We start from the raw sequence: 70,812 nt of genomic DNA, 5'->3' as shown, positions 1-70,812 counted from the left end.
CCATGCTCCCACCCAGCATGGCAACCCCACCAAACCTCTTAGGTTCACCCTAATAAGCTCATAATCCCCTTCATCCCCAGGCCGTACTTGGCTGGCAAACTCCTACTTATCCTCAATGCCCAGTTTAGATGTTCCTCCCTTTGGTCCAGCCTCCCACGCTGTTGATTGCAGGCTCTAGAGGCTCTCGCTTAGAGCATCCATTCGTTCTGCAGTACTTCCGAGTCTGGTACATTGCAACTGTTGGCTGTCACCTCTGTCTGCCTTTGCCTGGCACCTAGGAGACTCAGTAAATGTCAGCACAGTGGAAGACTGAGTGGTTGTGATGAGGGAGCATGGGGCAGGCTGAGGGCAAATCACAGGCTAACAGCTGCCCCCACGTACCCCCCATCAGGTGGGAGGTATGTGATATTCCTTGGACACTCCCGGCACCCAAGAACAGGGGAAAGGAAAGAAAATGGTTGACTGATAGAGATCACATTTATGCGCCACAGGAGTCTCCTTCAGTTTACGGATAACTTTGTAAACTGCAAGAAAAAAGCACTCTTATCCATAGCATAATCTCCAGAAACCTATAGACTCTGTTTCCTGGAGCCCTAATATCAGGCTCATCAAGATGTAAGGGGGTTTAAATGCTTGCCATGGTGATGTGGGAAATACAGGCCAATGAAAAATTAAATTCCCTTACTGCCTACAGCCCATTGACAAGTCCTTCAGACAGGCAGAGCGACCTTCCTCTAGGAGCTCAGCTGCCTCGATGGTGACACTTCGCTAGAGGAAAAAGGGACTCTTGGCTTAATAGTATCCCAACTTCCAGGGTCCTGTAAGTCTTCTTCCACATACAAACATTCTTTGGAAATTTCCCTTATCTCAACTCCCCCAAGTATGTGCCGGCAATCATACTCTAAACTTATGGCCCCTTGATACACATCTGAAGGGTCTCATGACTGAGGTTTTACTAAACTAATAATTGTGTTTTTCTTTTTTTTTGTTAAGAGGTAGTTGAAAGTCTGACTTTTTAAAAAAATTTTTTAATGTTTTATTTATTTTTAATACAGAGAGACAGAGCATGAGAGGGGGAGGGGCAGAGAGAGAAGGAGACACAGAACTGGAAGCAGGCTCCAGGCTCTGAGCTAGCTGTCAGCACAGAGCCTGACGCGGGGCTCGAACCCACGAACGTGAGATCTGACCTGAGCCAAAGCCGGAGGCTTAACCAACTGAGCCACCCAGGCGCCCCATAATTGTGTTTTTCTAACAACAGTTAACCCCTCAAAATCCTGGGGACCTTGCTTCCAAAATGCCTTAGAGTTTTACACTGTCCCCGACCCCGTCCCAAGCTGAGGGTATGTAATCAGTTACCCATCACAACCCCAGTGCAGTTCTTCCTGCTCATGGGTCCTGTCCCTGTGCTTTAATAAAATCACCTTTTTGCACCAAAGACATCTTCAAGAATCCTTTCTCGGGGCGCCTGGGTAGCTGGGTCATGTAAGTGTCCGACTTGGGCTCGGGTCATGATGTTGCTATTTGTGAGTTTGGGACTCGCATTGGGCTCTGCGCTGACAGCTCAGAGCCTGGAGCCTGCTTCTGATTCTGTGTCTCCCTCTCTCTCTGCCCCTTCCCCACTTGTGCTCTGTCTCTCTCTCTCTCTGTCTCTCAAAAATAAATAAACATTAAAAAAATTAAAACAAAAGAATTATTTCTTGGCTGTAGGCTCCAGACCCCCATCACCACCCCATAAACCCATCATTCGGCACCCCTCAGAGTCCATTCATCTGGACTCTGAGGCAGGGCAAACCTGGTGAGTACTCTCTCTTTTCTTCCTTTACTCTCATTTCAGGGGCTTTTCGAGAAGTATGGTCTTATTGGAACACTGCTCAGGCTACAATCCTTCCCCTGTGGCTATTCTACAGGGAGGAGAAAGCCTGCCGTTTGGCTGGAAGTTAGTACCCAGGCTGGAATGGTAAGAAGACCCAGAAACTTGATGTCCTCTCTTTATTCCTGTCCCCGTACTAAGTCCCATGTGAGGTTTCCTCCTCATCGGTCCAATGTGAGCCTCTCGAGCACTTCCGGGGCGGGGCGAGGGTGTGGCTGGAGTGGCCGTGCTTCAGTTCGCCAGTTCGCTACCGGCCTGTGTCCCCGTGCTTGGCGCTGCTATGCGCTTTCTCAAAAGTTTCCCGCCGCCAGGCTCGGCTGAGGGACCCGGCGGCAGCAGCCAGAGACCGAGGCCGTGCTGAATGGCAGGGGCCTCGGCACCGGCACTGTTTACATCGCGGAGAGCCGCCTTTCCTGGTTAGATGGCTCTGGATTAGGATTCTCACTGAAATACGCCACCATTAGCTTGCATGCGGTGTCCAAGGACCTGAATGCCTATCCACGAGAGCACTTGTATGTTATGGTGAATGCCAAATTTGGAGAAGAATCGAAAGAATCTGTTGCTGAGGAGGAAGAAGAAGAAGATAGTGATGATGATGTTGAACCTATTGCTGAATTTAGATTTGTGCCTAGTGATAAGTCAGCATTGGAGGCAATGTTCACTGCAATGTGTGAATGCCAGGCTTTGCATCCAGATCCTGAGGATGAAGATTCAGATGATTACGATGGAGAAGAATATGATGTGGAAGCACATGAACAAGGGCAGGGAGACATCGCTACATTTTACACCTATGAAGAAGGATTATCCCATTTAACAGCAGAAGGCCAAGCCACGTTGGATAGATTAGAAGGAATGCTTTCTCAGGCTGTGACCAACCAATATAACATGGCTGGAGTTCGACAGAAGATTCAGTAAGAGATTATGAAGATGGGATGGAGGTAGATACTACACCAACGGTTGCCGGACAGTTTGAGGATGCAGATGTTGATCACTGAAAATGATTTATGCTGCTGTAGGATTCTGCTCGTAACTGTAGGAAAGAACTCGGTGCCTCTTCTGCTGTGGAGTGGGTGTTGATGAGAGTCTTTGTCCTTCTCCAAAACTTACCTGAACCGGTTCTTTTTTGAGATGGACGATACTGAGACAAAAAGTTGTCACCAGCAGAAGAGACTATGACCTTTATTAACAAAGGTGAATTAATTTAATTTAACCAAGAGGGTATTAGTAGTTTATCATCTACACCAAAACTTTCTGTGTGCAGGCACCCTCTGAATAGGCCTACAGCTCCTGCCTTCGTTATATGCGTCTTCTGTAACCTGGCAGGCCTACAAAGGTGGGCTGTTTGGGAACAAAGGAAGGCTGAGTCTAAGATACATACTTTTAAAGCCTAAGGATCCCCTTACCCTTTATAAAGAAAGACAAAGGGATCTCAGATCCTGGCCTCTGCTCATTCTCCCCCAAGTTAAGGTCTTTTGACTAATTTGGGGCCTAGATCAATCCATTCAGGCATCTTTAGGGAGCCTCTTGGGAAACGTTCTAGCCACATCTACTGCCGCTGACAACTGCTTCTGACGAGCTTTTACAATCCTCTTCACCACATGTCACCAGTCTATTTTGTTATAATCTATTAGGTTATATTCTCTAATTTCTAATGTCTTAGGTCAGTTTTCATAACAACAAATGAAATTGGGATGAAGTCCTCAGTACTTTAGAGGATAATTGTTTTGTCTTTAACAAATAAATAAACAAATAAATCTAGGTTTTCTAAAAAAAAAAAATGTGATCCTCTCTTCAGTTGTGGGAACGGCAATGAAACCGAGAGGCCATCTTACCTTGGGGACCATGCACGCTCAGTCTCCAGCTGACCCTACCTGCAGAGCTAGTCCCTCATCTGGTCATGGGATGTGTCCACTGGCACCCTGGCCTGGGGAGCTGGTCTGTCTTCCAGCAGCCTCTTTGTGGGAGAAAGTTTATGTGGCTTCTCTGGGGGCTACTGCCCCTCCTGCCAACACAGCCACGCCTCCAGGGACCGGAGAAACCTCTGAATGCATATTTTAAATGACTAAGAGGGGATGTATCACATTCATATCTGTGTGAGATAACAGTACAGGGCTCGGAGTGCAAACCCTGGAGGCACACTGCCTGGCTAGCATCACTGCTTCACCACTCCCTTGTGCTGGGACCCGGTGGGGGTGGGTACTTAACTGCTTTGTGCCTCAGTTTCTTCATCTGTGAAATCCTTTCATTCAGCAAATGGATATTTAGCACCTGCTAGACACTAGGCAGCATTTTAGGGTCTAGGGATGCATAATATATGTGTGACCATTGTTCATTGAATGCCTACCATGCTTTCTTTAGGCACTTTTTTTTTAATGTTTATTTTTGAGCGGGGAAGGGGCAGAGAGAGCGAGGAAGACAGAGAATCTGAAGCAGACTCCAGGCTCTGAGCTGTCAGCATAGAGCTCAACACGGAACTTGAACTCACAAACCAGGAGATCATGATCTGAGCCAAAGTTGGACACTTAACTGACTGAGCCACCCAGGCACCCCTCTAGGCACTGTTTTGTTTTATTTTTTAAAGTAAGCTCTACGTGCAATGTAGGGCTTGAACTCACTGATTCCAAGATTGAGAGTCACATGGTGTACCAACTGAGCCAGCCAGGCGCTCCTATACTCTGATCTGCTGGTGAGGAAGCCAGGACTCAGAAGGTTAAGGAAGGTGAACATGTTCGTGGAGCTGATGGGTGACAGTTTTAATAGGAGTCCCGGTATGGCTGGCTCCAGGCCCATATTCAAAATGCTTATATATACTTCCCCATATTTTATCCTCAGCTCTTATTACAGAGACCCAGAAAAGTTATGTAACTTGCTCAGAGAAACAGACTAGCAAGTGTCAAAGTGGAGACTCAAAACTAGGTCTTCTGATGCCAATTCTGGGGCTTTTCTCTCAGCATCCCTGAGCAACTCCTGAGGGACATCCTCAGTGTTCTCAGGGTGCCAGTCTCGAGAAGAGCTGGAGCTAGGACGGGCAGCTGGGGGCTGAATCTGGGTGCTGGGCTCATGATGAAGTCGTGCCACACAAACTATCTCTGAGAGCAGCGGACCTAACCAAACATTGAGAGCAAAAGAGTCCTTCCCTGGTCTGAAAAAGGCATCGGAGATATAAGGGTGGAGCGCCACCTGGTGGGGACAAACCTTCAGACTCACAGCTAAGTCCAGCTCCTTACAAGGAAGCCAATTGGTGGCTTTGGGAAGATATTTTTAGCCTCTGGAATCCTGAAGACATTCCAAGGGGCAGTCCAGGAGACTCTGCAAAAGCATAAGCACACAAGATCTTGATTCCTCCAAAACAAATATGGTCCAAGCACCTGCTGGATGCAAACAATCTGGGTGTGGAGTGTAGGAATCCGGAGCACCCGTTCCTGCCCTCACAGTGTTTGCACCCTTCTGGTTGTGGAGGGACAGCTGTGGACATAAAAGAGAGAGGTAGATGCAAGGAAATATAAAAGGGAGAGAGCTGGGGAAAGCTTTCAGAATGAAGTGCCTTTAGGGGGCGGGTAGAATTTTGAGAAGCAGAGGTGGGGGCTAGGCATTGTCGGGCAAGGCAGTGTACCACGGGTCCTGGGCAGCCCTGGCTGCTATCACTGCGTGTGCTGAGGATGCAAAGCCATGGCTGCTCATTCGTTTGCCAACCGTTTCTCAGTGTTGTGACCGGCAGCCAGTGCCTTTGAGGGCGGAGAGCACATCTTCTCCAAGGCAGAGAGCAGGCTTGCTTATTGCTTACTATAAAAGTAGTGGTGGCAGGGGGGGACAGTGGTGGGTTTCCCAAGCTCGGTGCTCAGCAGCTATGACACAAAGCTCTTGCAAGTGTAACATCCCTGTGAACCTAGGGAACAAGGGAAAGAGGCATAATGATGATGCTCACACCGCCTGCCGTGCCAGGAGTGTCTGACTCAGGAAACAGTGTCTTCTGCCAGCATTTAGGAAAAACAGCAGGCTAGCTTATTAGCTTGTAAGCGGGATAAATCCCAGACCCTGACAGGTTCTGGAGGCAGAGGGCACAGTGTGAGCAAAAACAGGGCCTAAGCTGTTCAGGGAACAAAAAGTAGTGAGGCTGGATCCTCAAAGCCCCAAAGCAATGGACTTTCAATATGCCCAGAACAAGGAGGAATGTGTGCCGCCCTGGGGTCCCACGACCAGCTCTCAATGTTCAGTCCGTTCTGTCTTCGTCTCTGGGTTACAACAAATGTACTGCACATATGGACTCAACTCACCTTGGCTTAATACCAAAGCCTGGAGCTGGGACTCGACGCAAATTAGCTAATAGCAGAGGCAAAACTCATAGTGAGGAAGTATATGAGTGTTGGGACCTGCAGAATCTTGCCTTGTATCTAATTATTAAATTACTAAATGAACATTTCCTGAACACCTACTACATATATACCTGGTATTAGGCTACAATCATGTAGCTGAGTTGGGAGAGGCCTTAAAGATCATTTGTTCCAGGTTTCTCATTTTATGGAGGGGTAACTAAGGCCTGCGGAAGGTAAGTGACTGGCTCCAGGTCACACAGCTGGTTGACGATATGAATGCCAAGTTCAGAACTTAGGTCTTCTGTCTGACAATCCAGTGTTTCCTTGGGGCAAGGGGCTCTGTACAGGAGCTCTGTAAGTCAGCCTAGGACATGAACTCTCATTTGTCAGTCAAGTGGCTCATACCTCCAGGCCCGTTCCCAAGCTAACTTCCACCAGGCTGCGGAAACAGGGACCTCTGGGATGGTGGAAGGGGTCCCCTCTGGGTGGAGTTGGGTAGAAATCTGGGTGGCTCTTGAATTTGTTAGCCCATCCCCCACAGAGAACTTGGCCTCTGCTGGAGCTATGAGGCAGCCTGGATTCTAGGCACCTCTGGGCAGAAGGAGGCCAGGGGCCACGGGCTGGGCATGGAAGTGGTAAAGGCATTTGACTCTGGCAAAGCTCAGCCCTCACTCTCTAGGAGAAGCTGGCCAGGACCAGAGTAGGAGCCACAGGTATCCGCTGAGGCTTGTCTCTGCATGAAGCCACCCAGAATGCCATCTGGCAGGCCTGGGTCCCTAAGATGAGGTAACCGTGAGTGACCAAAGTGCATGCCCATGAGACCTCACTGTGAGTCAACCGCCCATGAGCTGCTGACGCTGACCTCCTGCTGAGATCTGTCGTGGGCATGTGCAGACCTCAGCAGACCACACTCCTGAGGAAAGGAGGGGCCTCACCTATGAGGATGGACACCCTGAGCCAGGATAGATTGAATCAAGCACCACCACTCTGCCCGTCAGCCTTGGATAAAAGTGGCAGTGGCTCAACAGTAATAACAACATTTGCAAAGCGCCTACCATGTACCAGGCACCATGCCAGGTGCTTTCCACACTTGTCTCACTTCTCACAATAGCTCTGTGACATAAGGTCATGAAAACCACTTCCACTTTTAAAATGAGGAAACTGAGGCAGAGGGAGCTTATATGACTTATCTAATGTCACATATCTAATGGAGAATGGCATTCAAATATTTGATCTCCAAATCCAGGCTTTTAAAAAAAAAGTTTTAATGTCTATTTATTTTTGAGAGAGAGACAGACAGAGCGGGAGTGGGGGAGAGGCAGAGAGGGAGGGAGACACAGAATCTGAAGCAGGCTTCAGGCTCTGAGCTCCAGACATAGAGCCTCACGTAGGGCTCAAACCCGTGGACCTGTGCTAAAGTCAGAGGCTTAACTGGCTGAGCCACCCAGGCACCCCTCCAAATCCAGGCTTTTAATCAGTGCATATATCCCGGACTTCAGCCTTGGTCTCGGAGGACTTGTCAGAGGACTGCCCCTGAGCAGTGACAAAGAGGATGACCCCTGCTGTAGAGACGGTCAGCAGGCAGGGGGCTGGGAGAGTGGGTGTGGCCGTCACAGGTGCCAAGATCTGCACGTGGGGAGCCTGACTGTGTATGCTGTTTCCATATATTACCCTACTGTGTGAAATGGCTCCAGGAAAGGGTGGTTTGTGCCCCTAACTCTCTACCCCACCCGCAGCTGGAGCTTTAAAGCAGGAGGAATGAGGCCCACAGGCTGAGTTAGAGCCCAGGGTTGCCATCAGATGATGCTTGGTGCTGTGCGTTTCACCTGCATCTCCTCCTTGGCTCTTCCAACAACCTTAAGAGATAGGTAATTCATTATTTCCATTTGACAATTGAGGAAAATGTGATGCAGAAAGACTAAGGTAGTGACTAAATTTAGATTTCTAGACCACTGGAAACACTACATCTGCCCCTTAGAGCTTGCCCCTTAGATCCAGTCCCACAAGACTCTTTGTAAGACATTATTCCTTGAAACCACAGAGCAAAAGTAAATGTGGTCTCTCCTCCACTACCACTTGGTCTCCAACTCCCATTACCGCTGGGGCTTCTGATGGGGAGGATCACGGAGATTTTTCTCCACCTCTGGTTTTCTCTCTGCTGCCAAGAAATCCCACCGCCTTCACCTAGACAGGCAGAGTGGGACATGGCCGTCATGGCTGGAAGAGATCAAAGGTCATAGAAGCCATTTGGACCAAGAAGACCTTGTCCTGACCCACCAGGAAGATGCCAGAATAGCTAACATCATGGCATTCAGGGATCAAGAGAAGAGCAAGAATCTTCAGTGGCATTGAAATGCTTTAGGAGGCCTGCCTGTCTCTCCCATGGCAGTCTTCTTCCCGTACCCACAGCCCCTGTTGGAGTGGCGGCTCTAGATAGAGGGTCCGTTTATACTATAAAGCTCTGCCTCGGCTTCCCCACCTCCATGTCTGACCCAAGCTGGACCTCTCAGGGTCCTTCCTTTGGATTTCGGCCAAATGGTCATTCCTAAATGGAGCTAGTGCTGGAGTAACCAAAGTCAGAGCAGGAGGCAAATTTAGGGGGAGTAGAAATTCTGAGTCAGCAGAGGAAGCTGATCTGCAGAGAAAAGAGCAGTGTGTCAGGGCTGTCTAGAGAAACAGGATGGATGGATGGATGGGTGGATGGATGGATATACATATACATATACATGTAGATTTATTATAAGAAATTGGTTGGTGTAGCCCCACAATGAAGGTTGATGAGTTCCAAGATCTGCAGCTGGCAAGGTGGAGACTCGGGAGAGCCATGGTGTACTTTAGCCTAAAGATACAGGAAGAGACAGTGTTTCAGTTAGAGTCCAAAGGTGGGAAAAATAAACAATGCCTCAGCTCAGACTGTCAGGCAGGAGAAAGTCTAGAAAGTCTATTTTCTTTTTCTTTCTTTCTTTTTTCTTTCTTCCTTTCTCTCTCTCTCTTTTTAGTTTTAAAGTTTATTTTGAGAGAGAGAGGGAGCACAAGCTGGGGAAGGAGAGAGAAAGAGAGAGACAGAATCTTAAGCAGTTTCTGTGCCATAAGAACTGAGCCCAACTCGGGGCTCAAACTCATAAACTATGAGATCATGACCTGAGCCGCACTCGAGAGTCAGACACTTAACCAACTGTTACACCAGATACCCTGTTCTTTTGTTTGCTTTTTTTTTTTTTAAGTGTTGTATTTAGGTAATTTCTACAGCCAACATGAGGCTCAAATTCACAACCCCAAGATCAAGAGTTGCTCACCCTTCTGACTGAGCCAGCCAGGTGCCTCAGGAGAGAGTCTTTCTTACTTGTGAGAGGATCGGCCTTATTCTATTCAGACCTTTAACTGATTGGACAAGGCCCACCCATATTAGAGAGGCCAATCTGCTTTACTCAGTCTACCAATTCAGATGTTAATCTCATCCCAAAACACCCTCACAGACACACCCAGAATAATGTTTGACTAAATATCTCGGTACCCTGTGGCCCAGTCAAATTGACACATAAAATTTTTTAAATTTATTTTTTTTAATTTATTTTTGAGAGACAGAGAGAGACAGTGCAAGCAGGGGAGGACCAGAGAGAGAGAGGGAGATACAGAATCCGAAGACAGGCTCCAGGCTCTGAGCTGTCAGCACAGAGCCCAACACGGGGCTCGAACCCACGAACCGTGAGATAATGACCTGAGCAGAAGCCGGACGCTTAACCGACTGAGCCACCCAGGCACCCTGACACATAAAATTAACCATCACATCAGGGCGCCTGGGTGGTTCAGTGGGTTAAGCCCCTGACTTCGGCTCAGGTCATGATCTCACAGTTTGTGAATTTAAACCTCGAATCAGGCTCTGCACTAATAGCACAGAGCCTGTTTTAGATTCTGTCTCCCTCTCTCTCTGTCCCTGCCCAGCTCACACAATCTCTCAAAGATAAATAAACATTAAAAAAAAAAAAGTAACCATCACAGGCAGCTATGATAAGATGATAAGAAAGACCAGCTAGCTGCCTATGACTTGCTCCAGGATGTTCAGCGAGACTCCAGTTCTGTGGCCTCACTGATGCTTTCCAGTAACCTCCCCCCCACTTCTTCACGTGAGCTAACTTCAACACATGTCTGTTTCTAACGATGGCACTGTAGTGAAGCAAGGAGGGTTCGGATCCCAACTGCTGGGGTCCGACTCCTACTTCCACTCCGTGGTGGTGTACAAACAAAATGGCTGCAAACTCTTTGATTCCTCTTCCATCGAGAGTTGCGAGCCGGGGAGGGGCAGAGAGAGAATCCCACACAGGCTCCACACTGTCAGCACAGAGCCTGGTCTGGGGCTCAGACTCATGAATTGTGACATCATGAGCTGAGCTGAAATCAAGAGTCAGAGGCTTAACTGACTGGGCCACCCAGGTGCCCTGATCCTGAGTACATTTCAAAACACTCTGACCCACAGATTCCGTGAGCATAATAAAATGGTCATTTTATGCCACTCAGTGTTTTGGTGGTTTGTTAGGCAGCAGTTGTAACTGGAGGGCATGTCGACATCCTGCAGGTCTCTGAACCTCAGCTTTTTCACTGGTGTGATGAGATTAACACTAATGACATGATTTCACTGGGCCGTTGTGCGGATTCCATGAGACGCAGCATGCTTAGCGCTCATGCGTGTTAGGTCTATTATCGATACTGTTTTCTGAACGAACTTGGACACGCAGCTCACTGGTTCTCAGTGGATCACTGGATTAGAAAGCAAAAGCCTGCTGTCACTTGAGGATTGTTTTTCCTCACTCGAGGTTCTTTATCCTCACCAACCTAGCAGGCTCCCCGCTGTGCACTGGATCAGCCAGTCCTATCATGAGACAGAAACCACACAGTCATTTGAATAGGGAAACCTCAATATAAGGGATTATTTACTAGAATGCATGCTGAGGCGTTGACTCACAAGCAGTTAAAGAGAACGCTAAGGAACACAGGAAAAGAAGATAGAAGGGACATCCACTACCCCTTAGGGCTGAGATGGGCCTGTAAGAAGAGCTCTCTCCCCCTCCCGCCCACCAAGGCCACGATTCAGATCTCCTTAGAGAGGACATAGTAGCTGTGGCCCAATGAATGGCGAAGTCCCTGACGAGCTGCATTTGTAGAATTTGCCGGGAATTCGCCATCTGGGGAGTTGGGAGCAATCATTCAAGGGAGCTACTACACGGACCTCAAAAGTTCTGGCAAAGCTCCTCGAGGAGCTCAGGGAAGCTATTAGCCACTGTGCGTTGCTGGCTGCCCCGCGCCCTAGGACCCAGGCACTGCGGGAGCCCACGCTGCAGGACCTGGTGCCTGAGAAATCCCACGGGCTCCAGGAGCCGCCCTCGCAGTGGGCAGGGGCTCTGCCGCAGGACACACCAGAACCAAGGGGAGAAGCTCTGCCTCGGACAGTGTCTTGCCAGCGCCCTCTAGTGACAAAGCTGAGCACTGTGCCAGCTGGGAAAAAATATTTTCAGGACTCGGCTCTGTTAGCCCACGGATAACTGGCACAGTCTACCTCTTCGGAGACGCATGTCCCCCGTATGCACACTGTTACATACATCTGGACTTGCATACAACAATGAAACAACTGCATATTTCCACCTAATGAGATACAACTATCTTTCTTATAAGTTCCCACACCCTCTCTCCAAAGTAAGGAGACACACAGCCCCAACAGTCTGTATGAAATGCTTCTCAGATTTTGCCAGAGTCCCTCAGAATGTACTGTTAACTAGAGACTAAACTGGTAACATTAACTTCCAACAACTTCCAACACTTCCAAATGAAATGAAAATGTGAAGAGAGAGAAAGAAAAAGGTCAATATGTACAAAACCACCATGTATATACAACAGAAAGAAAATATGCAAAATTACTACAATCCTTGTTTTTATAATTGGCCACAGGGCTGTTTCAATCGCCATTAATGATTTTCTAGACAATTCATTGCTTCTACATCAATTAGCTGGCATTCTACTACAAGGGAAGCCTGTTTCTTCTCCTCTGTGTCCTCACTTATTCATTTATATATTGCTGTGGACTTCGGTATTATTTTGCTCACTGGGTTATAATCTGTTATTGTCATGTTTTGATGCTCTGTCTTTGTTGATGGGAGCCCTTCTCATCTGACTCCTAGTCCTTTTGATGTTTCCATCATTCTTTGAGTACTTCCTAACTTTCCAACACAAGATGTTCTAGAATTATCTTGAAATTTCTCAACCCCAGCGGTTGATTCATTTCTCCAAGGAGCCGTGGTTCCTTTTGTGGAGCATGATATTGGGAACTCAGTATGTGGGTTGTAAATGTGCTTCTTCCTCTGTGGCCTCATTGCTTCCCGGCCGGCACAGCTGGGGAGTGTGTGTGTCCGTGTGTGTGTTTGTGTGTATCCATACACATGTATACGTGTACACGTATACATTTAAACATATGCATACTTTTATGACTTGCTTATTTCTATATCTATTTAGCTGTCTGTTAAAAACTCTGAGTTCAGGGACACCAGGATGGCGCAGTCAGTTAAGTGTCTGACTTTGCTCAGGTCACGATCTCACGATTTGTGAGGTCGAGCCCCATATCGGGTTCTGTGCTGACTGCCTGGAGCTTGCTTTGGATTTTGCCTCTCTTTCTGTCTCTCCCTGCCCGCCCCCACCCCTGCTCTCTCTCAAAAACAAACATTAAAAAGATAAAAACAAAACGCAAAAAAATGTGAGTTCATACTTGCTATGGACTGAATTGTGTCCCCCCACATTCACATGTTGAACCTCCAGCTCCAATCTCACTGCGTTTGGAGTAAGGAAGTAATTATGGTTAAATGAGAGTTCCATATGAGTGCGGCCCTGATCTGATAGGATTAGTGCCCTTAGAAGAAGAGGCACCGGAGAGCTCCCTCTCTCTTCACCACAAGGACACGGTGAGCAGGCTGTTGTCTGCAACCCGGGAAGAGAGCTCTCCCCAGAACCTGAATGGGCTGGCACCTAGATCTTGGACTTGCCACCCACACAACTGTGAGAACGCAAATTTCTGTTGTTAAGCCCCCCAGCCAGTGGTATTTTATTATGGCAGCCTGAGCAGACAAAACTGACTTCTTGTTATGATCTACATAGATTAGATTAGGTGTGGGGTTTTCATTTGCTGTGTTTTGTTTTTTACTGCTTCTGTAACGTACCATTTGCCTGTAGGACTTTACTGTTTTTGGTTGTTAAGTTCGAAGAAGAGGGCTGTAGTAAGTTGCCTTGTATAATGTCCTAAGCAAAAGGGTGCTTTTTAAAAAGTTTAGAATTACCATTACCAGGATCATTTATTAAAAAAAAAAAAACAGAGTTGGGGCACCTGGGTAGCTCAGGGGGTTGAGTGTCTGACTGTTGATTTTGGCTCAGGTCATGATTTCAGGGTCTTGGGATCGAGCACAATGTCAGGCTCTGCCCTGAGCGTGGAGCCTGCTTGGCATTCTTTCTCTCTCACCCTCCCTCTACCCCTCTTTCCTGCTCACACTTTCCCCCCCACCCTCTAAAATTAAAATAAAATCTTAAAAAAAGAAAAAGAAAAACAGAGTTGATTCAGGAGTCACACTACTGCTCATCAGCTCTGCTCTCCCCAAAACAGGACAGATAGCAGCAAGCCCACTGGAACAAATCTCAACCCCAGTGGGGAACCATTTGTAAGAGTTTCTTGAACAACTCCTGCAGGACAGAGAGGGAAGGAGTTAAATGCTGGGTTAGCATCTGGGGCAAGGTTTATATGGAGTTCTGTCTATGACACCTCACTTCATCCTCACAGCAACACAGAGAGGTGGCCATGGTTATTCCCACTGTACAGATGAGAGAATAGAAAAGTAGAGAGGTTAGGTTATTTGCTTACGGTTGAGCAGCTGAAACCCCTTTCCTAGGCTCTACTGCCCTTGAAACCAGCATCTTGCTGAGCCATACTGGCGCCTGAGGCAAAAGGAAACATATGCACTCTTATATGCGCCTACTGAAATATTCTCCCATATTTTGAATCAAATGGAAAAAGCTGATGAAAGCCCTACCATCAAAACACATGACCATACATAAAGCCTTGTGTTGCCCAATCTGTTCACACACTATTCTCAACCCTCCTAAAGCTAATTGGCAGGGAACATAATGGTGACCCACATGGAAACCATGGGCTGATTGGAAATGACTGTTCCCATTGCAAAATGACGCCAGGTCATAAAACAAACAACAGTCTGTCTTTATTTTACGTGTTGATATTTTGTTCACCCTGGATGTTTTACATTTTGATTTTTTAAAATATTACATTAAAATACTTATCTTGCTTATTTAGTGCCCCCTTAAATATGATACCCAAGGAGTATGCCTCTCACCTCACCTTAATCTGATACCTGGTAAAACCAGTGTTGGCCTGAATTACATCAGGGCTCCATTCCTCAGAGCTGACCTTCTTCTCTAAACAGGGCTCTGTTGTGGGGGGCGGGGGGGTGGATCCCAGATTCTCTGCGCCTGCATGATTGGAAGAACCTTATCTTCTCATCAGAAACACTGAATCATAAAGCTGACAGAAATGGTTCCATTGTGGGGTAAGCGTACGGTCACATGCCTGCAAAAGTGTTTGGAGAGACTAGATATTCTCCACCCAGCCTTAGTCACATCTGACCCAGAAGCCACAAGTTCCCAATTCCTATCCTGGTATGCTCCTCTGAGCTCCAGGCATCAGGATACAGGGTACGGGGAGTCCCTGGTTTAGAAACCCAGCCATCCTGTTTAGGAGTCCACACAGTCCTCTCTTTAGCCAAGCAGTTTGCTGAAAGGCATTGCAGCAGTCAGTGCCTTCTATTGGGGATGAATATTGCTGGTTTCTTTGTTCTTTTTGCTATTTCCCCAGGTCTTCAGGAAAGACAAAGAGAAACCACCGTTAAAACCCTTGTAACAGCAAAGCACTTTCTAATGTGTTTGTGCAGGAAAGAAAGAGGGACTGAAGGGGCACCTGGGTGGCTCAGTTGGTTAAGCGTCTGACTTCGGCTCAGGTCATGATCTCACAGTTCCTGGGTTCGAGCCCCACATCGGGCTCTGTGCTGAACATTTGCTCAGAGCCTGGAGCCTGCTTCAGATTCTGTGTCTCCTTCTCTCTGCCCCTCCTCCGTTTTAGCTCTGTCTCTCAAAAATAAATAAATGTTTAAAAAAATTTGTTTTAAAGAAAGGAAGGAAGGAAGGAAGGAAGAGGGAATGGAGACCCTGGGATAAGGGAGAACAGCTCCCAAACATCCCTTCCTTCCGTCTTGCAGAAAGGAACCCACAAATCCTTGTGTGCTGGCTCTTACTCCTTCCCCTTTTGGAACTTTTACAGAAGAGAAATCACACTTAAATGACTATGAAGGTCAGATCTTAAGTGAAAAAGAAGTCGGGGAGACCTAGCTGCCTATTGCCAGGCACCTTCCTGACCATTTTTGAACTAGTGAGCAAAGAACATCTCATTTTCCAAAGAGGTAAACAAGCATTTATCAAGAACCTATGGGGCACTCTGCATCCACACCCACCCCCTTTAATCCAAGTTCACCTATGGCCAAAGTGACCTTCTAACAACACAAATTTGTCAGGAGGATGATATGAGCTAATATTTGTAAAGTGCTGACTGGCATTACTGGCACATGGTGAGTGCTATAAAATATCTATTAAGGGGCACCTCAGTGGCTCAGTCAGTTAAGCGTCTGGCTTTGCTCATTTCATGATCTCACGGATGGAACCTGAATTGGGTTCCGCACAGATTCTCTGTCCTCCACTGGGTTCTTTCTCTCTCTCAAAAAGAAACTTAAAATAAAATACCTATTAAACAAATAAAATGGTATTCCCCTCAGAGAGTCAACTGGAAACTTTTTCATGGCCCGCCTCTGACTCCTGCTTCACCAATTTCTCTCTTGCTAGCCTTACTCCAGGTCTTATTTCAAGTCTTCCTGAATCCAGCTACCTCCTAGACTTAGCACATGCTATTCTCTCTTCCTTAAACACTCTTCCCAGACCCACTCCTCTTCATCTGACCAACTTCAACTCCTCCTTCACATTTTAGCTTAGATGTTACTTCTTCTACCTTCCTGGACTTCCTACAGGGAGCTTAGAGACCTCCATTTGACTCTTCTATAGCTATAATGTTTATTACAATTGTAATCACTGCTAAAATGTTTTAAGCTTTTTAATATCTGCCTCCCTTGCTGGGCTGTAAATTCCCCAGGGCAGGGGCTTATAGGCGTCTCCTATTCACTGCCTGTTAAAGAATTTGGACAGGGTGGGTCCCTAATGGACTGACCGTTGTCGAATGAATGTATACAACCTTCCTAACACTGTCATTTAGGTAACTGGCCCAAAGTTGCACAGATGATGTAATATTCGAACCTACGACCTTCTAGCTTTGAAGCTCAAGGTCTGACCATCCCTTCCTTTCCCTCAAAGCTGGAGCCAGAAGACAGTGGTCTGTCTGGGAGGTGAATTTAAGGAACTGCAGATCTGTTTGCAGAGGGCCACACACTGCAAGGAGTACAGCGCCCTGCGCGCTGGCCTCGGGCCCAGGAGAGGGGGCACCCATCACGTGTACCCTGCTGGGCTCGCAGCCGCCGCACCCCGAGGCTGGAATGCGGCCCCGCCCCGCTCCCGCGCCAGCAAAACCGCGCTCTCCCAGGGGACTGACGTCAATGAAGGGGACGCCTCCGGGCATCGCGCTAGGGCGGCCGAGGGCGGAGGGAAGGGGCCCCGACGGACACGCCCCCCTCGTCGCTACTCCGCTCCGATTGGACCCGGGGAATCTTCGCACTCAGGTTTCGGGGATGGCTAAGGGAAGGGGGCGGGGCCTGAACACGCCCCTCGCCGCTCTGTTGCTGATGATTGGCCCACAGAGTCTCCGCGTTCGATTTTGGAAGGTTCGCCCCGGAGCTCTTACCAAAGCTTGGCCGAGGATTGGCTCTTTCCCGGCTGGGGAGCGCTCTCTCCTGGGAGTCGAGGCTGTGACCTAGGTAGCCAGCCTTGGGCAGCCAGGTACGTAGGTTGGCGTCCCGGCTCGCGGTGCGGTAGGAACGGGCGGGCTGGCCATCAGAGCCCGGGTATCGCTGGGACCCGAACCCACAGGTTCACTTTAGGGCCCGGCGTTGTGCGAAGCGGCCACGTCTGAGCCCCGGGGGGCCAATCTGGGCCGGGGTAGTCGCCCAGCGATCTGGGCCAGGATATCCCCTCCCAAGCTCTCGCCCTATGGGCGAACGCCGCCCGGTCCTTCTGAGCACCTTCACAGCAGGAAGCGCAAAGCTACGCCCGCCCTTTCGAAAGGCCGTGAAGGGGTTGGGATGGGCACATCTTAGCCTGCCCGGTCCCGATTTGAGGTCTGTCGACGCTGCCTTTCAGCGTGGTGAGTAATCGCTCTAACTCCCCGCGAGGCCGCGGAGTGCTGAGGGCGCCGAGGCTGTCTTGGGAGATCTGACTTTTTTCGATCCCTCCGCCTTCCGAAACCTGCAGAAGCAGACAGCAGACTCTGTGAGGTTTCAGAGCCTCCTGGGTCGCTCCTTCCCCTGAAGACCTCGTCAGCCATCTGGCAGGAACAAAAATAACAGTGGTTGAGAGCCTGGGTGCTGGGGTCATACTACCTGGGTATATCATCAGCTATCTCCTGTTTGACTTTGGGCAAGTTACTTAACCTTTCTGAGCTCAGCTTTCTCACCTGTAAAATGGGTATAACCATAGTGCCCCCTCATAGAAATGAGAATTCAAGAGATTACCTATTTGAAAATGATGTTCTGTGCTTGACACGGAGCAAGCTGCCTCCATGGCAGCTGTGACTTAGAAGTCCACAGATGAATCCATCTCCCTATACCCTCTTTCCCCAAGAATGTAGTCCCCTTTTGAGGGAGTTTCAGGAGAATGAAAATGATTCTACACCATCTGGTTGTTAAACAGTCTTTCCCTTAACATCACTCATTCATGATGTAATGCACTGAGATGGATGCTTTCAGATACTTTTATCTCCTGTTTTCCCTTCAGGGTTATTTATTCTCACTCTTCTCACTATTTTGTTTTTTGTGGGGTTTTTTTTGTTTTGTTTTAAGGAAGGAATTGGGTCCTCTGATAATTTTATTTTCTTTTTTTATGGTTTTTATTTATTTTTGAGAGACAGAGAGAGACAATGCAAGAAGGGGAGGGTCAGAGAGAGAGGGAGACACAGAATCTGAAGCAGGCTGCAGGCTCTGAGCCAGCTGTCAGCACAGAGCCCGACGCGGGACTCGAACCCACGAACCATGAGATCATTACCTGAGCCGAAGCCGGAAGCTTAACTGACTGAGCCACCCAGGCGCCCCCTCTTCTCACTATTTTGATGATGAGCAAAATGAAGCAGGGGAAACTGGCTTGCTAGCATCTCTCGGTTATCAGTGGCATGGCCAGAATTCACGGTTTTTGAAACGTTGAAAATAGTTATTGCTAGATCTAGAGTTTCTTTCCCAGTTATATCTGAGAACTAGCCTGCAGGTAGATCCCCGTTCCTTTCTCCACATCCACATTAGATCTGGGGACCACCGTGGGCAGTTCTCTCAGGCATTCCTGCCCGGGGCTAGGCCCTAAAGTGCGCGGGGCTCACACTGCCATGTGGACTGGACCTCCCACTGGAAGTGCCACCAATTTTGGCAGCTGTGCAGTGGCAGGGCCACAAGTGTTGATTTGGGCCTTGGGCCAGAGCCTCCAGTCCTTTTTCCAAGAGGCCCCTTGCCTCCAATTACAGATTATTACCACCACCAGGGTTATCTGGAGGAGGTAAGCTGGGTGTGGAAGCAGTTGCCACCCGGCTGACGCGAAGTGTGCTCTGCCTCTCGTGGGTGCTGTGCCTCCCTGAGCCTAGTCAGATTAGACTGAGCTTCATACACTACAAAGGATGCTAAGCTCTGCACTATATATATTGCAACTTCATTGCATGGTGAGTCACTCCTTAAATATATTTCTTTGTTAGAGCTCTCTAGTTCATTTATTGCCTATTTCAAAACAAGTTGAACTTTGTCATTTTCAACATTTGGTATTTACTTTGGGGTTCATTTTAAAGCTAGTTTGTGTCAAATTGAAGCATTTTGCAATGAGTTTTTACTCCTTTGCTCATAGACCCATGTTTATATTCTTTCATGTCAACTCCGGAATGAAAGATCCGTTTATAATCTTTTAATAGCCCTGTGCAGTGTCATTTTCCAGTTTAGAAAACTACCATTGTTCAATTATACACTCCTGGATTCAGCTCTTATCCAAGAAATTAGGGGGGGAAATAACACATTTAATAAGATAGGAAATCTTTTTCTGGGGAGGCTGGCTGGCTCAGTCAGTAGAGCATGCCACTCTTGATCTCGGGGTTGAAAGTTTGAGCCCCACATTGGGTGAGATTACTTAAGAGATTACTTAAAAAAATAAAACCTTCGGGGTGCCTGGGTGGCTTATTTGACTAAGTGTCGAGCTCTTGACTTCAGCTCAGTTCATGGTCTTATGGTTCCTGAGATCAAGCCCCACATCTGGCTCTGGACTGACACTGCTGAGCCTGCTTGAGATCCTCTCTCTCCCTCTCTCTCTGCCCCTCCCTCGCTCATGCTCTCTCTCTCTCTCTCTTTCAAAATAAATAAAAATAGACTTAAAACAAAAGAGAGGTTAGGATTTCTTTGAAAAATAAAATCTTTAAAAAATAATAAAAGTAGGAGTACCTGGGTGGCTCAGTCAGTGAAGCATGTAAGTAAGAATAAAATCTTTAAAAAGGTTCCTTTTGATAATTAAAAGTGTTCTGGTTCCGTTTTCCCGAAGTTTGCACGTAATGGTATGTGAAATCCACTGAATTTTATTCCCAGTCTCACTGCCGGCTGAATCCCAGGGTGGGAGACTGAACCAAGAGTGAGGATCTCAAAATCTGGAGGTGCCATGACCCCCCACCCCAAGGGTATGGTTGAAGCTGCAGGGCCCAGACTCACCCAGATGGTTTGTTGGTGAGTGTGTTACTCACTGTAACTTGGAGGCTAGAGGCTGAAGGCAGGGCCTTGTAGCCCTTGTAGCCTGGCAGATGTGGCTGTGCCAATCCAGGAAGTCAGGCTCCAAGCCATCCCCAAGGCAGCCGCTGCTACGTGATCCTGTTGCCATTCTCCCTGAAGGGAGGGTGAGAGGCCTGAGTCTGAGAGAAGCAGTATCACCCTTGTCCCACTACCCAGACCGGGCTTGGCCAGAGGCACCCTAGGTCACTGGAATGCTTTACAGCAGCGATTTCTCTGTTTTCTCCCACGCCCTAACCCCACATCCCACAGCAGCAAAAGTGTCTTGTCTCCACTGAAGATTGAGGAGGGCAGAAAGGGGGAACTATTGGTTGGGGGAACTTCCTGGCAGCTAGTTAGCCTTGGCAGACCAGCAAACCCAATTGCTGCTTCCGTACAGACCTAGCTCCCTCGGAATCACGGACTCTGCACACGCCCTCTGACAGCATAAGCATCATCCTGTTCTTCCTACAGATGTAGAGGGAAACAGAGGCCCCTGAAGGTGATGTGACGTGTCTGAGGCCCCTCGGCCGCCAAGTGGCAGAACTAGGGCTCAGACATGGTCCTCTGACTCATGAGCCAGTACTCTGTGCGCTGGGCTGGGTTGCAGTTCCAGATTTCTTTTGTGCGAGCTGGGGATCTTCCTCTTGAGAGTGCCTCGGGGTCAAGGCTAGAACAGCTGGTCACACAGTAAACAGCTCTGACGTTAATGAAAAGATTAAAATAAATTTTGCAACCCCACCCCTGCCTCGTGTGTATGTATTCATCGTTCTTCTTTTCCCCCTGGAGGTTTCCTCCTTTGTGAATCAGGTAAGAACAGTGAAACACCCGCACAGAGTGCTGGGAAGACATATGCTCTGAGCGGCTTGGCTGTGAAGGCAGCTGTGGCTTTCCAACACGGTGGCAGCCCACTTACGCCAGGTCCTGGCCTTGCCTGAGCCACTGGCATTTCATCTATATCTCAGCTTCCCTTGCCCCTCTGTGCGCTGCGATGAGTTGAGGGTTAACAGCACCCGATTCCTAGAACCATTTTGAGGATGAAATGATACCATGCATATAGCCACATTGCCTGGTGCAGAGTAAATGCCCATAGTTAGCTTGTTTATTAATCAGCCTGACAGTGTTACATGGTGACTGTTGATTTCTGGTCATGGTGTATTTTTATCATCCAGCTCAGGGGATTTAATTACCACACATACCAGGTTGTTAACCGGATTCCATAATAGTGCCCAAGAAGAGATCCATTTTAAAATTCCCATTTCCAGATAAAAAGCACAATTTTTATTAAGTTAATTTACCTGAAAGTCTTCTGCAGATTTTAGTTATTATACCTTTTGAGGAGAGTGGGGTTCTAATAGGAAGCTTAGACACTGGGACGGGGGAGTGTGGAAATTACTGGACTGAGGAGGGTGGCTGTTGAGGTGAGGAGAAGGCCAGGAAAAGTGGGGGCCAGTTACATTTGAGGAGTCTACACGGGTGGAGAGATGGTTCACACTCTCAGGAGAATAAAGGCAGGTGAGTCGGCCATTCTACAAGCAGGCTGCGCACCAGAAGCTGGGAACACTTTCTTTATATGATTTCCATCTGTGTGGGTTTGTCACAGGGAGCATGGATGTTTTGTATGTAAATGTTTTAATTTTTGTTTCCCCACTTTTAAGCTGGTGTCAAAAGGGTGGTGGGTATTTCATTTATTTGGTTATCAGGTACCTGATACCACACTAGACTCATTCAATCCTTACAATAATCCTGGGAAGCGGTTATGAGCCCCATTTTACAGCTGAGCAAAGAGGCTCAGAGAGGTTGAGTAACTTGCCTAGGGTCACAGCTAGGAAGGTGGCAGGGCTGGGAATCAAAGGCCCAGTTTGTGTAGTACCAGAGTCCTTAGTCTTCCTGGTCTCTAGTGTTTTCCAATCTCATAACTAAACAAGGATAGGGTGTGTGAGCCTCTTCTGCCTTTATTATTCAAGGTAGAACGCTCTCGAACTGAGGAAGATCATTTCTCACTTCCTGCAAGGTGGGGGGAAGACATGGACATGAGCCTTCCTTTTAATTAAACTTTCTTCTAAGATTTCAGCCTCTGCCCATGGTTGTATATTCTAACCCTACAAGCTGCGTCTTGGTCCCTACGCTCCTCTCTGTGGCCTTTGGGACTACAGTTAGATCTGACTGGTCTGTTTCATACTGTCTCTAGGACTTGGTTTGTCTCTAGGGTCTTGGAAACAGGTGGGATGACTGTTCTCAGTTTTATAGACGGAAAAGCAGAATAGTAGAACTTTGAGCACTGTTCTTAACGCTGTCTTCACTCAGTCCTCACTGCAACTCAGGCAGGAACTGGTATAGTTGAGAAGCTTACACAGGAAGCCGCTGAGCCTGTGAGTGGCGGAGGTGGCTAGAAGCAGGATTCCAGCCTGGGTAGCCCAGCGTCATACCCCTTTCTCACTTCTGTGCTAAGAGCCTGGGCCTTGGCATCAGCGACATCTCAATTCTGTCCTTCAGTTTCTTCATTTGGGAAATGAGGGTACAGCCCTGACTGCATATGGCTGTCGTGCTGACACTTCCATGGTGTTAAGGGACTACGGCTCTTGTGGCGGTGCCCAATACATGTGAAACACTCGACACATTTCAGTGGCTGCTGGGTGTCCTGGGGCCTGCCTGGGCTTTAGAGCCACAGACCTGGGTTCTACTCCTGGCTCTGCACTTAACGCAAGGCTTCATGACCAGGGAAGGATCGTTTCAGCTGAGCTGCACTCCATCTGTACAGTGGGGATAAACAAGTCTTACTTGACCAGTTGTGGGGCCTCGTCAGTGAGATAATACACGTGTCGCACTCATAAGCACTTTATAATAAAGTCTGGCTATTATGCATATACTTTCCCCCAGGTGCCCTGGAGGTTGGAGTGATTTTAAGTCAAGACTTACTGCATGTTGGCCCCTAGAGAACAGGAACACCAGAAGCCCTTGTGTCCATCAGGACCCCAGGTTTGGGAAGGGCCTGCTGAGCTGACGTCTCTCTGTGCTTTCCTTCTCCAGAGCTCCCAGGATGGGAACCCCAGCGTCTGTGGTGAGCGAGCCGCCCCCTTGGCAGGCCCCGCCTGAGGCCCGGGGCCGCAAGCAGGCCACAGCCAACATCTTCCAGGATGTTGAGCTGCTGCAGATCCAGGGCCTGTTTCAGCGCAGTGGGGACCAGCTGGCCGAAGAGCGGGCACAGATCATCTGGGAGTGTGCAGGAGACCACCGTGTGGCAGAGGCCTTGAGGAGGCTGCGTAGGAAGAGGCCCCCCCGGCCAAAACCCCTGGGCCACTCACTGCACCACTGCAGCCGGCTCAGGTGGGTTCCTGGAACTGGAGGGCAGAGGGAAGGTGAGCCCCACGGATGCTCCTTCCACCATTTTCTGGGTGTATGACCTGGAGCTCCTGACTTGGCCTCACTCTAAAGTACCTGCCATGGGGGTGCTTTAAGGTCTACACAGTGCCTCCGAGTGTTGTTACTACTGGAGTTCTATAGGATCTAGTGAACTTCCACGGGAGGGAATGCCTGGGTCCTATCAGTGCCACCTCATTTTGCAGTGATTCTCAGCCAGGTGGGAGGGACTATTGTTTAGGAGGGAAAAAAATGTGTAGAACAGGTAACAATCAAAAGTAAACCTGCTTAAAATCTTGCCGGTGGGATTACAGAGAATATAGCGCAGGAGGGCTCGGTAGAGGCACTGAGAGTTAAAAATTGTTGAGGAACTTTAAACTTCCCCATGTCATCCCCCTCTTTGCCTAGGTCACTGACAGCCTGGGAACAGTGAGCCCCACAGGGCTGAGTGGAACCACACAGCCTAGCCTATCACTGGGAGTTATGCTCTGCCCTCCATTCTTCTTCCTTCTCGGGGCCCACAGTCAGAATATTAGAGCTGGACAGGTCTTCCGAGTCATCAGGTCCAAGGGAAGCAAATCAGCCTCTTGCTCATATGAACTCCAGCTGACTTGCAATCCCAAATTAAAACTGCTGAGGAGGATTCTTGGTTCCTCTAGTCTCGTATGGTGGCTAATGATGGCTGCCGCAAGTACAGCATGAAGCTGGAGAAAGGCTGAGTGTCACACACCCTGATCTAGTCCAGCTCTCTTTACAGAAAAGGAATCTGAAAGCTTTGAATGGTCTTTAGCAATCAGGGGGGCGGGGGGGCAGACGAGTCCAGAGTCCTTGTGTCATTTTGCCCCAAACAGTGTGTTTTACTAGTTCATGACCAAAGTCTCTTTAGCCCTCATTCTGTTCTTCCTGTTGATTTGGGCCTATCACACATTTGTTCCCTGCAGAATCCCCGAGCCCCGTGCCCCACTGGCCGACCAGCAGAGCGGCGCCACAGAGACACCCTCTGGCGATCAGTATCTGAACTCCAGGAGGACAAGTGGCAGGATCCGCCGGAACTGGAAGAAGCCAGGCCCCAACAGCTACCTCCATCAGATCAGACACTGATCCAGGGAAGAGGCTGGGAACAGCAGTAACTTCCTCAGGAATCAAAGGGACTTTCGCCAAAGGGCCCAGAAGGTGAAGAAGGAAGAGAAACTGGAGGCGGATGGCCCCACAGTGGTACATGGAAGATCACTACCACTGTCCTGCTCCATTCAGAACAGGACCAGAGGTGTCCCCTGAGCTCTGTGCCATGCGGGACCCACTCCTCACCAGAATGAGGAGAAACAGCGCCCATTCCTGCCTCAGCTCTTCCCACCTAACCGTATACTCGGGCTGCATGATATTCCCCTGGGAGTCCAGTGATGGGCACAGAGACTGAGCATCTCACCGCTCCTGCTGCCTAGCCTCCTGCTACTACTGCAACCCACGGTCCAGCTGCCTGCCCACACCCTGCCCCCCAGGCTAGCACAAGGAAACCGTGGCTTAAGTGGCAAAATAAAACCATTTGCATTAATAACAGTGTGAGTCTGTCACAGAAAGGGAGGCTCCTGCAGTGGACACTCTGGAGCCAGGGGTGAGGGCTTGCACTTACTGCAGTGCAGGGGTGTTCCCGGGAAGGAGAAAACAGGCCAGGCCTCCTTTTCCCCTGAGAGCAACACCCCAGGTCCCCTGTGCCAAAGCCTCCTTTGCCAGAGAGCAAAGGGAGCATCTCCGTGGGCAGTCCTGATCCACAGGAGAGAGGGCTCTTGGCCTTTCACCAGTTCTAGAAGGTGAAAGGCTATTCCAGTCAGCCTTGCATGGTGGGCAGTGAGCCTGCAAAGTCCTGGCTGCCAGCTCCTCAGCTGGCTTCCTTAGCCCCATGGGCCAACCATACTGAGATCTCAACAGCTGGACCAATCATTCTTGAGCCTCCAGCATTATGTGAGGTTCCCTGCAGCCTGATAACCTTTAAGGGGAGGATTTTTGACCACTCTCCTGGCTTCCGCTCAATAGCATATTATGTGCTCATGAGCACTCATTTCTGCTCCCCAGGCATCCTATCTGTCCCATTACCCACCGCTTAAAAAGACCCAGGGTTCAAAACACTTCATGCAGGCAGTGATGCGTGCACGGGACAGGCTGCCCTCTTGTGGCCAAGAAGAGAAGCTGAGTCCACAGTCCTCATCCCAAACCCTTAAGGCTAGATGATTTTGTTATTCAGATTTTTTCCAGCTTTTAGGAAGTACTCTATGCAAATACTGCATAATCCCTAGTAGAGAACTATCTCATAACAAAACATTAATATTTCTGCAACAAATACACTAAAAGGAAAACATCATGGTTACAAATAACTTCAATTCACATGAGTGTGGTTCAGGTCAGGTTTTGGTGTCAAATGAGTTAATGAAAAGACTGCAGGTTTCCGGAGCACTGTGGCCAGGAAATGAGGCCCTGTATACCTTAGGAGCTGTATCTCAGCAACTCCATGGAAACACATGGTTCTTTGTCCTTAAAACTGCATTCTACCTTGTCTTCCTTTCACCCAAGAAAACTAGACAAAAAAGGTCAGAATTGGACTTGTTATTCATACATTTGCATTGATTTAGATACATTACATACAAGTTCTACAGTGCGTTGGAAGAACACAGGCAGCAGCACCCTCCCAGCCCGGCCTCTCCTCCCTGACACGGGGACAGGGCCTGCGGCTGACAGAGGGCCCGGCTGTTCCGTGAGTGCCGCCCAGAGGCCTGCCCTGGCCCTTTGGGCTCCTGGCTCTCCCCAAGTCCACATTCAAGGCAACCTGAGTACAGGCTTCCGAAAGAATGGAAACATACCAGGAAAGGATGTCCCGTGCTCCTGCCTGCCAGAACTGGGAGCCCCCCCCCCGCTACGTCGGACCCAGTTCCTTCTCATCATAGAGCTGGTCTAGATGCGGGCAATCTGCAGACCTACTCAGCTGGGGGAAGCAGCCAGCCTCCTCTAAGCTCTCTCGACACCCAGGTGGGAAGCTTTACCAACAGGTCTGTGTAGGGAAGTATTTGGAGAGCCAATACACCTGGGTCCCTTATGGCCTCTCAGAGCCCTACAGTCTGGGAGGGCAGGCACTGTCACAAACATGATCCCCAAGGCTAGATTCCAGGCCAGCTGAATGAGATTGTCAGGATTAGGAGCTGTGCCTTCGTCCAGAGGGCATGCATCTCCAGCTCCCAGAGACTTCCTGTCAGCTGGGGGGTGGGGGGAAGGACCCTAGCACAAGCTGGCTCCTGGGGGCTGGGATGCATGGGACCAGCTTGGCCCAGCTGACGCGAGGGCTGCACACCTCTGCTCTGCCTCGTGGGCAGGGGGAGCTGGCCAAGCCGAGGGCACACAGCCACAGTCCTCGCTCCCTTTCTTTGGTTGTTTTTCAAACCTTCGAGATAGTTTCTTTCCAGGGCTGATTGACCAATCGCAGGGTGCCAGAATCTTAAAGTGTCCAGTAGCACAGACCTGCCCCTTAGCCAGCCGGCGCCCTCTCTACTCTCTCCTGAGGCCATTCTTTGCTTTGGTGTAGAAAGGGCTAGGACACCTGGCAAGGGGGACGGCTGAGGGGAAGAGACATGGAAGCAGGAAGATGCACGTTGAGCTGGGCAGGCGTGAGGGGACAGTTCGAAGGCCCTTCTCCTTTGGGCCCTGCCTTTCTCAAGAAGCCATGAAAAATGTGGCCTAGAACAAGAAGTCAGGGAGCAAAGGGAAGCTGCCAACTAGGAAGAGAATATGAGTCCTGTTACCTTCACCAAGGAGCAGCGGTGGCAGATTAAAAGAAGTCCAGGGACCTAATATCTTGTCCTCTCTTAGGAGCTGAGATGCACCCCAGAATCCTCATTGAGACCCATTCTAGAACCCAGAACTGAACCTCTGGGGGAAAAGTGTTGAGAAAAAAATATCTAAAACAACAGAAACAAATTAGGAGACTGAGGGAGTCTGTCACCAGGACTCAGGAAGCAAGGCTGGGATGTTTGCCCCCAGACCAGTTACACCCCGCAAGTACTCAGGTCAAACGGATGACTTGTGCACACGGAGGGGAGGGGTGAGGGGGGCGCTTCCGCCCTCTTGCCTTTGCCTGAATGCTGGGCAAACTGGAAGCCTGGACCAGAGACGCCACATCCCTGGAAGGGCAGAGAGCAGAGCCAACCTCTGCGATCAAATGCAGAACCATTAAGAGTTCTGGAGCAAAAGCGTCCCCGCCATGAGAACTGGGTTGGGAGGGTTTCAGTCAGCCTATTGCACTGGTGGGAGAAGGGGAAAAAAAACCTGGCAAAAAGCCCAAAGGAAAGGTGTGGCTTCTGTGTGTCCCAACTGGTGAGTCCCCCAGCTGCCTTCTGAATCACCCAGCTTCCTTGGTCCATGGGAGTAAGGAACTGCGAGGCACCTGAGTGTCTGGGTCCATGCAAATTTAGATCTGGATCAGAGGTTTCTGACCTGAGAGGATCTGGGATTCTGCCTGGGTTTTGCTACTAATATTTAAATGTGTATTTGTCTGTCTGTTTTCTGATGCAGAATATAATGAGGAATTGCCACAGAGCAGGGTGTCAGGGAGGGAAGGGAATTTCCCAGCCTGCCCCAGGGGATGCTGGAAGGGAGATGCTCCTTCTGGGGCATCTGGACTACCTACACGGAGGCTCCAGCCCTCCCTAGCACTCAGAAGGGCCCACCAGCACACAATGTCCCTCTGATTGTGCTTCTCCCTGTGCTTGGGAAAGCCCTAAGGTGGGTGACGAGCAGAGAAGGGCCCTCAAGGGCACTGCTCTCCACTGGCTTCTCAGGCTTTCCTGCAACCCACCCCCAGGCTTCCTCCCAGCCCAAGTCTCGAACAGTAGGTCTCTGTAAGCCTCTCGGGCTACCACCACGAAAAGAAGGGCTTCCGACTCTGAAAGCTCTGTGTGTAGGACTCGCTGGAAGACCGCTGGTGTGAACGGGCCGTCTCGACAATCACGGGTGGCATCTGGACAAGGTGCAGGGGACTCTTGTTGTCTTTCAGGGCCTGGGTCAGATTTAGGATCTGCAGTAGGAAAAACAAGATTGGTGAGGAGAAGACCGAGGCAGCCTGGTCTGCCTCTGAAGGAGGACCTGCTGGTAGAGTACTCCCATAAATCAATACAAAAATAAACAACACATAAATGGAAAGTTATACATAATAGGGTTAATTCCAGAAGAAGGAATATAAGTGAGCAAAATGCAGAAAATAGAAGCCTCTCCAGTTATTTAAAAAATACAAATTAAAACAAAGACCTCCCACTTCCCCCCCTCCCATTAGTAAGGATACAGGAAGAAGAAGCTGTCTCCGAGGGGCGGACAGTTCAGAGCCAGGCTGTGGGGCTGGACCCTGGGCCAGTTTTTCAGAAAGGCAAGCGGACAATAAAGGCTTAAAAGTGAACAGGCCCTCTGACTCAGCAATTCCACTTTTAGGAACTAAAGAAATAATCATGGATATGCACAAAACACTTAGCTTCAACTAATACAATGAGGTATTGTTTTTCAACAGTGAAAATGGTATCCATGCCTCTGAGTATGGCAACAGTTAATAATGTAAGGGATAAGAAACCGTAGTTAAAAGACAGATTGTTATCGGTATGGAAAGCTGATCACAGTATCATTAGATGGAAAAGGACAGAGATGGGAGCCAGTATTATAATGTAAAGACTCTACCTTCATTTTGTAAATTCTATCTTCCTATCTACCTATCTGCAGAGAAAAAAATTCTGGAACTTGGCAGCAATTATCTTTGAGTCAAGGAATTATAGGTGATTTTTATTTGTTCATGGTTGTTTATACTTATTTTCTGATTTTCCTACAAAGACCATATATTTTGAAAAACACCAACATTTCAGTTGTCTTCTCCCTCTACTGCTATCTTTTTTTTTTCAAGGTTATTTATTTATTTTGAGAGCACTCGGGGGAGGGGCAGAGGGAGAGAGAGTCCCTAGCAGAGCCCAGCATGAGTCTTGATCTCACAAACCATGAGATCATGATCCGAGCAAAGATCAAGAGTTGGACACAACTGACTAAGCCACCCAGGCACCCCTAATGCTGTCTCTTTATCATCGTTTTTGTGAGGTTTTTTTGAGTAAAGTTTTTACTTTGGAATACTTTTAGACTTACAGAGAAGTTACAAAGATAGTAGGGTTCCTGTACACCACTTACCAGTTACTCCTAACTTTTTAAAAAATTTTTAATGTTTTATTTTATTTTTGAGACAGAGACAGCATGAGCAGGGGAAGGTCAGAGAGAGAGGGAGACACAGAATCCGAAGACAGGTTCCAGGCTCTGAGCTGGCAGCACAGAGCCTGATGTAGGGCTCAAACCCATGAAACCTGAGATCATGACCTGAGCTGAAGTCAGACGCTTAACTGATTGAGCCACGCAGGCGGCCCCCCTCCTAACTTTAAAATTTTATATAAGTATGGCACATTTACCAAAACTAAGAAATTAACAGTGGAACATTACTATTAACCAAACACCAGGCTTAATTTGGATTTCATTAGCTTTTCTTTGATTTCAGGATCCCATTCATGATAGCTCTTTACCAACTTTCATCTGTATTTTACAGATATTTCAGAAATGTGTCCATAGGAACACGTCTTTCAGAATTAGAATCACCACGATTTATCTTCTCTCATAGGAGAGTACAAAACTGGAAGCAGTCCAATAATAGCTTGCTTGCTTTCTTTCTAAAACAGTTTCTTTTTTTTAAGATTTTATTTATGGGGTGCCTGGGTGGCTTAGTTGGTTAAGTGACTGACTCTTGATTTCCACTCAGGTTGTGATCATGAGTTTAAGCCCTGCATTGGGCTCTGCACTGATAGTGCGGAGCCTGCTTGGGATTCTCTTTCTTTCTGCCCCTTCCCTGCTCATACACTCTCTCTCAAGATAAATAAAATCTTAAAAATAAATTTTAAAAATCTTAAAATTTATTTTTAAGATTTAATTTTAAGTTTATTTATTCTGAGAAGAGAGAGGGAGTGGGAGGGGGTGGAGCAGAAAGAGAGGGTAAGAGAATCCCAAGCAGGCTCCACACTGCCAGCACAGAGCCCAATTGTGGGGCTTGAACTCACAAACTGTGAGATCATGACCTGAGCTGAAATCAAGACACACACACACAAGTCAGATGCTCAACCAACTGAGGCACCTAGGAGACCCTTAAGATTTTATTTTTAAGTATGGGGCACCTGAGTGGCTCAGTTGGTTGACTGCCCAACTCCTGATTTCAGCTCAGGTCACCATCCCAGGGTAGTGGATGAAGCCCTGCATCAGGCTCTATGCCGGGCATGGAGCCTGCTTAAGAGTCTCTCTCCCTCTGCCCCTCTCCCCTGCTCACACACTGTCTCTCTAAAAAATTTTAAAAAATAAAGGGGCGCTTGGGTGGCTCAGTCAGTTGGGTGGCCTACTTTGGCTCAGGTCATGATCTGGTGGTTCACGAGTTCAAATCCCACACTGGGCTCTGTGCTCAGAGCCTGGAGCCTGCTTCAGATTCTGGGTTTCCATCTCTCTCTGACACTCCCCTGTTCATGCTCTGTCTCTGTCAAAAGTAAATAAATAAAACATTTCCAAAAACTTTTTAATAAAAACTAAAAATAATTTTAAAAAAGATTTTATTTTTAAGTAATCTCCACACCCAATATGGGACCTGAACTCACAACCCCAAGATCAAGAGTCACATATTGTTCTATCAACTGAGCCAGCCAGACACCTCTATGATAGCCTTCTTTAAACTGCCAGATATTGAAGATTTTCACAGCCAGGCCACAGACAGAGGGGAGGGTAAGCAAGGCTGCACCCTCAAATCACAAAGACACATAGCCTTCAAGCCACAAATATCCCTGGACTGCAAACACTGCCCATAAAGAGGCAGAGAAACCCCTGAAACAGAGGTGAGAGGTCAGAAGTGGATCCTATCCGTAATTAATTATTTTTTACTTCATTGTTTTAGTATCTGTGAGCGTCCTCCACTGCTTCAAAAGCCTTGAGCACAAACTCAGGGTAGAGAATGAAAAGGAGGTTCAAACGGAATTGGAGTGAATTAAGTTTATTTTATTTGGGGAGGCAAGGGGCAGAGAGAGAGCGAGAGAATCCCAAGCAGACTCCATGCTGTCGGCACAGAGCCCAGCAAGGGGATTGACCCCATGAACCATGAGATCATGACCTGAACCAAAATCAAGAGTCGGACGCTTAACTCACTGAGCCCCCCAGGCACCCCAAGAAACAAGAGGATTTTAAACCTCCCCTGGCTGGTTCTCCCTGTGCCTCCCCTCTGGGTCTACAGGTTACAAGCTGCCTTTCAGGTATGCTGAAGTTATTTGGGCTAAAATGTCAAATTATCTACAACAAACTAAATCAAAAGATTTGGCCAAAAATAAAATATATCAATCTTTCTATATAGGGAGAGACAAACTATTAAAGAGAGAAATTATATATATTTGTAGAGATAAATTATTACTCAGATAGAGATACTAGCAAACAGATAGAGAGATAAAGCAAACATGGCTATCTAAATATAAGTGGTGAATCTAGGAGAAGATCCTACTTTACTGAGGTTTGAAATTCTTCAAGTTAAAAAGTTGATGAGAAATTGATAGCACATGTGAAAGTGCTATTTAAAGAGGCTTCCCCTCAGACCCTGCACTCTAACATCTGGTGCAAAGTCTTCATTTTGAGTAACAACGGGCACCCAACTCCGTCTCTAGGAATTCTTTACTCTTCCCCTTCGGCTTAGGGCCCTCATGCAGGCAGTCTGTGGTGAGGGCTCAGGTAGGGAGAGGGCTGTGGCAAGTCAGATTTCTGTAAGCCAGAGGCCGTTTGCCTTGGTGTATGACCGGTAAGCAAGGAGGGATGTGACTGATACGTTGGCCACGTATCACCTACCTGCTGAAAGGAGCGAGATGCTCATGGAAACTTACAGCATTGAGAGGGAGGCACTCTAAGTCATAGGAGGCCAAAGGGCCCTCAAAGGACATTAAGAGCACAAGACAGGGAGAAAGATAAAATTGTACTCTCTCACCCCTGTTTTGCCACTCTAGACAACGGCCCTGACTGGATATGGTGAGAAAGGGGTTGCTACGGTTTTGGCAAGGGACTGAGCTGGAAAGGGATTAGAGAACAGAGTATAATAGGGACAGAGGCGCAGCCTCCATAAGTTTGAGAAGTTCATTCCTTTATGCGGAGTTCCACAATACCACAGTACATCATGTGGCTTTGAAGGTTTCCAAAAACTCTGCCAGCTTAACTGGCCCTTACATTATTTGGGAAATGCAGGAAGACCACATCACTGGTATCCAGCAGCCAGAACAGCTGCAGCTCTGAAAACCTCTGTGCACCCCACTTCCAAGGAAACGTGAACTCAGTAAGCCCAAGAGCTGCTCTCACTGGAAGCCTTTACCTAAACAGTAGGAAGAGGCAAATGCCTAAGTATGACTGGAAAGACCTTCCTGACCTTTAAAGATGGGAGAACCTACCTTTTCTGCACGCAAAATATAATCAAAACCACTAACACATACGGATTACTTCAATACACCAGGTACTACTCCAAGCCACTGACCTCATAATAACCCTATGAGATAGGAGCCATTATCAACCCCATGTTACATATGGACAAACTAAAAGAAGGAGAGATTAAGCAACTTCTCCAAGACCGCACAGCCAATAAATAAGAGTCAGGATTCAAACACGGGCACTGTGTCCACTAGGTCGTCCCACTATGCCATCCCAGATCTCCTTTAAAAGACTTTAAGGAGGCGCCTGGGCAGCTCAGTCAGTTAAGCATCTGACTCGATATTCACTCAGGTCATGGTTTGTGGGTTCGAGCCCCATGTCGGATTCCGCTCTGGGCGTGCAGACTACTTGGGATTCTTTCTCTCTGCCTCACTGACAAACATTCTCTCTCTGTCACAAAATAAATAAATAAACATAAAAAAAAAAGAAAACATCAAAGTGATAAACAGAATGTCAGTGCCCTAGAGAGTTCTAAAACAATTTTTCAGGCACAGTCTTTACTTTCAAAGACCAACAATTCCCTAGGGGTTTCCTTAGCTTCCTTTGAAGGTAAAGTAGAGAGAGAAGAAATGATACAACTAATAATGATAACAACAAAAAATAGAACCCCACCTGATACATGAGTGCTAACCACGTGCCAGGTAATTATTTTTACTAAGCACTTGATATGCATCCTTTGGCTAACTCTGCAAGAAATTATTATTGTCGCATTTTATAAACAAGAAAGCCAGGTTCTTGCCCAAGGTCACAGAGCTTGTCAGCAGTGAAGAAGCCAGAGGCTGGCTCTTAACCACCAAGACCTATGGCCTACCTTGAGCAACTTGAGGACAGGGACCGCTGGGTAAATTTACCAATGAACCAGCCAGCAACAGGCACAGAGCTGAGTGTGTAATAAATGCCTCACCAAGCACTGGACACCATGGAAGAAGTGGGAGATGTGAAGACGCTGCCTTTCCTCTCCCACGTGTTAAGCCAGAGTGACAAATATGTATGCCATAGACTAACAGGGGGCAAAACACAAGCTTCACACATTTACTCAACATGAGCATATAATCCTCCCAGAGAGATTCCAGGGGTGACAGCAGAAGTCCCAGGCTTACCTGTCCCCGCATGACGGCAATCTGCTTATGGAACTGCCCCCTGTCGAAACCAGGATCTTTCTGCAAAAGGGCAGGAGACAGAACCTTCGTGAATCCCTCAGAGGAACCCACTTTCTTTCTCTGATTAGAAACTTTCTAATAAAGAAAACTTACTTGAGGCTTACGAGGCTTAGTGGAGTTAACTACCACCCTAAGAACCTTGTTTCACAGTTGAAGAAAGAGAAAACAAGTGAGCATCTTGTCCCAAGTCCCATTATGAACTGTAAGAACTCTGGGCTCTAGTGCGCCGCTGCAAAAGGAGCGCTCTGCAGATATGCTGCAGCCTCGTGACACGCAGGACGAGCCCATGATGACTCATCATGGCTGCCAATTTTTTTCAAACCAACACAAACTAGGCCTTGATGCCCACATGTAGGAATTGTGCTTGCTCTTCATTGGCCGACACAAGTCAGAAGAGTGTTAGCCATTCTCTCTTGGCTTATATCAGGACCTGTGAGAAAAGCCATCAGAAATTCCTTCTTCCATAGAGTTGTAAGGTTGAGGTCCCCAGGGCTAACCTTGAAGAGTTCATATAGGTCCTCCTCCAAGTCCTTGACGAAGTTAGGGTCCGATATCTTTGGAAGGATCAGATCCTTGATCTCCTGAGAGAATGGGACTTTTGCCTGGGGCAACCAGGCCCAGTAAAAGGGATCTGAAAAGAGGAAAAGCAAAAAACAAAGCTGCCCAGCTCTGGCCTCCACCTGTCAGAGCACTGTCGAAGGCAGAACAGCCCTCTTACTTGACACACAACAGAAAAGAAATGTTACAAGGGCTGTTGCTTCAAAAGGCTACAGAGTAAATGGAGGATCAGGATTAAAACCCAGGACTGCTGAATCCCAGAGCTTGTGGTCTTTCCCAGACATCACATGACCTTCTAGTTATCCACCAATGAGACACTGAGATGCTCCTTCTGAAAAGGAGCTGGTGACCCTCTACTTGTATCTCCCTTTCTTTCTACAAGTTTCTCAGTTATTACCAGGACAGGGGCTGGCTTCCAGGATGTCACCAAGGAAGACAGAAAGACAAATAGAATAAGTTATAATAGGATAGTCCTCAGAAAGGATAAAAATGCAAAGCACAGATGAGAAAATTCAACTCTGTGCTTCGGATAGGAATAATGTAAGGTAAAAATGACAAGAGTAACTTGCATTTTGCAATACCTGCCCCCTGTGCCAGTGACCGTGCTAAATGCATGAGCTGCATTATTCTACAAATTCTTAGACTAATCCTGTGGTAAAGGTGTTATTATCTTCACTGCATAGATGAGAAAACAGAGACCGAGCAAGAAAAAGCCAGCCACATCGGTCTTGAGACTTACATGCCCTCCAGGAGTCAGGGTGTTTCAGAGGGAAAGCCAGCCCATTGTCTATAGCAGCCACCTTGATAACAGGCTCCTTCACCACCACCCAGTCTGTGTCCTGAAGAACAAGGAAAAAGACCAAACACTTAGGGTCCCACCTCTCTCATGCTCTTTAAAGTAGTAGCAAAACACCCATGCCAACCCCCTCGGGCACCAATCCTTATTCAACCTCTGAACTGGTTTCCATAGTTACCTGAACTTAGTACATTTATGGCACCTCTGACCTGGCTCATTCAAGGTTCTCAGAGTCCCTTATCTAAGGTACACTTCCCCAGGAGGTGCCACAGCCCTCTGAGAGATGGAAACTGACAATAACAAAAGGTAACTCTACGCCTTTCTCCTTAGGGAAAGGCAGTGAGACTCCCGAGAGTATGAAAAGGAAAAAGCAAAAATCAAATATCGGCCGAGATCCTTTTCTATAGACCTTGACCGGATGCTACTTTACAGGTGACGACATTTTCCCATGAGATAACAGGACCATGGAAGATAACAGTTGGTTACTCTTGCACATGAGAGTTTCCTGCCATTTCAGGAACAGGTGAAAAGGACAAGAGCCGAATGCAAAGAGTGGGGCAGGCCACATGATGGCCTGCTGTACACTCCCATGACTGTCTACCTGACTCCACGCCTCAGGTTCACAGGTGCCATTGCACAAACAGGGAATGCAGGTCCAGGATACCCGCATCAGAATCCCCCAGGGTATCTTACTAGAAGTGTGGAATCCTAAGTTTTAACTCCAGACCTAGTGGGAGAAAGCCTTGAAGAATCTGTGCTATTTTTAATAAGGTTTTCAGGTAATTCTGATATGTACAAAATATGAGAGCCACTCTTAGAAAGGAAGTAAAAACACTATGAGAATGTGTTAACTAACCTTATTGTGGTAAATAAACATTTTGCAAAATATACGTGCATTTAATCACCATTATACATCTTAAACCTGTACAATGTTATATATCAATTATATTTAAAGCTGAATAAGAAAAACTACTATAAGGAATAAAAGTCAACATCACTCTCCTATTCCACTAATTTTTTTAAATGTGCAGCCTAAGCAGGACTGGAAGAGTATGGTAGAGTATGAAAGCAACAAGAGAGTAAGGGAAGTTGCAAGAAGCAGCTTTTTCTAAACTGATGTTCTGTGGAATTATGGTCTATTGTAAGAAAAGTATTCTAAAAAGGTTCAGAAATCATGGGCCAAACAAAATTACTTCTCAGACCTTTACTACACTACTATGCAATGTGAATCGCCAAGAAAAGCATAAAGTATGTAATCTATTCCAAGCTTATTTGGAATTTTCTTCATTCTACCTCTATTAACATTATTCAATAGGATATTCCTTAAAAAACAGGTTGAGAAAAACTCTATCAAATATTAACCTATCAATTTTAAACAAACACATGTGCTATCCTGATTCTTCTCAACTTATATGACCTAATTTTTGATTATTATATGCTTCTACATTATGCATATAAGACAACCTCATCCACTTCAAGACATAGATCAACCTCTTACCCGAGAGCTAGAACTATCCATTGGACAGTCATATTTAATCAGCCAGTTGTCATTGCCTCGATCTGTGAACAGAAACATGATGTTAGAAAAAATTGGGGTGATTTTCACTTTCAGTAATGATGGACTACATATTTTGGACCTTGGACTGATCATTCAACTGAGAATGACTACAAAAAATTGATTAAATATTTTTATTTTTTTAATTTCTATTTTTGAGAGAGAGTGCATGAACAGGGAAGGGGGCAGAGGGGGAAAGAGAGAGAGAGAGAACGAATTTTAAGTAGGCTCCATGCTAGGTATGGACCCAGGGCTCAATTCCACGACCCTGGGACCATGACCTGAGCCTAACTCAAGAGTCATACACTCAATCAACTAAGATACCCAGGCATCCCAATAAAGTATTTTTAGATCTCTTTAAGATACTAGAGGTTTTAATAAGTCCATTAAGAGTTAAAGTGCCAAGATCTGGGAGAGAAAGGAAATTCAGACAGAAGGGTCCAGCATTTGTGGCTTCTTTTCTCCTAGTGCACCTGCTGATTTGCGAAGATATGACTAAGAGGCTGAGAGGTTTTCTGATAGTCTTGTGGAGCTATGGAAAAAAGTCATAGTCTAGTGACCGATAAGGAGAGGAGACCCTTGTAAACCACCCATGCTTTGGGTTGAAACCTGAAGGACTATACCTTGGAATTAGCACAGTTTCCCTTTAATACCTGAAGTTAAAAGTGAATCTGGACTGCTGGTACCACTAGCTGCTTGAAAAAACAAACATCATTTTCTAACACAGGATTTATTTCTGCATCCTAGGCCTCCAAATATTTTTACCATTTTTGATATATAATATCTGACAATCAAAAATAACTGGGTAAAGAGACATGTTGACACAACTAAAAACAAAGAAAACAGAAAATTAAAACAAACCTAGAGGGGTTCCAAAGAATGAAGATACAGACTCAAATATTTAAGACAAAATCCTTACTGTTTAAGAAGTCAAAAGGCAAGATCGAGAATATTAGTAGAGGGGCGCCTGGGTAGCTCAGTTGATTAAGCATCCGACTTCGGCTCAGATCATTATCTCCCCGTTCGTGGGTTCATGCCCCACATCGGGCTCTGCGCTAACAGCTAGCTCAGAGCCTGGAGCCTGTCTTCAGATTCTGTGTCTCCCTCTCTCTCTGACCCTCCCCTGCTCATGCTGTCTCCGTCTCTCAAAAATAAAACATTAAAAAAAAATTTAAAGCATATTAGTAGAAAACAAGAATCCATAAAAAAAGAATCAAATAGAAATTCAAGAACTGAAAAATATGATTACCAAATTACTCATCTGAGCTTAACATTAGATTGTGCCAAAGACAGAAGTAACGATCTCAAAGACAAGTCATTAGAAAAGAACAAAACAAAGTACCCAGGAAAAATGTGTTTCTAACATGTGATTGGATTCTCAGAAGGAGTGGAGAGAAAAAATGGGCAGAAGTAATTATTTAAAAAGTGAATAGCTGAGAATCTTCCAAAAGTGACAAAAGGTATCAAACTGTTGATCAAGGAAAACTGTAAATCCCTAATAGGATAAATACAAAGAAAACTATACCAAACTTTTTGTAGTAAAAATTTTGAAAAACCAACTATAGGGAAAATCTCACAAGAAGCTAGAGAAAAAAAGAGATTACCTTTAAAGAAACAGCAATAATACACGGACAAGTGACTTCACAGAAATCATGGGAATAAGACGACAATGGAATGGGGTTTTTTTTAACTACTGAAAGAAAATAGCTGCCAATCCCAAATTCTATACCCAGCAAAAATAGCCTTCAAAAAACGAAGGAGAAATAAAGACATTTTCAGACAAACACAAAATTCATCACCAACAGATTAGTGCTAATATATTCTCTAAGGCAAAAGAAAATTATCCCAAAAAGAACCTTGGGTGTACAGGAAGATTTATAGAGCAAAAAAGTAGGTAAATATATTAGTAAATCTAGATAAATATTATTAGTTTTGTTGGGGGTAACAGTATTTTTTTAAAGAATTGTCTTTTAGAGATACATACTGAAATAATCATGAATAAAATTATATCTGAAATTTCCTTAAAATAATAAAAGAAGATAACTAAATGGAAGCATAAATGGAATAGAATTAGTCATGGACTGATGGTTGTTAAGGCCAAAATGACCAGTTCATGCAGGTTCACTATTCTGCTTATTTGTATATGCTCAAAAGGCTCCATAATTATATTAATAACATTAATAACAATGATAATGCCATCTTAATAGTTTTATAGAAATGTGGTTTTACATATGCACAGACACATATACATATATATGCAGACATTATTAAAACATATGACTTTAATAGTATAAAAATCTAGAGATAGGTAATATTAGATTTTGGGAAATCAAGAATTCACATGGTAATCTTTACAGTAACCAGCAAAAAAAAAAAGAACAAAAAAGACAAAGAGTATGCAGCTTCTGAGCTAAAAGAGGGGAGAAAGAAGTACAAAATAATTCACAAGAAAGCAAGAAAGAAGAGAAAAAAAGATCGTAGGAAGAAAGGGAGGAAAAAAAAGATAGGCAAAAATATAGAAAGCAAGTACAATGGTAGATTTTCATCTATATGTACATCATGCATAAATAAACTAAATGTTCTAAAACTAAAATATAACAATTGTTTCACTGGATGAATTAACTTGATAAACTTTTAGCTATTTAGATTAAGAAAAAAATAGACTGAAATTGCTAAAATCAGAAACAAAAGTAGGGACATTATTACCAATTCTACCATAATAAAAAGGATTATAATTAAGCACTATAATAGGGGCACCTGGGTGGCTTAGTCAGTTAAGCGTCTGACTCTTGATTTTGGCTCAGGTCATGATCTAAAGGTCGTGAGATTGAGCCCCACATAGAACTCTGCATTGGGTGTGAAGCCACCTTAAGATTCTCCCTCTCTCCCTCTACCCCTCCCCACTGTGCTCTTTCTAAATTAAGAGAGAGAGTACTATAGGAAACTGTATGCCAACAAACTGGAAACCTTGATGAAATGGACAAATTCCTAGAAACACAAAATCTACCAAGACTACACCACGCAGAAATAGAATACTTGAATAAACCTATATCCAATAAGGAGACTGAATCTGTAACCAAAAGTCTCCTGACACACAATAGCCCTGGACCTTATGGTTTCACTGGTGAATTCTACCAAACACTTAAAGAAGAACTAACACCAATTATCCTCAAACTTCTCAAAAATTTAAAGAGGAGGGAACATTCTAAACTCGTTCTATGAGACCAGCCTTACCTTAATACCAACACCCAACAAAGATACTACAAGAAAACTACAAACCAATATCCCTTATAAATATTGATGCAAAAATCCTCAACAGAATATTAGCACACTGGAATCAGCAGTATATTAAAAGGATTACATACCATGACCAAGTGAGTTTTATTGCTGGAAAGTAAATATGCTTCAACGTATGAAAATTGATCAGTGTGATATACCACATGAAGGGAAAAAAACTACACATGATCATCTCAATTGATGCAGAAAAAAGATTTGACAAAATTCAATTCAAATTCAATATCTTTTCATGATAAAAATACTTAAACTGGAATAGAAGGAAACTACCTCAATATAAGTCATAAATGAAAAGCCCACAGCAAACATCATACTCAATGGTGAAAGACTAAAAGCTTTTTTTCTAAGATCTAGAACAAGGCAAGGATGCCCACTTTCAACATTTCTGTTCAACACAGTACTAGGAGACCACAGCAATTATGCAAGAAAAAGAAATAAAAGGCATCCACATTTGAAAGAAAGAGGTAAAATTATGTGTTTACAGATGATATGATTTTATATGTAGAAAAGTCTAAAGATGCCACACACACAAAAGTCATTATAAATAAAGTCATCAAAGTATCAGAATACAAAGTCAACACACAAAAATCTATTTACTATTTCTAATACATTTCTATTTACTAACAATGAACAATCCAAAAAAGCAAATTAAGAAAACAATTCTACTTAGCATTAAAAATAACAAAATAATTAAGAATTAATTTAACAAAGGAGGTGAAAGACTTGTATAATAAAAACTACAAGGGGCACTTGGGGGCTCACTCTTGACTTCCAGCTCAGGTCATGATCTCATGGTTCATGGGTACGAGCCCTGAGTCCAGCTCTACACTGGCAGTGCAAGCCTGCCTGGGATTCTGTCTCCCTCTCTCTGCCCCTTATCCACTTGATTTTTCTCAAAAACCTCCACAAATAACGAAACTACAAAACATTGCTGAAAGAAATTAAAAACCTAAATAAATGGAAAGATACCCAATGTTCATAGACTGGAAGACTCAATATTGTTAAGATGTCAATACTACCCAAAGCAATCTAGAGATCTAATGCAATTACTATCAAAATCCTAATGATGTTTTTTGCAGAAATAGAAAAACTCATCCTAAAATTCATATGGAATCTCAAGGAACTCCAAATAGATAAAACAATCCAGAAAGAGACGAACAAAGCCAGGAGGCTCATACTTTCTCCAAAACTTTCAAACTTACTATAAACTATATTTACTACAAAACTTACTAAAAAGCTATAGTAATCAAAATAGTGTGGTAGTAGCATAAAGACAAACATGTAGATAAATGTAATACAATAGAGTCTAGACATAAACCTTTGCATTTACGATCAAATGGTTTTCAAAAAGTGTGACAGGATCCTGCAGTGGAGAAAAGACAGTCTTTTCAATAAATGGTGCTAGGAAAACTGGATATCCACATACAGAAAATGAAGTTGGACCCCTACCTCACACCATATAAAAAAAAAAACCCTCAAAATTGATCCATGACCTAAATCCAAGGCCAAAAACTACAAAATACTTTAGAGAAAAACATAGGAAAAAAAGCTTCATGGCATTAGATTTGGCAATAATTTCTTACATATGACACCAAATGCACAGTCAAAAATTTTAATGATAGACAAACTGGACTTCATGAAAACTTCAAAATTAATTTCACTGAGGTGGCTCCGTTGGTTAAGTGTCCGACTCTTGATTTCAGCTCAGCTCATGATCTCATGGTTTGTGAATCTGAGTTGGGCTTTGGGCTAACAGCACAGAGCCTGCTTGGGATTCTCTCTCTGCCTTTCTCTCTGCCCCTTCCCCACTTGTGCTCTCTCCCTCTCTCTCTCAAAATAAATAATCTTAAATATATATATATATATATATATATAAACTAATTGCATCAAAAGATACTATTAACAGAATAAAAAGGCAACCCACAGATTGTGAGGAAATATTTGCAAGTCATGTATTTGATAAGGAATATCCAGAATATATAAGGAATTCCCACAACTCAACAACAAAACAACCTGACTCAAAGATGGGTAAAGGACTTGAATAAATATTTCTCCAAAGATACGTAAATGGCCAAAAAGTACATGAAAGATGTTTACAACATCACTAATCATTAGGAAATGCAAATCAAAACTACAATGATATGCCACCTTATACCTATCAGGAAGATTGTGATCTAAAAACAAAAGGAGTGGTGCCTGGGTGGCTCAGTTGGTTAAGCGGCTGACTTCAGCTCAGGTCATGATCTCATGATTTGTGGGTTCAAGCCCTGCATCAGGCTCTGTGCTGACAGATAGATTCTGTGTCTCCCTCTTTCTCTGCCCTTCCCCTGCTCATGCTCATCCTCTGTCTCTCAAAAATAAACATAAAAAAATTTTTAATAAAAATAAAAACAAAAGGAAACAAACCCCAGAACATAACAAGGTGATGAAGAGGTGAAGAAATTGGAACTCTTGTGCACCACTGGGGGAATGTAAAATGACACGCTGCTGTGGAAAACAGTATGGCAGTTCCTCAAAAGACTAAACATAGGTCCCTATACTTCAATTAAAAAAAAAAACCTAACTGGTTGACTCAGTTGGTTGAGCATCTGACTCTTGATTTCAGCTCAGGTCATGATCTTAGTCATGAGACTGGGCCGTGTGTCAGGCCCTGAGCTGGGCATGGAGCCTGCTTAAGATTCTCTCCCTCCCTCTCTCACTGCCCCTCCCCCTCTTGCACATGTGTGCTCTCTCTCAAAAAAAAAAAAAAAAAAAGGAGAAAAATTAAACAGAACTGCCACATGATCCAGTAACTTTTCTTCTGGGCATGTGCATAAAATAACTGAAGGTAGTGTCCCAAAGATATTTGTATACCCACGTTCATAGCAGCATCACTCACAATAGCCGAAACGTGGAAGCAGCCCAAGTGTTCATCGACGGATAAGCCAAATATGGTATATGGTATATACATATACCGTATACTCATATGAGTTACTTAAAGACACTGTTCTGTGATAGGTCTTGCTACTCGAGTGACTAGGCATCAAGGACAAAAGTACTCTCGACATTGCTTTGGAAAAGCCAATGTGTCTTCTGTCTGGGACTGGGAAAGAGGCTACGATAAAATGTACTACTGGCTCCAGGACTCACTACCTCTGATAACTGCACGAGATGTGCCTGGACAAAGCTTGTCTTGGCAAACTATCCTCGAGGCCCTTCTGACTCAGACAATCCTCACCCGGACAAGGCACTCTGGTTTGGGCTCGGCAGGCCTCCAGGCCTTCCTGCGCCCCCCAGCCACTGGCACAGTGGGCCGGCCGCAGCTGCTCACCAGTGTTGCGGATGATGTAGTCCAGCACCACCAACCGCTCAAACTGCAGCAGTAGTTGCCGGTTAGTGTTCTCTGGGAGAGGTTCTGCTTCAAAACGCCGGAGCCAGTAGTCTGCGTCTTTGTAGCCCTCAACAAAGAGCTGGAACGAACCGACCTGCAGCCAAAGAGGAGGAATAAAGGGATTTCCTTGTAGCTCAAGTCCAAAGAGCCCAGGAGTAGGCTAGGTGGCCCATAGGGCACGGTGTTTATAACAAAAACAGGTCATGAGAGTGCTTGTCCAATCCAAATTCAAGAAGCCTATTTAAATGGGCCAGAGGAGAAAGTGAGAAGTTAGGAGCTCTGTTCTCTGGATTTTATTCCCCAAACCTTGAGCCCTCAAAAATGAGGAAGTCAGAAGCCTCAGGGCAGGCTACTCACATGTCTATATGCAAGTTTCTAGATGCCTTGTTTCACCACTTGGATGGTTACTCCACCATAATTCACCTCTACTAAGCCACACAGGTGCAGTTTATACCTTTGGCGGTAGCCCGATGCGATTAAACCGCTGCCCAACTTTTGGCACTTTCTCTAGTGCAAGCCGCTTGCCCCTGGACTTCACTCGGTCAATGGCACTATAGTTGAAGGTATCGCTGGCCAGATAGACTACCTACAGTGGAAAGAGAAGAGATATCTAGGTTACAATCGAGAATAAAACTATACCACTATGGCGGGTGATAGTTGGATGCTCTCCAGTACTGCGGCTCTCCCAGGGCATGCAGAGAGAACGTGCTTCTCAGCCTTTCTCAGGCCAATGGAATGTTGACAAAGAGATGTATGTACATCACTTACAGGGCTGGCCCCTAAACTCTCCCATGATCCTTAGTTCATACTCTTCCATCTGTGCAGCTAGAAATGAAGGGCTCTGAGATGGCAAAACCCCATCATGGAAGGACTTAGATCTCTTGTGAGCAGGATCCACTGAACCACTGAGATCCAGGGTCTCTTACAGCAGCTAGCATGAATTCCCCTGACTAATCCAGCCACCACGTGGGTTAGGAGAAAAGGGTCCAACACCTAATTTCTCTCCACGTAAAAACAAACTGTAATTTACTCCAACCCCTTTTATTTCCTTTTGAATTTTGTACTATGTACAATTATTCACATTTAAAAAATAAACATTAGGGGTGCCTGGGTGGCTCACTAGTTAAGTGTCTGACTTTGATCAGCTCAGATCTTAATCTCAGGGTCATGAGTTCAGGCCTCATGTTGGGCTCCACACTGGGCATGGAGCCTACTTCAAAAAATAAACAAACAAACAAACAAACAGTAAAATTGGTTTTAATTTTTAGTGGATTGCTATATATATGCATATTTATGCAGACTGTATCTGGAATATAGCACAAGAAACTAGGCCTAACAGCTGTCTCCAAGGAAGGAAACAGAGTGGCTGGAAGACAGACGTGGGAGAGTATCTGAACCACTCTTATCTACTGACCCTACTGTGCCTTCTGATCTCTACACTAGATGCATGTATTGCCTAATCAAAAAAACATTTTTTAATGGACCATTAATATTACATTTGATTGTTGGGGTGCCTGGATGGCTCAGTAAGTTAAGCATCTGACTTCAGCAGCTTAGTTCGTGATCTCACAGTTCATGAGTTTGAGCCCCACATCAAGCTCTGAGCTGACAGTGTACAGCCTGCTTCAGATTCTGTGTCTCCCTCTCCTTCTGACCCTCCCTCCCACCCCCCTCAAAAATAATCAAACATGAAACAAACAAAAAAGATACTACACTTGACTGTCAAATTACAGTAATATCACTATAATTCATATGTATGTCCATTATCACCCTTTATCACACTGTCCTGTGATTACCCATTCATTTATCTAATCCCTCTCAAGATTAAAGTGATCTGGGGAAGAAGAGATTATCTTATTCACATTAGCATCCTCAGTACTTAACACAGTGCCTGGTACATGCTCATTAAATATTTATTAAGTGAATGCATGAATGAGTTACAAGCGTCTTTTGGAGATAGCATGAAGTGAGTTTCCGCATATAAATACCTAAATTAAATAAAATTAAATTTAAAACGAGTTTCTGCATATAAATACCTAAATTAAATAAAATTAAATTTAAAAGAAAATTCTTTCTTTTCCTAAGCCCTGCAAAACTCATTACAAATAGCAAACTATTGTGCCTATGAATCTTAGGGACAAAATCATTCCCTCCCTCTTTATCCACCCATTTGTCCATCCAATGTTAACGGAGCATCTAAAATGGATGTGCAAGGGGGCACCTGGGTGGCTCAGTCGGTTAAGCACCCGACTTCGTCAGGTCATGATCTCATGGTTTGTGGGTTTGAGCCCCGCATCGGGCTCTATGCTGACAGCTCAGAGCCTTAAGCCTGCTTCCGATTCTATGTCTCCCTCTCTCTTTCTGCCCCTCCTCAACTCATGCTCCCTTTAATAAACATTAAAACAATTTTTTTTTTACATTTTATTAATTTTTGATAGACAGAGAGAGACAGTGTGATCAGGGGAGGGTTAGAGAGAGAGATGGAGACACAGAATTTGAAGTGGGCTCCAGGCTCTGAGCTGTCAGCACAGAGCCTGACGCGAGGCTCAAACTCACAAACTGCAAGATCATGACCTGAGCTGAAGTCGGATGCTTAACCAACTGAGCCACCCAGGCGCCCCAAAACAATTTTTAATAAAATAAAATAAAATAAAATGGATGTGCAAGTTCCTGTAAGTTGGCACGCTGCCGAGAAAACATATGCATAGGAATCAAGGAAGAAAGCCTTTCCTAGGACTACCTTGCAAGTTTCCCCAGTGAAAACCCCTGCTTTCTAAAATGATAAATTATCCTTTCCCCCCCAATCAGATTTATTTTCTATCAGTCTTTGTAACAACCCACTTTTCCCCTATGATTAACAAAACCATCAAAACCTAAAACCCCACAGGAACACAGAGCAGAGACAGCTACCAAATGAGAACTAGAGCTTTACTATTTGAAATCCTTCACAACATGAGCCCCGTTTCCATAGTGACAGATGCTCTAATCAACTGGATAAAATCTTGTCACACGTGTGGGTACGCTGGGAAGGGAGAGACTTCCTCTCATTATCTTTAGCAGCTCTTTGTTAAACTTGCAAAGTTCTATCTCATCTCAGTCTCATGGAAGACAAGTACTTTTGTTGGTGCTGATCTTTTGATGCAAAAGATCCTCAAGCCACATTAAAATCCTCTACTAGGGACAGAGGAAGACCAGAGATGGGGACGAACAGGATTTTGGGGGGCTGACATTCCATTGTGATTAGCATTGACATAACACTAGGATGAATGGCGTGTTACACTGTGCAAAGGCACTAGGCTACATGTTTTACATGGATTATCCTCTGTAATCTTAATAGCTGCCCCATTAAGTAGGAACTATTTATATTCCTAGTTTTATAGTAAGGAAACTGATCAAGCAGGGGGTATGAAGGTGTTTTCAGTGACTTGCCAAGGTCACCTAATAACAAGGTGCCGAGCCACAACGTGGCCTCCACCTCTGAGTCTCAGGCTCTGTACTCCAGAAGCACACGCAGAGTGGGGCACACGGCTAGGCACCAACCGCCATTTACCTAGTAAAGAAAGGGAATGACAGGAATGAGCAATGAGTAGTTAAAAGAATTTCTAGAGTCTAGGAGGGGCCTAGTAGGAGGAATTCAGGTTAGGCAGGAGATCTTTAAAGCATTAATTATCATACAAGAAGTTCAAAGTGTGCTATTTAACTCTGTACAGAGAGAACGAAAGCATAAAGGGAAGGCATGAACTGTGCAAGAACAGGCGTTGAATCAGATGTCAGTGGGAGCTACAAGCAGACACTCTCCCCACACACCTGAGTTGGGGGGGTCCCTAGGATTGTCCCTCATGGTTTGACTCTCACCCGCTGATTCAACTGCACTAATGGAATACTTCCTTTTAAAACAGCACTTTGCGAGGTGCTGAGAATAAGGAAATTTCAAGAAATGGTTCCTGACCTCTGCAAACTTACAAACCAGTCGTCTTATTGTTTGGAGTTCGGTGGCAAAGGAGCAGACACAGTTAAACAACCACAACAATCACAATTTCTTCTAAAACACCCGGGGAATACAGGAAAAAAAAACAAAACCGGTTTGAAGGGAAGCTCCTGTCTGCTGATCAGTCTCTGCCCACGGAGTCTACTATCTAAACCTGCAAAGAAAACCTCAAGCAGGGGTTTTTAATCTAGAGGAATGGTCCTTACAAGGTCAATGAGTAGACTCCAACTGCTCCATGAACCATCCCCCTGAAATTTTATGCAAACAACAACTGCAAATATGTGATTTTTTTTCTTCTAGAAACAAGATGTATAGCTTTCATCAGATTCTCAGAGGATTAGGGCCCAGAGCTACAAAGATGCTCCCACGGCCTTAGCGCATCAGATCAGAGTTTCGCCTTGTTACTAAACCTGAGGTAGCCACATACTAAATGGGTGATGATGTGTCCTTGAACGTTTATATGCTGACCAGCAGATTCCTTCCCTTCATTACCCTTGGAAAGTGTCATGTAACACCCCGCAGCAGAAGGACTCAGCCTGGCATCAATAGACGCCCTGAAAATGTATGCAAACAATTCTGTATTTCAGCATATTGGAGGGGGATGGGGAATAATGGTCCAGGTCCTCCATTAGAACCTCAGCTAAGTCTATAACACATGTAGGGTATGTGCAATCCATTCTAAGTGTGGATTTGCCTGGATGTGGGACCCTGATTTTATTATCATCAGATAAGCACCAGAATTCCAGAGCATGAAGATGGATGAGAATTCCAGGTCAGTTCCCTGCACAGGTCCAAGCCAGACTTTAACTCTCAGCCCATCCTAGATTCCTCCTTGCCAGACCTTGTATCAGTGATTAGCTGACATCAGCTTGTCTATTACAGACTACATCTAAATCATGGAATAGGTCAGAAATCTAAAAGAATGAGCTATAAAAGTAGCTAGGTTTCTCACCAGCTTACAGTTACCTGGGATTAAAAGACCCAGGGAACCCAGAAGTATGCATGAGAGCTCAGTGAATTTCCTGAAATTGCATGCAAAAATTCTATGTGTATCCTTCTCAGGATAGCTTCCATCAGATGATCAACTCATGAGCCTAAATCTACTACTTCCCCCCCAAAAAAGGCTGAGAACACTAGACTCAGGACATAAACAACCGTCCCTGGACCTAACGGCCCCATTAACATGTGGCAGGACTCAGGCCCAGGAAAACTCTGGCTAGGCAGTAAGGCTCCCTGGAGATAGGTCACTGACCTTTGTACGAGGTACAATGTTGAGTTCCAGCTTTTGGTCCACCAGACTGGCCCCTGCCTCTGACAGATAGCCCTGGTTGAGGACAAGGCAGTCACGGCCGAAGCAGCAGGGACAGCATAGCTTCTGCAGCCACTTGGTCCACTTAGGATTAAGGTGCCCATATGGCTCTTCATTCTTGGGTTTGAAGACAGCAATGATCTTCTACGCAGAGAAAATAAAAATAGGATGTTAAAGGCAATTGATTAAAGTAGCTCACAGACCAGGTCAGCAAGACTCTAGAAAGAAATGAGAAGGCACAGGCAGACGATTTATAGACAGACACTGGCTTCTCCCCAACTAGTAAGGGGAAGATCCAGCTCATGTGTGCTGCTAAGAGGCCACCGCCAAAAAGGGCTATGGCCAAGGAGATGCCAAGTCTAGTACACACGATAAAACAGAGGTCAACACCATCAAACCTCAACTTCCAAGGTACATTCATACAAACTGCTGCTCTACATCAATTAGGTGAAGACTCAGCTGAGAGGAAAGTAGTAAAGTATTATGGAATGAGATTAAGAAAACTCCTTCGGGGCGCCTAGGTGGCTCAGTCAGTTAAGCATCCGACTTCGGCTCAGGTCATGATCTCACAGTTTGTGGGTTTGAGCCCCATGTCGTGCTCTGTGCTGAGAGCTCAGAGCCTGGAGCCTGCTTCGGATTCTGTGTCTCCTTCTCTCTCTGGCCCTCCCCTGCTCATGCTCTGTTTCTCTCTGTCTCAATAATAAATAAACATTAAAAAAAAAAAAGAGAGAGAGAACTCCTTCATCAACGGCTCATTTCCTCAAGCAGCCTTACTATTCCACTCCCAGGGTATTAACAAAACCTTAAGAAGTTTAGGAAGGACAAACTAAGAAAGCAATTGAAGGGGGAAATCACAGCAGGTAAAAGAATCTGCTACTGGGTTAGAAGGGGGTTCTTTTAAGTAACTCTGATAGGCAAGAGATCAGGATCTGAGAGGCCCCAAAGATTAAAATCCACCTTCTCTTGCAGGTGGTAACTTAGTCCTCAGAGGTCCTTGGAAATACGGGATGCTGCGGCAAACTAGACACAATGGGCCTCCCTCCTGAGGTTTTCTTCCCCAGGCCAGGCAGCCGTCCAAGATTATTTCACATTTATCTCATTCTCTCCAGTCCCCAAACTGGTAAATATGAAGAAGAGGAAGAAAAGTATATATGCCGTCCCAGTGATTCATCTTCATATGATATGACTCTCCCTCTCCCCTCACCCACTGCCAACTCAAGCTAGTCTGGGTCATAAGACATTTCCTAACAGGCAGGTCACAGCAGAAAACATGCACCCATCTGCCTGCATTAAGTATGTACTGCTATTAGGAATTGGCTAGGTGCATGTCTCCAATAATTGGTCCATCTGGAGGCTACTTCTTTTGGGAAGACTTGCAAGAATTTGAAAGGGCAAGAAAAACACAGAACTCTCCTCCCTCCAAAGGAAATCAATTTATTCTTACACACAAAAACCCTTCATATTCACTGGGAGAAGTCAAGTGCATATATTCATATCCTAGGTCTTCAGAATTACATTCTTATCCAAAATGGCTAGCAAAAGGGCTAAGTGAGCAATCTTCCTGTCTCTGGACCCCTGGAACCATGGGCTCAGAACCACACAGCAACTGTGGCAAGGGGTTCCTGTCACTCACAGAATGACTCATGAGTCCACTGTAACTCTCTGGAACTGGGCAGTAAAACCACAGGACAATTTGAGGCATGTCCTACAACGCAAGAGTCAGTTTAATTCAGGTACAATGTGGAGTTCATCAAACTGGTCTCCAGTGGAGGGAAGACTGAGACATTCCTTCTATTAGTATTTTCCAGCTACCGAGACTGAGGCTTAAATACTTCCATTAAAGAAAGCAGAACTCTGGGCCACCTGGGTGGCTCAGTCAGTAGGGCGTCTGACTTCAGCTCAAGTCAGGATCTTAAGGTTCGTTGAGCCCTGTGTCAGGCTCGCTGCTGTCAGTGCAGAGCCCACTTCAGATCCTTTGTTCCCCTCTCTCTCTGCCCCTCCTCCCACTCATGCGTTCTCGCTCTCTCTCACACACACACACTCACTCTCTCAAAAATAAAAAAATAAAGAAAAACATGTAAGTTAAAAAAAAGGAAAGCAGAACTCGAAGGCCAAAATTGCAACCAGAGCATCATTTATAGACTGACCTCTCAAACTTCTCTATTTCCTTCCAACATAAGGAGAATCAGAAAGCATGTCAACAATTCTAAAAGCATTAGTTATCATCATTATCTCAGTATCACAAGGTTTCATTAAACGATGACGTGCGGACTAGATAAACGGAAGAATGGTGGGTGGGAAGGATGGAGGAGCAGAAGGATATTAAGCAGAAAGGAAGACAAGTGCCTTTCAGGACTAAGTGTGGCCTCACTTCAATTCAATTCTGTTTGCTCAGTACCTCATTTGCGTGAGCACTGCAGGCTTGCCAAGTGATACATAACACTCTTGGGCCTAATTTCCAAACCTAACATGAACTTCACATTTTCAACTGTGTTCCTGAATACTCACAGATACTCTCCTACTTCACAGAAAACAAACCCTAAAACCACTCAAATTAGAAAGACACCCACCATTATTTGGTTGAGAAAGAAAATAACTACTGCCTGATTTTTCTCACTGTCTTCTTTCTCTCTTCCCTACTATACTGTCAATTCCTTTATTACATTTAGTAGTAAGCTTTGGCTTGATGCAAATATATATTATTTTATTTTTATTTTATTTTATTTTATTTTATAAAGACAGAGAGAGCAGGAGAGCAGGAGAGAGAAGCAGAGGTGGGGAGCGAGAGAGAATCTTAAGCAAGATCCACGCTCAGCACAGAGCCTGACGCAGGGCTTGAGCCCCCAACCTTGGGATCATGACATGAGCCAAAATCAAGAGTCAGGGATGCTCAACCAACTGAGCCAAACAGGCACTCCTAGTGCTGATATATATTTTTTATGTTTTATTTGTTTTTGAGAGAGAGAGACAGAGAGAGACAGAACTAGCAGGGGAGAGACAGAAAGAGAGTGAGACATAGAATCCGAAGCAGGCTCCAGGCTCTGAGCTGAGCTGTCAGTACAAAGTCCGACATGGGGCTAGAACTCGTGAACTGGGAGATCATGACCTGAGCTGAAGTCAGATGCTTAACCGACTGAGCCACCAGGCACCCCTGATGCCAATCTTTTAAAAAAGCCTTTCCTTAACAACCCCTTACTAACCCTCCTTTAATGAAGACGGTGAGGTATAGGTTGTTTAGGCAACAGCAGTCAGTGAAGCTGGGGATAAAAACAGAACCACACAGGAAAAGACCACTCACCAGCTAGTGCCAGCACCCACAACCAAATACTGACAGACCTGGAACTCAAAGGGCTTCTCCTATCTATCCAGCAGCCCTAAAGAGAAGAGGATTATCTATGCTAACATTTAAGATAGCTTAACACACATCACTCATGTTCCACAGTGAAACAGACAGACATAACTTTTAAAGTTGTTTTATGTCTTTATTTTACTTTGAGAGAGAGAGAGAGACAAAGCAGGAGCGGGAGAAGGGCAGAGTGGGAGAGAGACACAGAATCCAAAGCAGGCTCCAGGCTCTGAGCGGTCAGCACAGAGCCTGATGCGGGGCTCGAACCCACAAACCATGAGATCATGACCTGAGCTGAAATTGGACGCTTAACCGACTGAGCCAACCAGATGCCCCACAGACATAACTTTTAATAAAAAGTTTTTTGTTTAATTTGGTAAACATAAAGCTGCTGGCTCTCAAATATTCTGGTCTCAAGATCCCTTTAAACTCTTAAAAATTATTAAAAGACCCCAAAACTTTTGCAGGTAATGTAAAATCTACATTTGCTGTATTAGAAATTAAAATTGAAATGTTATGGCTGTTAATTCACTTAATAATAAAACTAAACCTATTACAATTAACATCAGTGACATGTTTTCATGAAAAATAACTATTTTCAGAAACAATTTTTAGTGAGAAGGCAGGCACTGTTTTACATTTTTGCAAATCTCCCTAGTGTCTGGCTTATAAAAGGCAATTGTTTTCTCACATCTTCTTTAATATTCTGTCTGTTTCAATATCACACATCATGTAGCCTCTGGAAATCTCCACTGTACACTCATAAGGAAGTGAGAATGAAAATGGCAAATAGTCTTAAAATTGCATTAAAAATAATTTTGACCTATGGACCTCTAAAAGGATGCCTATAGGTCCTTCGGCCGCTCTCTGAGAACTCCTGCATCCGGTATTAGCAGCTGGATAGAAACAGCACTGCTTGACTTGGCTGTTTAGGCAAAGAAGCCCTATTTACATGTTAACTCTCAGAGAAGGGAGGGATGGGCTATTCCAATGTATGAGACCTGAAAGAAGATGGGATCCAAATAGAATGCAGTAGAAGAGGTTTAGCCTGTGTTTATCCTCCTATCCAAGGCCAATGACCCAACCTGCCTCATCCATTACAACTTGTGGTCTGGGACAGGTCCCTAGAACAGACAGTAATGATGCTTAAAAATCTCAGGGGCACCTGGGTGGCTCAGTCAGTTGAGCATCCGACTTCAGCACAGGTCATGATCTCATGGCTTGTGAGTTCAAGCCCCATGTCGGGTTCTGTGCTGACAGCTCAGAGCCTGGAGCTGCTTCAGATTCTGCATCTCTGTCTCTGCTCATCCCCAACTCGTGCTCTGTCTCTCTCTCTCTCCAACAAAAATAAATAAACATTAAAAAAAAATTTCAGGAACTACATCTAAATATGACATACAAACTTGACTGCCTCTTAACATTTAGGTAAAAAATAATAATTCTTCTGTTTGAGATCTTTATTCTTTATTGAGCTATCAGTGTTACTTTCAACCACAGGTAAGGACATCAGAATTTCTTGGGAGGCAAAGGTAGTTGGAAGAAGCTCATTCAATAACATTTTTTATTTGAAAAATGAAAAAAAAAACCTGTATCATTTTCATGACAAACTCTTGATATATAAGTTTGTTTGAAAGATTGAAAATTACTGGTACAAGGCCTAGTTCCCAGCGCATGTGAGCAGTATCTATAAAATTCTGAAGCAAATACCAGTTAGCATTATCTAATAAATTACTATTCTCAGTGGTCAGGAAACCATCTCAAAATTATACTCCTTTTGCTTTATTCAATGCCATGTATCCGAGAAAGCCTAATCCAATGGCCAGTGGGCACACAACTTAATAAAAACCAAAACACTCTGAACTCCTGCTAAGCAACAGGAACCACGTCAGGGGCTTTCATGTGGGATATCGAATGTAATCTTCTTAGTAAACTAGAGAATCACATGCTATTCTATGATTCTTGGAATGTGACCATCTAATATTACTAGCCTTGCAAATAAAAAACGCTCAAAAAATATTTTCCTAGGTGACTGAGCATAAGACCAGAAGCACAAGAATACAAGTGAGGAGAATAATATGAGCCCTCTCTATCATGCCTTCTGATCTAGCCTTTTCTATCTTACTGTTCTAGGTCCTCATTTGCTTGCCCTGAGGGAGAAACCATCCTAAATTGGGAAACGGAATCGGGGTTATTATCTTCAAAAACCTTCTAGCCTCTCTAGCTCCAAAAGCAGCTATGGCAGAAACAGCTGGTTTCCCCACACTCTGTTCCCCCCTCTTCTTTGGATGTGGGACTCCTGGTTTTTTAGTGGGGCAAAATAAAGACTGTACTTCCCCGCCACTACTGCAGTTAAGTTCTGGACAACGGGGTGTAAAAAAGAGTCTGGTGTAACTTCTAGGAAACGTCTTAAAGGAAGAGGACATACTCTCCCTCTTCCTTTGCTTCTTCCAACTGGCTGAAAAACAGACAAGATGTCTGCAGTCTGAGTAGCCATCTTGGATCATGCAGTGGAAGCCACATTCTAGAGATGGCCCATCAGCTGGACGGAAGGAGGCACGCTGTTCATATTGCCATGCCAACCCTAAGCAGCCTATAGACTTCTTCTAGGAGAGTTAAATGTACTTTTATTCAAATCACTATTGTTTTAAGTTTTCTCACACATAGCCCAATTTAATCCTAACCAATATGGTGGACAAAAAGAGAAACCAAAAATTCAGATGACTGACTAACTTTGAGGCAGCATAGTGTAGTGGTTAGGAGCATGAATTCTAGAGGCAGTAGGCCTGAATCCTGCCTCCCACTCACTAGCCATTAGGACCCTAAGCAAATTAATTATCCTATGTGTCTCAGTGTCATCTGTGGGATAATAATAGCACCTACCTCCAAAGGTGTTAAAAGTACTAAGTGAATTATTATTTGTAAAGCACTTAAAATAGTACCTAGCATATAGTAAGTGCTATCTATGCATTTGTTAAATAAAATAAATAAACTCATTTGGAGCAGGGCCAACGATCACACGAACAACTACAGTGACTCTGTGGTCCGTAATCTAATCCACCACAGCATTTAGGAAGTGGTCCTCTGCTCTGAACCACATTTTGCTCAATAGGACAAAGATGGTTATATTAATAAGTTTTGTCAAGGCATATGTGTTTTGACTTCCTCTTTAAGAAAGGAGAGTGGCCAGGAAATTTAAGATCTTGGGATCCTGCAAATCACCAAGAAATATACCCATAGTCTGTCATTCTCCGTGGCCTATGCACAGAGGCAGTAATACCTACCTGCCAGGTAGAAGTGAATGATCTTATTACTCCCACCTGTCAGAGCACCAGGTCACTTCTCAGCTGACCTGACAGGTCACTTCTCAGCTGACCTGACACACTTCCAACCAAACTGGAACAGTGTCATGAAAGAAAGACAAAAACCTTCCAACAGCTCCTCTACCTATCAGAGATAATCAGCTCCTTCTTACATCAGACAACAAGCTATTAAAAAAAATTTTTTTTAATTAAAAAGTAAAATAGGGGAAAGAGAGTTGGGGAGAGAGAGGGACACAAATCATGAGAGACTATTGAATACTGAAAACAAACCAAGGGCTGAAGGGGGAGGGGGAGGGCGGGAAGGGGGTGATGGTCATGGAGGGGGGCACTTGGGAGAAGCACTGGGTGTTATATGGAAACCAATTTGACAATAAACTATTATAAAAAAAAGTAAAATAAACAAAAAAACCCCCACTTAAATAAAAATGAAAGCATCTTGCTAACATTTAGACCTCAGGAGACCCACTTTTCTTCTATAAGTAATGGTTCTCCTTTGAGCTTTCAATTTAACTCACGGCTTCCTTTTCTTGAGGGACTTGGAAAGACTTACTAGTCTCAAAGTTTTCCCTACCTTGTCCCCGACTCAGTTTATGTTAACTGAGTTGATGGCAGTATTGCTTTCTGGTTCTTCACAATTCAGGGACCACAACATCTGGAAGAATGACCAGATCATTAAATGAACCTAACCAAGAGCTACAAGTCAGTCCTTCTTGGCCACTCGGCACTCCTATCAGGACAGACACCACCAAAATATAAAGAGTTCACACAGCAGAGATGCAGGGAAAATCTGTGGGGGATCTGACAACCATCATTTTAATAAGTATAACAATAATACATTTCTCCAATAAACCATTCTGACCTATCCAAGAACTCTGACAGGGAAAAGTTAACACTATTTGACCCACTGATATTCCAATGATACCTCTGGTTTGATATATATGCCTTAAATTCTTCTGCAGCTATCCAAAGAATAAAGGTCACCTCTCAGCTGCCCCTGGTCACCCCATGTCCCCGTCCCAACCCATCCCATCCCCATCCCCCTTTATACACATGCAGGGGACAAAATAAAGGTCAGCAAACATTTTGCCTTAGCTAAAAAGCAAACTGCTGATAGTCCTAGGAGAGAAATGAAAGTGTAGCAGGTAGTCCTGTGTTTCTAAAACTCGACATTCTTTACTGAGGAGACATAAAGAATTTGAACAACTTCCCAGAAGTGAGCAATAATCAAAACAGATGAAACTGGTTAAGTCCACCCACTTCATCACCGACGTTTGCCAGTAAGAGATCTGGGGCAGTGGTAGACATGCCCACGACACAGAAGGCTGGAACTGAACCCTCAGAGGCCCTGATGGGTCACCCGTCCTCCTCAATGAACAGAGACAACGCTGGTGCGGTCCAAAAAGAGGAAATGGGCCCAAAGCTCACATCTGTAGGACAATGGCCGAATAGCAAGCAGTCTCTGTAGTTTAAAGCTAAGGAACCTACTAGAAAGCAGCATCTCCCCGAGCGTCTCTGTCGAGAAACCGATTGTCCCACTACATCGCTGGTCCCCTCGCCAGTATCTGGTCAATTTCCTCTTTTCATTCTCCGCTCACTCCTCCCCCACCAAATAGGTTCTGATTTATTTCTTCATTCCGCAGAACTTCTCCATCTCCAGTCCTCAGGGGCATTCCAAAATCTTGCCAAGGGGCTCTGCACTGTGAAGCTTCTCCCTTTTGCAGCCTTTCAACCCCCCTTCTCCCCATGGGTGTGAGAAGCTGCTAATTCCCCCGGACAGGCCCACCCGCCCGAAGACAGCGGCGGCAGCCCCCTCCCCGCTCTCACCCCCTGAGGGTCCTTGACGAAGTAGCTTCCGCTGGAGCCCTGGTAGATGCGCTCCGGGAAGATGCAGCGTTCGATGGCCAGCTCCGCCTGCCGCACCACCGTCTCGAACTCGGGGTCCTCGGGGAACTCGTTCCGCTCGCGGTGGGCCTGCGCGGCATGCGCTGCCGCCGCCGCCTGAGCGGCCAGGGCTTGGGCCTGCGCCGCCACGGTTTGGGTCTGGCCCTGGGGCGCCGCACCCCGAGCCCGATCCAGCAGTGGCTGCCGCTCCCGGTCGTGGCCTGGCGAGCCCGGCGGAGAGGGGGCCGGGCCGGCCGCCGCCGCCACTCGGACCGCGCCCCCCGGCACCTGCGGAAAGTGAGCGCCGGAGGAGGACGGGAAGGTGTAGTCCGGGGGTTGGGCCCGCTCAGGGGACACCAGTGGGCTCGTTTCGTCCATCCCTCAGGCCGCCGGCTCCGGGTCCCGGTGCGCTCCACACAGCTGAGCCCCGCGTAGGGACCAATCCGCTACACCCCCAACCCCCGCCTGACCAACCAGGTCGCGGCGCCTTGCCGGTCCCGCCCCTACCTAGCCTGTTTACTTGGCGACGAGCAGGCACTACCCCTCGCGCGCGAACGGTAGCCAATCAGAACCGTCTACGTAATCACGCCCTCCGCATTTTTTGCCCGTCACCGTCGATGAAGACCGCGCATGCTCCAGGAGCCAGCCCCAGGTCAGACACGCCCCCTGCTCTTACCAGCTCAGCCCCGCCCTTAGCTTCCAATTGCTGACCTGTGTTTGGGAACTTTCAATAAAGTAGCCTACCTAATCAGTCATTTGTTTAGTCCCTGCTATGAACCAACCCACTGTGAAACTGGAGAAATCGAGTCTTTGTATCTGCATTCATTCAATCATGAACTCATTCATAAAATATTTATTGAGCACCTACTATGTTCTAAAATGCTAGCGAGACCAAAATGAAGCAAAGAAAAATACCTAATCTACCTAAAAAGGTTTTATAAAATCACAGTTCTAATGCAATTTACACTGTGTCTGGCCTGGATGCTCAATGCTTATTTGTTAATCGAATACAGTCTTATTAGACTAAAAAGTTCCATGAGGTAAAAGTCCATGACTGTTTTATTCATCACTGTAAAACCTCAGTGTCTAGACACAATAGGGACTCAGTATATTTTTAGTAGTGGAAAAGAGAAAGAAGAGCAAGCTGAAGACATGCAGCTCTCTGAGCAGAAGAGGAGCCAACAATGAAAACTGAAAACTCCACAATAGAAGTTCAGGATTTTGGAGTAGGCTGGAAAGTCAGCAAAGGCCTTGAAGGGGCATGTGCTATGAACTAAATCTTAAAGGAATAATGTAATCAGATTACTGGAGGGAAGCGGGGGAAAGAAAGAATTTGAGTCATTTGAGTTTGAACCCCATCTGCACACTTAAGCCTCTATTTTCTCATCTGTAAAATGGGAATTATCCCTTCCTCAAATAAGAATTAAGAGAATGTATGTAAAACACTTAGTTAGCACAGTGGTTAGTACACTCAACAAATGGTAGCTTTTTTATTGTTGATGTTGTTTTTGTTTTGTGCTTAAAATAACCAGAAGACTAGAGCATGGATTTTCACAGGAGATGACCAGCTAAATCGTAACCAATGCTTCATAATAATCCTTTTTTGAATCAAATTATTGCCACAGCTAGTAGAAGTACTGAATTGAAACAACTTGTTTATTTGGGGATTTTTGTTTGTTTGTTTGTTTAAGTTTATTTATTTATTTTGAGATGGGGGGGCAGAGAGAGAAAGAGAGAATCCCGAGCAGGCTCTGCACTGCCAGCTCAGACCCTGATGCTGGGCTCAAACCCACAAACCTTGAGATCGTGATCTGAGCAAAAACCAAGAGTCAAGCCCCCCAAGCACACAAAACAACGTATTATTTAATTGTATGTATCACAATGTCTTAAAGTTTTGTTTTGTTTTGTTTTGTTTTGTTTTTGCCATGCAGACCATTTTAGGCAGAGGTCCATACAGTTTCCCCTTTCAATTACAAGACGTGTTTCCTTTTCCTATACAGACATCAAATAATTCAGTAGTACTTGTCTCTTGTGTCCAAGGGGTCATAGTCACAGAGATGATCTCTTTGTATTCTTGATCTCATTTACTTCCTAAGCTTCAAACTGTCAAGGAAAGCTGCAAGATTTAGAGTTCTCCCTTGAATTTTGGATCTTATCTGTGGAAAACTCTCAGAATTTATTTCTGAATCTACCTCTTAGAACTTGATTTTCCTTTTACTGAAAAAAAAAGGGGGCTGGCATCAATACATTCCCTATTACCTGTGAAAAGCTAGCACTTACCAAATGCTAAGCACATGCCAGACATTGTTTTTTGTATATTACATGAATATAACTGGTTACATGTAACTGGCATTACAGCTCCTATGATGTTAGAAACTGAGTAAAGTAACTTGCCTCTGATCATGCAGCTGGTAAGTGGCAGAGCTGGATCCAAATCCAGGCACACTAACTCAATGCTCTTAACACTGTATTGCTTCTTATTAAATATCTCTTTCTTTCCACTTTCACTGATACTACGTTACTTTTGAGACTCTCAAGATGTCTTAGCTATATTATTAAAATAGCTTATGAGTTTGTTCCTCTGCTTCCAATTTCTCTGATTATCTCTGAGTATCACTACCAGATTATTCTTCTTAAAACACTGGTTTCCTTGGGGTTCCTGGGTGCCTCAGTTGGTTAAGCATCCAGTTGCAGCATAGGTCATGGTCTCACAGTTCATGAGTTCAAGCCCTGCATAGGGCTCTTTGCTGTCAGCGCAGAGCACACTTTGGATCCTCTGTCTCCCTCCTCTTTGCCCCTCCCCTATTCTCTCTCTCAAAAACAAATAAACATGAAAAATGAGGAGACTGAGCTAAAATTTTAACAACAACAACAACAACAACAACAACATTGGTTTCCATATGTCACTTCTCTGATAAAGAAACTATATTTTGGGGATGCCTGGTGGCTCAGTCTGTTGAGCGTCTGAGTCTTGATTTCTCTTCAGGCCACGATCCCAGGATCAAGGAGTCAAGCTCCAAATCAGGCTCTGAGATCAGTGTGGAGCCTGCTTAGGATTCTCTCTCTCTCTCTCTCTCTCTCTCTCTCTGTCCCTCTCCCCAGCTCATGAGCTCTCTTGAAAAGAAAACATTTTCACTGCAGTAAAATATGCATGATATTTATCATTTTAACCATTTCACAAGTGTACAATTCAGTAACATTAAATACATTCACAATATCATGTAATCATCACCACTGCCTACACCCAAAACTTTTTCATCATCCAATAAAAACTCCATACTTATTGAACAATAACTCCCTCCTTCTCTAGTTCCTGGTAACTTCTATTCTACCTTGTGTGTCTATGAATTTGCCCATTCAAAACACTACATTTTGCAAAACATATCTTCCCCCTAGTTTTTCTCCATAGTTTAACCACAATCTATCCTTATTTCATCAAATTTTCTAATATACATTCTTCAATTTAATAAGATCTATTTTCTTGACACTCCATTCTCTCAACAACTAATTATAACTATAGTCAGTACCACACAGTTTAGCATGTTTAACCATTGAGTGTTAGAGCTCATTGAATCTTATAGGTCTGCTAGTCCAATCTCATTTTACAGGCCGGAGAGCTTAATGACTTGTTTGAAGCCCCACACACTTGGTGACAGGCATGGGATTTGAACACAGAATACAAGTCTTTTAAAACAATGTAAAACTGTTGTTTATTGAGCATTTATTCACCGGACTGTCAAACAAGTCCTGGGGAGTCTTTATTATTATTATTATTATTATTATTATTATTATTATTATTATTTTCGTTTTCTATTCCACAGATGAGGAAACGGCCAAATCAGAGAAGCAGTTTGCTTATTCTCTTCAGGAGCTTGCCTTCTTTTATTAATTAAATATAGTCTTGAATTTTTCCATGTGTATGAATGAACTTTTCTTCTCCATATCGAGGGAGTAGGGCAACAATCATGTCTTTTCTAGCTGCATTCACTTTGTTCAGTAAATAAATACTGTATATGGATAAACGGATTGGCGTGCACGGTATTTGGAGGATTTGCTCCAACCTTGACACTGTATTTTATTTTTTTAATTTTTTAAATGTTTTATTTATTTTTGATACAGAGAGAGACAGAGCATGAGAGGGGGAGGGGCAGAGAGAGAAGGAGACACAGAACCGGAAGCAGGCTCCAGGCTCTGAGCTGTCAGCACAGAGCCTGAGGTGGGGCTCGAACCCACGAACGTGAGATCTGACCTGAGCCGAAGTCGGAGGCTTAACCGACTGAGCCACCCAGGGCCCCCTATATATATTTTTTTAATGTTTATTTTTTGAGATTTGGGGAGACAGAGAGAGAAAAAGAGAATCCCAAGCAGGATCCGTGCTTTCAGCACAGAGCCACAGGAGGGGCTCCATCTCATCTTCCTGACCTGAAGCCGAAATCAACAGTCTGGGCTTAAGGACTGAGCCATCCAGCCACCCCTAACACTATATTTTAAACACAAAGGATCTGAGTAATGACAACAACACAAATCTTAACAACGAATGAATGCAGAAGTATCCCGATATCACAGTGCTGGCACGGGGTTGACGCTCATTCAACTACAGTTGCCTAGTCTAGCATGTTACCATTTAGAAAGCTGAACTTCAAAAGCCAGATTTGGGTTCTGTCCTTAAACTCCAGAGAGGGGCCATTTACAACACTTAAGATTTGCACAGGATCGGAACCCCTTGAGATAGTGGTCACTGTTGCTTCTGACTCAGGTTTAGTTTTGTTTTCATGTGACATTTAGGCGAGGCGGTCTCTGGGTAGGCAAGACCTGAGGTCTCCACCAGGGTGACCAAGGTGGGATCATGGATGGATCAGCCCCACCCCTGAGAGCCAGACACTACGCCCCGCACAAAGATGGCGCAGAGTTCGCGCTGGACCAATAGAGAGTGGCGTTGCTCCAGGTTGCCTAGGTAACAGCCAATGGGCAGCGGGAATTGCGCCCAGTGTGGCCTCCGGGGATGGCGGCGTCAAGTGGGGCAGGCGCTGGTGGAGGTTGTGGAGAGGCAGGTGGCAGGGGCGCTACCGGCGGAGCTGCGGTCCCGGCCGCTGGACCCCCTCGTCGGGGCGTGACTGTCATCCCGAAAGGCGGAGCTCAGGTTGGCTGGCATCGCGGGAAGGAGGGGGCCAGGAGAGTGTGGTGGGTGAGGAAGGGACTGAGGAGATCATCCCGAGATGAAGGACTGGGGATCGTGACTCCACCCAGGACGCGCTGACCAGAGGGTGGGGTCCATGGGGTGCCAAACCTGGACCTCCAGTCTCTACCGCTGGGGCCGAGGTCTGAGAGAGCCCACGGTACCCGGCTTAGCGAGCGGGTGGGTGGGGGCTGTGTCCGGAGTGGATGTGTGAGCCGAGACCTGGTCCGGGCTGGAGAGCAGAGGTCGGGTAGAGGGAAGGATCGGTGCTGGGATGCAAGAACGGGGTGGGAAATCGACTAGGAAGTGTTGTTAGTTGGGTCTAGGGCTTTGTTTGTCCTGAGTCCGCCTCTCACACTCTGGTGGAGAGACGTCCCACACGACGAGGCTTGGGGAATGAGATGTCTCGGTTCATGGTGGCACCCGTGCTGGAGAGCATCTCCGAATTGCTTGGATACCCGCACGGGTAACTCGGCTTTAGTAGAACCCGGTCCAGGCACTTTCTTTTTCATAAAACGGAATAGTATCGTGGCCGTTTCCGTCACCCCCAAGGTTTTTTTTGTTTGCTTGTTTCTTGGTTTGGGGGGAGTTTTCTTGTTTTTTGTTTTTTACCATCCTCCTTCTGGTGTCAGGATTTTCTTCCCAGTTTCTTAGATCTAATCGCCCCACCACGCTTCCTAAATAAGACATTTATCTAGTAGCAACCCACTTTTGTTTATTTTTTTTCTTTTTTCTTTTTTACTCTCTGGTTCAAGTGAGATTTATAGTAAAAACACTTGCAGATTTATAAGAGAAAAAAAGGTTATTTCAAGCTCACCTAAGCCGTTTAAAAAAGAATGTGTGACTTGTTGTTTTAGGTTTCTTACAAGCCTAATTTTTGTTCATCAAAGTCTTCCTTTTCTTCTCTTTAGGGTTCTGAAAACCTAAGACTGCTGCTTTTATAACTAAAAGAACTTTGACAAGACATCCATACTCTGGGGAGGGTTTGGAGGAACAATGTAAAGGTATATGCGGGCAAAGCTGGCTGCCTCAAAACAATATTCTTACCTTGAAAATCTGTTCCTCTTTATGTTACTTAGTTTGTTTTTTTAAATTTTTTTTTTTTACTGTTTTTATTTATTGGAGAGAGAGAGAGAGAGAGAGAGAGAGAGAGAGAGAGAGAGCGCATGAACAGAGGAGGGTCAGAGAGAGAGGGAGACACAGAATCGGAAGCAGGCTCCAGGCTCTGAGCTAGCTGTCAGCACAGGGCCTGATGCGGGGCTCGAGCCCACAAACCGTGAGATCATGACCTGAGCCGAAGTCGGACAGGACATTTAACCGACTGAGCCACCCAGGCGCCCCTGTTACTTAGTTTGTTTTTAATCCTCTGAATTTGGACACAAGTTATGGTGAATGCGTAAGTATTTTTTTTAACAAGTTTGATTTATAAAATCTGAAAAAAAGATAAATTGAATACAAATAAAAGTTACCATTTCTGTCTCCAAGTTCTATTTGGAAATATCTGGGTCAGAAGAAAATAAAGATAGCAGGGATGTAGTCTGTTGTGCAGACCAATGGTGTACTCATTTCAGGGACAAAATGTTATTTTCTTTTACATAAATGTTTGGGTTGATTCTTTGCAATTCATCTATGAAAAGAGCAGAAAGGGTGGGTGTCTGTTTAAAAGCATGAATCTTCTTGCGTTTGTGACTCGATTCCATATGCATAGCTGAAGCCTGAACTCCTAGGCTGCCTGTTCTCTTTAAAAGGATTTTTTATGGTAACTGATATGCATACTGGTTTACATCCTTATTAAAGTGATGGGTTTTCAGTCTTCCTTAGCCCTGGCTATACTGTATTAAACTAGATTTTTCTCAATGACCATGATTTGTTTTTGGGTCAGTGGATGTGCGAGGTGACTATTACTTAGCATGGCTAGTTATGGAAGTTGTAAATGAAGATCCCAGCGCTGTCCCAGGTGGTGACAGTATCAATTATTTGGACTAGGTAGAAGTTTCTAGTCAAATGTGTTCAACCATGGCCTGAGGCCCATAGCGTCTACATGTGTTTCCTTTAAGTAGCACTTCTGAGTGTGCTCTTGGGAATGGACGTCATTTTGACCAGCAGCTGTTGAAGGGAGTTTGCTCTGTCTCCTTAGATTAAGAAAAAAAAAAGCCATGGAAATGTATTTTTGAAAAACAAATGAGAGATGATGGTGGCAGGGTTAGGTGGAGAGATGATGGTCCACTTGCTGTAGTCATATAACGTATTACTCCAAAGGTAGCTGCTTAAAACGACCACACGGTGCTCCCAGATTCTGTGAGTCAGGAATTTGTACAAGGCATCATGGGGATGACCTCTCTCTGCTCCATGATACCTTAGATGGGAGGCTGACTTAACGGCTGGGAGCTGGAATCATCTGAAGGCTCCTTTGCTCACAGCTGGCGCCTGGGCTGGGCTGATTCAAAGATGAGAACTGCCAACTAGAGCACCAATCCGTGGCTCTTTGTGGCTCAGCCTCCTCAGAGCACGGTAGCCTCAAGGTAGTTAGACTTCTCATACGTGGCTCAGGTCTCCAAGTGCGAATGTCCCATTGAGCAATAAGGAAGATGTATCACCTTCTTTTTCTTTTCTTTTTTTTTTTTAAGTTTTATTTATTTTGAGAGAGAGAGTGTGTTCGAATTAGGAGAGGGAGAGAGAGAATCCCAAGCAGGCTCCAAACTGTCAGCACAGAGCCCAACTAGGGAAATTGATCCCACGAACTGTGAGATCGTAACCTGAGCTGAAACCAAGAGTTTCACTTGGTTTCACTTAACTGACTGAGCCACCCAGGCACCCCAATGCATCACCTTTTCTGATTACCTTAGAACATACCATTTTTTCCATCGTGTTCTGTCAGTTGAAGCAATCATAAGCCTGCCCAGATTGAGAGAAGAGGAGTTAGACTCCACCTTTTCATGGAACAGTGGCAAGGTCAAATTGTAGAACATGTAATACAAGAGACATGATTGCAAACGTCCTTGGAAAATACACCCTGCCACATTTGGTAGAGGGTGATCTTTCAAGTTTCACTTGAAAACTTAGGATATATTCCCAAAGAGCTAACAGCAGACCAAAAGAGTAGCCGAGGTTACAGTTTGAGTGGCTGGCTAGTACTTTGTCTATCAAGATTGTCTTCAAACTGGAGAAATACTTTTCATTTTCAGGGACCTTCTACTGGTCCATTTGAAAGGAGTGGGATGCCACTATGTGGAAGTTTCATGTAGCCATGAGAAAAAGCAAACAAGGCCTCCTAGTTGGCTTGGTTGGTAGAAAATACAAGCCCAAATCTCAGGGTCTTAAGTTCAAGCCCCACGTTGGGCATGGAGCCTACTTAAAAAAAAAAAAAAAACAGGGGCACCTGGGCAGCTCAGTCAGTTAGGCATCTGACTTTGGCTAAGGTCATGGTCTCACAGATTGTGGGTTTGAGCCCCACGCTGGGCTCTGTGCTGATGGTGCAGAGCTGGCCTGGAATTCTCTCCCCCCTGAGCCGTTGGGCAGTCAAACTGACCCCCTCACATGACACCACAAGAATTCCTTCCAGACCTCTGAGTGAAGACAAGCTAACAGCTGCCAAACATCAAAGGGAAAGAGCCTTTACCTTTGTATTTGTTTTAGAATGGTGGCTTAGTTACAAGATTTCTTGTAAGATATGGCCTTTAAGATTCTGACTTGCTTTGAAGGAATGAAATATTTCAGCTTTGTGCCATAAGCTGGCTTTCAGTACGCTGACCTCACTTGTTCTGGGAAGAGCTGAAGATGACCTGTAGTTATCAAAGCCTATCTGGACTGCAAAGAGTTTTCCTCTGCAGTTTCCATGGGAAACCGCTTGTCTTCCTCTCATTAATGTTGTATTTGCAGCACAGTCATGCTGGCCTCTACCCCAGCCACACTGACGCTGCGCTGACAGCAAGAGGCGTGTGGGCCTGAAATTGGACACGGACCTTGTGGAACGTTGATGGAACAGAGGTAGCACGCCAGGAACCAGCGTCACCTCTCAGAAAATATAGCCCCGGAGGTTTTGAGGGGCTTTAACACAGGAAGAAAATGGTCCCTATCTCAGGATATTTTCTGCTGTGTGAGAGACCCTGCACAGGAGCCCCCAAGTCACTGCGGCAGTGAGAAAATCCTGGGTGGAGCTGTGGAAGGGGCTCCCAGACATCACTGGAAGAGCTTCCAAAGCTGGCCTCATTATGGAGGTAGAAGCGAATGTTGCTCCATGTTGGGGTGAGAGCAAGGGATTCTCAGAACTCATCTGTCCTCATAGCGGGGAAGAAACGAGAGCTTTGTGACAGGGCGAGGGCCCAGAAGGTGTCACTGAGCCCCACCCTGTTCAGGCCCAGCTGTTTGCACATCAGGCCATTTCTGGGTCTGCAGCATTTGTATCAAAAAGCATCATGACATAGGCCAGAATTAAAATATCCCATAGGGTGGTGATATAGAGTACATGAGTAGCAATCGTAGTTTACCTTTCCTCACCTTAGAATTTACCTCATTAGTCAATATCGGCTGATTTTTTTTCAAATGTTATTTGAATCACATTGGTAGCATTTTTATACTGAGACTTTAAAGAAATTTCCAATACAGTCAATGTGAATGTGTGAGTTTAGGTGTCTGGTTTTTTAAAAAAATTTTTATATTAAAAATGTTTTTAATGTTTATTTTTTGAGAAAGAGAGAGAGAGAGAGCAGGGGAGGGGCAGAGAGAGAGGAAGACACAAAATCTGAAGCAGGTTCCAGGCTCTGAGCTGTCAGCAGAGAGTCCAAGGTGGGGCTCAAACTCACAAACTGCAAGATCTTGACTTGAGCCAAAGTTAGATGCTTAACCAACTGAGCTACTCAGGCGCCCCTCCAAGTAAACATTTAAAGCATTTTAGTATCAAATATCCCAGATCCCTCTTGTACTCTTTCGACCCCATCTTGAAACCTACTCTTGTGACCCCATCTTGATGTTCCATAATGGAGACGGCAATTTAACCCTTAACGTTGTGTGTGATTTAGGCTCCTCTGGGACTTGAAAGAAGCTAGCCATGGGCACCAGGCCTGTAGGGTTCGGTCCTCCAGGTCTGGTCCCCATGTTCTGAAGAAGGGGTGCGCATGTCCTGTTGGAACTCCATCAGATGCTTGAAGGTCAGACTCTAGCTTCACTGTTAATAACAGAGGACCTTTCAGTGATGATTTCTAGGTCAGAGAACTTTCACTTATAGTATAGCCTTTTATTGGAGTAGTAGTTCCCAGGCTTTCAAATGTTTAACAGTGTAACGATGTGCTTGTTGAAACTGCAGATTCCCAGGCTCTAATTTACAGAATCTGATTCAGTAGATCTGGTGTGGGCCTACCACTCTGCATTGTTGCAGTCACTTGCAAAAATGTTTTATTGCAGGGGCGCCTGGGTGGCTCAGTCAGTTAAGGGTCTGACTTCGGCTCAGGTCATGATCTCACAATTCATGAGTTTGAGTCCCACGTCAGGTTCTGTGCTGACAGCTCAGAGCCTGGAGCTTGCCTCCAATTCTGTGTCTCCTTCTCTCCCTGCCCCTTCCCTACTCATGCTCTGTCTCTCTCAAAAATGAATAAATGTTTAAAAAAATTAAAAAGAAATGTTTTATTGTGTAGATCTGGAAAAGATGAGGAGGTGAGTAAAAAGACCTAGGGAATTAAAAAAGGACTGGGGATTGCATTTTTAAAAAATATGTCAAATGATTCTGTTTGTCTCTGCATTTAATGATATTTTGGGGGTGCCTGGGTGGCTCAGTCGGTTGAGCATCCGGCTTTAGCTCAGGTCATGAACTCATGGTTCGTGGGTTCGAGCCCCACGTCAGACTCTGTGCTGACCGCTAGCTCGGAGCCTGAAGCCTGCTTTGGATTCTGTGTCTCTCTTTCTCTGACCCTCCCCTGCTAACATGCTCTCTCTCTCTCAAAAATAAATTAAAAAACATTTAAAAAAAAGATATTTTGGGTTATCTTAACCCCCTTCTTTTTTTTTAATCTATTTATTTAAATCCAAGTTACTTAACATAGAGTGTAATAATGATTTCAGGAGTAGAATTTAGTGATTTATCACTTACACATAACGTCCAGTGCTCATCCCAACAAATGCGCTCCTTAATGCCCATCACCCACTTAGCCCACCCCCCACCCAGCACCCCTCCAGCAACCCTCAGTTTGTTCTCTGTAATTTAGGAGTATCTTATGGCTTGCCTTACAGGATATCTTTGAATTGAATACAAGCATTCTTTTACTATACCTGCAAAGCCATACCTAGCCAGCCTCTCTGTCACAGTCATTCCTTCCTCCTGCTTCCCTTACACTGATGTCCCTGTAGTTCAGGTCTTATGATCTTATACCTGGGTGGATCAGTTAGCTTTTCTGGGTAATAACACATCACCCCAGATCATAGTGGCTTAAAACGGCAACCATGTGTTTAGTCTGTGGTCCTGTGGATCTTTAATTTGGAGCTGGGGTCAGGAGCAGCTCAGCTGGTCATGCCCGAGCTCACCCTGCCTCCGTGGTCAGTCAGAACAACAGCTCCACACGACCCCTCGTCACCAGCCAGCCAGCCTGGGCTTGTCCACATGGGGGCAGAGCAGTTCCAAGTGCAGGGAGAGGGCAAGACCCGGGTACAAGCATTTTGCAGACCTCTGCTCTACCATTCTTCCCTGCGTTCCACCAACCAGAGCCAGTCACATAACCCACCCAGACCCTGTCCGTGGAAGAGTAAACTGCCCGTTCATGGAGGTGCTGCCACATCACGTCACAAGGGCATGAGCAGAGGGGGAGGATCTGGCCCTCGTTTTCACAGTCTACTGAATTATCACATCTCCTACCTTGCAGGCTTCTCTGGCCATTGGCTTCCGCTGCTCCAAAGCATCCTGCTTCCTGCTGCCACACACTTTTTCTGTGAGCACCGCTTTTGTGTTACGTCCCTGTTCACGAACCCCCAGAGCCTTCCCCTTTCCCCCATCTCGTTAGCCTACTCTCTGCCTAGCTTTCAAAGGTCTCCCTACAGTAGCCTGGCCCTGAAAGCAGAGCGTGCACTACAAGAGAGAAAGAACTAGCAGCAGTCAGGGAAGCCAGGACACTAGTCCCGGCTCGGGCACAGACTGGCTTATCACTTCTCTGGGCTTCTCTCTCTCCATCTATAAAACGAGGGCGTTTGGATTAAATCTGAGAAGTTTTTTTTTTTTTTCAGATTTAAGATTTCAGCTGAGTGCCTAAGATAAACTTGTTGCCTATTACTCCTAAATAAACCTTCAACTACAGTAAAACCCAGCTTCATATTTTTCCACTGAACATCCAGGCTACGTTGCTCTTTGTGCATTCATCACTCCGGCTTTCTCTCTTTGCAGCTGCCCTTTGCTCTCTTCAGTGCTTGTTTTCAGTGCATCTATCCCTTGTCTTTGTTCATCTCTGCCATCCAGTCTGACACTTAATTACACCACCTCTCATTATTGTTCAGTGGTTCAGTTATGAGTCTTAGCAACTAGATTGTAAACTCATTGAGGGAAGAGACTATATTTTATACATCAGTGAAACACATAGTAGATATCAAGCCAATATTTAGATTAATCTTCAGTTTCTATCCCAAGTCATAGAAAATTGGAACTGATAACTTAAAAAAATTTTTTTAATGTTTATTCAGTTCCTGAGAGAGAGAGTGAGAGAGAGCATGGGAGAGATGGAGACAAAGCAGGCTCCAGGCTCTGAGCTGTCAGCACAGAGCCCAACATGAGGCTCAAACTCATGAACTGTGAGATCATGACCTGAGCCAAAGTTGGATACTTAACTGACTGAGCCAGCCAGATGCCCCCTGGCTGATACCTTTTAAGACCAGTAGAAGGGTAAGACTCCTTGAACAGAGGAGATGGTTGCGGGTGGGGTTTGGAGAGGTGGGTATGTTTGTTAAATGTATCCAAGGTAATATATATA

The 70,812-nt window shown here is 45.3% G+C and overlaps 2 protein-coding genes, 1 long non-coding RNA gene and 1 pseudogene across 6 annotated transcripts; 3 read left to right on the top strand and 1 right to left on the bottom strand.

The window, feature by feature from the left end:
• The first annotated feature begins 1,909 nt into the window (after positions 1–1,909).
• Positions 1,910–3,624, top strand: LOC115273405 (annotated as a pseudogene).
• A 13,442-nt stretch (positions 3,625–17,066) lies between these two features.
• On the top strand, positions 17,067–25,128 carry AVPI1 (arginine vasopressin induced 1). Of its 3 annotated transcripts, none has more exons than XM_029932324.1 (3): positions 17,067–17,217; positions 23,244–23,572; positions 24,515–24,602. In XM_029932324.1, exons 2-3 carry the CDS (start codon positions 23,254–23,256, stop codon positions 24,589–24,591), a joined length of 396 nt encoding a protein of 131 aa, XP_029788184.1. In that variant the 5' UTR covers positions 17,067–17,217; positions 23,244–23,253; the 3' UTR covers positions 24,592–24,602. The 3 variants fall into 3 exon arrangements, with proteins under 3 accessions (XP_029788184.1, XP_029788182.1, XP_029788183.1); XM_029932322.1 differs by having other exon boundaries at positions 17,076–17,217; positions 23,244–23,540; positions 24,515–25,128; XM_029932323.1 differs by lacking the exon at positions 17,067–17,217 and adding an exon at positions 17,235–17,581 and having other exon boundaries at positions 23,244–23,540; positions 24,515–25,128.
• Positions 25,129–26,150: 1,022 nt separating this feature from the next.
• Positions 26,151–58,144, bottom strand: PI4K2A (phosphatidylinositol 4-kinase type 2 alpha). The gene is made up of 9 exons (XM_029932321.1): positions 57,637–58,144; positions 49,090–49,290; positions 44,304–44,435; positions 43,790–43,943; positions 37,129–37,190; positions 35,574–35,673; positions 34,774–34,907; positions 34,217–34,276; positions 26,151–28,629 (listed from the first exon to the last, which is right to left on the bottom strand). Exons 1-9 carry the CDS (start codon positions 58,069–58,071, stop codon positions 28,468–28,470), a joined length of 1,440 nt encoding a protein of 479 aa, XP_029788181.1. The 5' UTR covers positions 58,072–58,144; the 3' UTR covers positions 26,151–28,467.
• A 4,544-nt stretch (positions 58,145–62,688) lies between these two features.
• On the top strand, positions 62,689–70,025 carry LOC115273395. 2 transcript variants are annotated; one of them, XR_003900796.1, is made up of 3 exons: positions 62,689–62,833; positions 63,781–63,873; positions 69,718–70,025. It is a non-coding gene; the product is annotated as an uncharacterized LOC115273395 (long non-coding RNA). The 2 variants fall into 2 exon arrangements; XR_003900794.1 differs by lacking the exon at positions 69,718–70,025 and adding an exon at positions 66,749–67,429.
• The last annotated feature ends 787 nt before the right edge of the window (positions 70,026–70,812 follow it).

The sequence above is a fragment of the Suricata suricatta genome, chromosome 2, assembly GCF_006229205.1.
Source record: "Suricata suricatta isolate VVHF042 chromosome 2, meerkat_22Aug2017_6uvM2_HiC, whole genome shotgun sequence".
NCBI lineage: Eukaryota > Metazoa > Chordata > Mammalia > Carnivora > Herpestidae > Suricata > Suricata suricatta.
This window is presented reverse-complemented; position numbering and strand designations above follow the sequence as displayed.

Bases quoted from the DNA above. Each gene is read 5' to 3' on its own strand.
- PI4K2A (XM_029932321.1), bottom strand. From the start codon at position 58,071: ATGGACGAAACGAGCCCACTGGTGTCCCCTGAGCGGGCCCAACCCCCG. The intron at 34,908-35,573 runs GTAAGTCTCAAG...TCCTCTTTTCAG, and splicing joins CCCTGACTCCTGGAGGGCAT to ATCCCTTTTACTGGGCCTGG. The intron at 28,630-34,216 runs GTAAGCCTGGGA...TTCCTACTGCAG, and splicing joins TTGCCGTCATGCGGGGACAG to ATCCTAAATCTGACCCAGGC.
- AVPI1 (XM_029932322.1), top strand. From the start codon at position 23,254: ATGGGAACCCCAGCGTCTGTGGTGAGCGAGCCGCCCCCTTGGCAGGCC. The intron at 23,541-24,514 runs GTGGGTTCCTGG...TGTTCCCTGCAG, and splicing joins CACCACTGCAGCCGGCTCAG to AATCCCCGAGCCCCGTGCCC.